The sequence below is a fragment of the Manis pentadactyla genome, chromosome Y, assembly GCF_030020395.1.
Source record: "Manis pentadactyla isolate mManPen7 chromosome Y, mManPen7.hap1, whole genome shotgun sequence".
Taxonomy (NCBI): Eukaryota; Metazoa; Chordata; class Mammalia; order Pholidota; family Manidae; genus Manis; species Manis pentadactyla.
Window position 1 is genome coordinate 9,523,402 of NC_080039.1, and position 58,801 is coordinate 9,582,202.

General features: G+C 39.8%; 1 pseudogene; it reads right to left on the minus strand.

Moving 5' to 3' along the window:
* Positions 1-28,720: 28,720 nt before the first annotated feature.
* LOC130682146 (NF-kappa-B-activating protein-like) lies at positions 28,721-54,897 on the minus strand (annotated as a pseudogene).
* Positions 54,898-58,801: the final 3,904 nt, after the last annotated feature.

The following is a 58,801-nucleotide window of genomic DNA, read 5'->3' on the forward strand; positions in this document are numbered from 1 at the left end:
GAGTTCCAGAGCACTGCAGGACCATGTGCCAGCATCTCAGCCAGGAGCAAGGGCTTGGAGCTCCAAGGAGGTAGGGCGCCCAATGTGAGGAGTGGTTCATGGTGAGGTAGGGGTGGGGTTTTGGGGGAGCACAGTAGATACTTGGGCTGAGGGCTTCCCAGATTTCCATTTCCTTCCTGGGGAGGGAGGGGCTGGGCTTGGCAAGCCTGTGGCCAGCCCCTTCCCCTGTGGCACCTACTCCTCTTACCTGCCACTTCCATCTTGGTACTTTCAAGCGCCTTCTGCACACTGACCTGTATGGGAAGAGCACAAGCATCCTACGGCATGCTTTGATGGAAGGAACATGTTCTCAGTGCTGCCTGAGAATTCAAAATTCTCTATCTGTGCAGCCCAGAGGCCAGAACTGTTTCCTTGATGAGGGGTTTGGTTGAGGAAAGGTCATGTTCTGGCTCATGAAATTCAAGCTCCTTTCTAACCCAGTGGGCAATGTCTCCCAGCTCCCTAAGGAAGACATTTTGCCTACAAGGAGTTTCTCCTCCTTGCCACATGTTTCTTCCATCTATATAATTAATATTCTTCCTGCCCATCCTCACAGGCCAGGTGCTCACCCCAGGCCTCTCACCAGTGGCCCCAGGGCTTCTTAGGAAAGTTTCTGCTGCCCTGTCCACAAAACCTTGACACAAAGAAAGCTGAAGCTCTGCTCTTTTGGATGCAAAAAGAGCATGGGGTCTTGTGTTTCCACCTTCCCCACTCCCCACAGAGAATCAAGGAGGAGAGCAGGGTGTGGATGGGAGCATGCTCTGGTGCCAGAAGGTTCACAGCAGTTGGTCTGATGGGCTGTGTGGGAGTCAGACCAGTGACTAGGAGGCCAGTCATCATTAACAGCATTGTAGATCTGGAACCTGAAGACTCACCAATGACAGTGACCACAGAAGTCCTGGCTTTGCTGCTGGGCATTGGGCCTAAACAGTGAGAGCTCTAGACACACCTGCTTCCCTGGAATTTGTCCCAGGCAAAGACTCCCAGCTTTGGGGAAGTCATGGCTCTTTCTGACTCCTTTAGTTTTTTTCATTAAAGTATGGTTGATATGCAATCTTATGTTGGTTTCAAATACACAACACAGTGGCTCAACAGTTACCCATATTACTAAAACCTTACCCCCTCTAGTGCAGTCACTATCAACGTAGTAAGATTTACAGAATCACTAACTATATTCTCCATGCTGTGTTACTGTCTCGGTGACTAACTTTTATTGTGATTGTGCCCCTTTATCTCCTTCACCCTCTCCCCGCAACTCACTCCAACCCCTCCTCTTTGGTAACCAACAGTCCCTTTTTAGTGTCTGAGTCTACAGCTGTTTTGTTCCTTCTGTTTTTCACAAATAAGTGAAATCATCTGGTACTTGTCTTTCTCCACCTGGTTTATTTCACTTACTATAATATCCCTACGTCCACTATCACAGATAGCAGGACTTCTTTCTTTTCTAAGGCTGAATAATATTCCATTGGGTATATGTACCACATCCTCTTTATCCATTCATCTATTTATGGGCACTTAGGTTGCTTCCATATCTTGGCTATTGCAAATACTCACTCTTCTACTTTTGATTCTGTCTGTTGTGGTTAGTCTCTTCATCCTGACGGTGGTAATTATTGTGTATTGAGCACTTACAAGTGTGCCTGTCCTTGTTTTGAGTGCTCTATATGAATCACTTCATTTCACCTATTATCAACCTTAAGAAGTAACTCCTTTTAAGATTCCCATTCTACACATGGAGCTAGACAGGTACAATCACCTGCCTACAGTCACAGAGCCAGTACATGGCAGAGCTGGGCCTGAAAACCCTCTGCCTGTGGTTGGAGTCTGAGTTTCTCTGACCATGTTGCACTACCTTCCACCCTTTTCCCTCCCAGACACCCCTCCTGGCCCAGGCTCACTGAGTCACCTCAGGAGCAGGCTCTCTATGCATGGGATGTCTTTTAGGCAAGGAGTTCAGCATTTCATTCTGGATAAAGAGGACACTTAGCAAATCACCTTCCTCTCTTGATTGGGACTGAGACCCACTGTCTTTGGGTGAGAAGCCAACCACTCTATATGCAAAGCAAGGTGGGTACAGGCAGGGGTTCTGAGATTAGGGATTTGTGGCTTAATAGAATTATAAATTAAAACTAGATCCTAACATAGGGCCAACAACTTTTGATTTCACCTCTTAAAAACATTTTATAATACTCCTATTAATAACAATATGAGAATGAAAACCTAACCATTATAAAGAGAGCTTATGATAGACCAGGCTTTGTTATGTCTTTCATGAATTTATTTGATTCTCATAAAAATCCCTATTCTGTAGGCACTATTATCCCCATTTTATACACAAGGAAACTCCTTATGCTAAGTAAATTGTTCCTGGGTCTATACTGATAACTAGTGTAATATAAGCGCATTTTTGAAAACAAGCACACAAGGCAGGTCCTAACCTCAAAATTTGGGAATAAATGAATGAGAAGCCCCATCAGTGAAGCTGGATGGCTCTGATTTTGAGTTTTAGGACACTTATTTAACATTCACTGTGCCTCAGTTTGTTCACCTGTAATGAAAATAAGAATACCCACCCCATGGACTGTTGGGCAGAATGAATTTCACACGTGCTCCTCAGAAAGGGCCCCTTGCACAGCGACTTGACAGTGATAAGGACCTAGTGTGTTCCAGCCACGGGGCTCATCACTGCTATTCCTCTGGCAGGGCCCTGCAAGCTTACCTCTTGCTAGGAAGAAGCTGGGTGTGGATACCACAGCATGGCTCTACTTTGGGGGTCAGGTGGTTGCTGGGACTGACTGTCCACTCCTTCACTAACAAAAGAGGCAAAAACATTTGGGCTTTGCTTCCCATCGGCTGAAATGGGTGTTGCCATGACAGCACTTGTCAACATTCAGTCTGGGAATCCTGGGGAAAAGCTGCAGAGAGGCTCTTTCTGAGGCTTCCCAGGCTACTATGGTTCCAAACAAGGATATGCTCACACAGGTATCGGATATTGATAATGGTTGGAGGGCTTCACAAAAAGGCTCTGCACTGGTTCTCCCCAGGCATCACCCAGAATCCAAACTTGACCACACCCTGACCCTTTTCACCCATTATGCCCATATAACTTCTCATTAGGAACAGAAAGGACAAAAAGAATGAGAGGTCAGTAGGAAGGACACTGAAGAATGATTTGTAGCCACAGATGTGTGAGGTCAAGATATGAGCTGCTTCCAGAGCCCTTCTCTGCACCTTCCCTTTCCTCTTGGAGCACAGGGCTCCCCAGGGAGGCCTTAAGGAGGTCCTTCCATGGGTGAAGGCCCCACTTCATTTCCTTGGTGTTGAAGGTCAAAGATTTGGCTCCCAGGCAATTTACCAAGAGGCAATTTGCTGAATGCCAAGTCACTGACTGACCAAGTCACCAAACACGCCAGTCTTTGAAGTATCAAGTTGCTGTATGGTTAACTCACCAGAGACTAGTGAATTTACCAATTTACCAAAAAGCTCTGCAATTGTCTTTAACAACAGAACTTATAGCAAATCATTTCAGTGAAATTGGCAAAGCCATCAGGCTGGGGAGAGCCAGTGCTGCAGGGCTTAGGGATATCAGACTCCCTCATCCCCCACCTTTCAGTCTTCTCATTCTGGGATGGGCAGCTTGGGAAGATAAGGTTTTCCCCAAGCAAATGACCCTGACCACCCCTGCTTGCAGCAACAGGAAAATGAGGCAGATGCAAACTGAGCTTCATGCTAATATGAGTAATCAGCATTATTACTGAATGTTTAAAGGCTGTTCAAACCATTCCTGGACTGATGGCCACAGGGACCCGTATTGCCTTGTGCAGCACCTGCCACACCTGGTAACCCACAGTGACATCAAGAAAGGAAACAAGGGTGACTGTTTCATTGAAAGAGGCTCACAGAAACAGAGTGAGCACACTCTGGACTACAGAAGGAAACATGAGACAGGGCCCCACAACACTTTGTGAGTCTTAGAGGGAGGAGGGCAGGGTAGTTAAGAGTATGGACTGCGGAGGCAGACAGTTGGTGTGAGCTTGGCTTCCTCATTTCACATAGTAACAAGAGGCCCTCTTTATGTGACTGAGAGTCCCAGCAGGAAACTGCTGGCCCACTGAGGTAGGACAGGTAGGGAAGGGTTAAGTGGAGAGAATGTTTACAAAGGTGTGGGAAGACAATAGGGAAACAGGTGCGGCTCCCTGGGGGTAGTACTGGGCCACAGGGCTGAGGGGAGAGAATGGCTGCCCTTACCAGCCTGAGAAGTTGTGAGAAGCTTCCCTGGGAGAGGTGGGGGCACCCTCCATTCAGCCAGCCACAGGGACCTCAAGCACAGAGCCCCTGGGGAATATATACCTTGCCCTCACTGTCCTCCCTTCAGCTAGATCTTCCCATTGTGTGGAACCTCCTGGAAGCCAGAAGGCACTGAAGAGACCACTGCTATGGTCTGGTCAGGTCAGTCCTCCAGGGCAGAGAGCAGGGAAGGTGTGGCAGACTGGATCTGGAAGGGCAAGTGAGGTCTCATAGGGTGGTGCGGAGTTCACTAAAATGAGCCCACTGAATAGCCCACAACTGCTACTTAGAGAAAAAGAAGAAGCTCCCTTTGGAGAGAGATCCACTTTCCTGCAACACTCCAATGCAAGGAGTATCTGTGAGCAGTTTTTAACTCTGCCACAAGTGACATAAGGGACTTAAGCAACGAAAATAAGAGAATTCAAGACTCAAGCAAAAAGATGGAAAATATACAAAACTCCTAGCTCTGGGATGTACCTTTGCTTATAGCTCTGATAACTAATTTTCACAATCTCAACAGATGTTAAAGGCATTGGGAAATTTTTAGCTATCACTTGTGATAAACATCTTACTAAACTAGGAGCAAATAATTATTTTCTTGATGAGATCAATCTCAAGCCATCAACCAGCATCATTCTGAATGGTGTTAACACCAGAAAACATGCCCATTGAAGTCAGGCACAAAAGGATGCTCATTATCTCTACTTTTACTTGACATTTTTCTGGAAGTGTTAACCTAAATTAATACTTATGAAATATATATTTCAGGAAAGAAGATGGTATAAAAAAATGAGTCTCTGGCAGATGATACAATTATATACTAGAAAATCCAAGAGAAAAAAATGAAAACCCAACCCCTCCTATGCTGTATTGCCTCTAAAGATTTTAATTCACTTCACTTTTCAAGAGCTGTGTGCCCTCACCTAAATCAGGGATTGAGGTTCTATTATAAAGACTCAACTAGAAATCAATAATGTTAGAACTCCAAAGAAGTTAGGAATCATTATACTACACCTTTATTTAAGTCTTCATGGTTTAAGAATCTGAAAATCCTAAGAAGTGTGGAAAAGTAGACCTCAGAGGCCAGGCACAATGGTAAAACAGTGAGGCCTCACTCCTACCCCAACACTTAAGCCCGTCCGTAGATGGAACAACCATTTCCTGTGTCTTGTGATTCCTCCATAGATTGTCTGTACTTATACGAGTGCATACACACACATGCACACAAAAGATAACTTCCTGAATTATTTTCCAGGCAGAAGAAAATGGATGTGACTAAAGTGTCAAAACTCAGATGAAAATAGATGTGGATAAAAGTCCTACAAGCCAGATGACAGCCACAGACGACTACAGCAACCTGACGGAAACAGCTCTGGCTTCAGTTAACAGGGCCGTCACTGATGCTGTTAAGTCTGTAGAAGTTAGGAATCCTGTTTGGGCACCTAGAGGATTGCCTAATATAATGAATGCCTCATGACCAGGCAACTAACAAATTCACACCTGTTTGCAGCTGAAAACCCTATCAAAACCATCAACTGGATCACACACAGTGAATTCACAGAAAAAAGAGGCTGTGAACAAATAGAAGAGTTCATTTTGTAATGTTAGTTGACTAACTACAGCTTGGCATACAAGGGGGAAGAACAATTAAAAAGGCTCTTGTTAGGTGAAAAGTTTGAAGTCCAGAAACCCTAGGAGACAATATCAAAGGGGATGAGAATAAGTAACACTGCCCTCACCTGGGTTCCAAAATCAAACTCTAATAGTCTTTGAAGGTGAAAAGAACAGTCATATTTTCCAGTGTTTGTCCATCTCTCTAGGAAAATCTGATATTCCCAGTTAAGCAAATTTTCCATGCTGGTACTCTACACAGGGACCTAGTTGTCTAAGTAGGATGCCGCTCTCCCAAAACAGGAGCTGTCCATCACTGGCATATAAACAGAGGGGATGTGGATGGATCAAAACTCTTTTTTCAGCTTTGGAAGGAACTGCCCACACATGAAGATGTAAATGCCTATGAATTCCTTTTCCTTTTCCTCCTGTGCCTGGCTTTGACACATCTGTGTGGCTTATCCTGGCAACTTTGGTGAAAAGGCTCTGGGTGGCTTTGCAAAACAGGCAAGGTGGGGGAAGAAGTATAATTTGAAATCCCTACTCATTATATTTTCTCAGAAGAGAGACCAGTTGAAATTGGCAGAGGCAAACTCCTGACCCCTGGAGAAGTTTCCTGCTGACTGTTTTCCGGCTAGCCCCTCAAAGCCCTAAGGACCCTACACTCTAGGAAGCCCAAGTCATTGGGAAAGAGGAAAAGTCACCGATTTCTGGTTTCACACCCTCTATGAGTACTTTGCACTACTCACACACAAACACACTGCACAACTCACCATTCCCATTACAAGGGGTCTCTAGTGAAGTGAGTAGTGCAAAGTACTCATTACTTCTGGGCTGTCTTGCTCTGGGGCATGTCTACTAGAGCAAACCTCTAGTTTGAGGTTGGGAAAAAGCCCCTGCCCACTGCACACAGGGTTTGTGAATCAGATTGGAATGGGACACAGAATGACAGGAAAAATTTCCCCTGAAAATCTCACTGGTTATTCTGACTAAAAGGCAAAAGTTAAGTCCTGACACTGGCCTACAAGGCTGGACATGGTCTGAGTCCCTTTCTCTCTCCTAACTTACAGCTTAGACTCCATGACCTGCTGCTACTTTCTCCCCTTTCACCTTCCTCACTCCAGCCACACTTGCCTTCTTGCTGTTCAGCTGCCAGGGCAAGGCCTTTGTTCTTGTGATTCTGTCTGCCTGGAACCCTCTCCCATGAGATCTTTTCTCATGGCTCAGGACTTACCTCTCTTCATATCTTTGTTAAGATGCCACCTGCTCATTCACTCTGAGAACGACCTGAAAACTAGCAGAACAGCTGTTCCATTACTAAAGACAAAGATAAAGTCACATTGAGACGGGTAGGAGGGGTAAAGAATAGTTAGGAATAAAACCCCTGGCATGGTGACCCACAAGGAGGCATATTATATGCATGGAGGTCCTCCTTGAGGAGGGAGGGCTTCAAGCCCCACATTGGGCATTCCCCTCTTGGGGATCTGTACCAGGAGATGAGCCCCCATAATGTCTGGCCTTGAAAATCAGCAGGGCTTAACCTAGGGAGCTTTGAAAATCAGTGAGGCTTAACTTTAGGAGAGCTACAGGGTTATAGAAACCATCTCTGCTCTTAAAGAGCCAGCATACAGTATCACTCTCTGAGACCTAGCTCAGAGGCAGCAAGTTGAAAAGAAACTGGGCTATATGTGAAGGAAATACACTGACTCATTTTTGGGTGTGTACCATTTTTCTTTCCCTCCTTCTCCCTATCTGGCTTGAGGCTGGTGGAATGCAAGTTCTGACGCTCTCCAGTACCTTGCTAGTACTGCTCACCTTGGCCCAGGGTTCCCCTGTGCACCTACCCTGCCCCAGAAGGCACCCTTTTAGAGCAGCTCTGTCCTGCCAATGGGTTTCAGCCCCAGGAAAGTTCACTCTTTATTTGGTGAGACAAAAAAATGATACTGGAACATTCTTGGGGTGAAAGGGTTTATACCCAACTTTATTCCCATGGTGGAAGGTCAGTCACTAGAATCCCATCCACCTCAGAGCAAGTCTGCATGCAACAAGCTGGTCTCTGCCTCCAGGCCTCTTTGAGCCCCCAGTCATCTCAGTCTCTGTCCTCAGTGCTGCCACCACTCCAGCCTCTGCTCTCCTGCAGCTGTGCAGCCCAGAGCACTGGGCAGAGCTCTTTAGAGTCAATAATAGAATATATCCCACATGTGTGCAGTGAGCAAGCTGACCAGGTGTGGGTGAGAATACAGGTTGCCCATAGGAACTTTCATTTTCTCTACACTCCACCACTCCAGGATTCTCGCCTCTCAATTTATGCACCCTCAATCTTCTGCAATAGTCCCTGTGTGAGAGAGCTGGAACATTGCAACCAAATTCCACAATAAAAACAGAGGCTATGGCAATATACAAATAAGAAAAATTATGATACAGATAAAAGAAATTGTAAAAACCCTGAAGCCTGAGGAGATCCATTGCCATCAAGTGGTCTTCCAGCTGTATTCAAACCAGTTCTACTCAAAGTTAACCAAAAGGACCATGGGTGACCCTTACAATACCCACCTTCTACAACCCCTAGGGAGCTCACCAAGCTCTCCAGCAGACACAGAAGCCAGTCTTGTTGCTTTGTCTCTGGCTTCCATTTCTTGGCCCTCACTTCAGTCAACTGCTGAAAACTGTGCTCCAGCTTCAGTTGTTGTCACAATTCTAGTAAGAGTTTATTTGACTTCCCTTCTAATTTCTGTCTGCACCTGCCTCTATTAAATCAACGCACATCTGGGTCCTTGTGACCTTCATGGGCTCTTTAAATTCTTTCTCCGAGTAGTGGACCGTATTTCTTTCCATGCTCTCACTGCTTTGGCCTCTCCCCAGTCTGCTCTGCTACTACTGTAAGGGAAATCTCACTTATGGGTCTCCATAAGTGAGGGGCAAGAATGGCTACTAGGGACCCAAACAAGGATGTGGGTGCCATCTGAAGCACCACATTTCTCATCCCCACAGTAAAAGTGTACTCATCTGGGCCATAATTCTCTGGACTATAAACGGCATCTTTCATGCCTACCTCCCCAAACACCTGTGGAGCTCAGCATACATCTGCCATTTAGAGGGAAAGGAAGGCAAATCAGCGTAATTGGGCCGTACATTGTGACAAGTGGCCATAATTCAATCAAGGTAGGAGCGATTTTCTAGTGTCTAAAGTACATTTTGCAATTGTTGCCTCAAGGCAGCGTAAGTCATCAGGGAAGCCAGTTTTCCCGTTTCTAAACCCGGCAGACTAATTCCATCAACAACTACATCCTGTAGATGCAGGAGCCAAGCTGATACCGACTCAGAGGACTTCTCCCTAAAGTGGAAGCCCAAATACACCAACTCAGCCTGAGTGGAGTGGAAGAGCATACAGTGCTCCATGACCTGCGGAGGGTGCTGCACCTCTCCTGGAGGAACCCATGGCTGCTGCATCTTTATTTGCTTTTCTACAACCAGTGGAGGGGAGGGTTCTCCACCAGCTCTAACCGGGTTGGCACTTTCAACAGGGGAGGGGCTGATGCCCCCACCTGTTTGTAAAACCTCGGCTCCTCCTTCATTTCTGGTCCTGAAGGCTCCACTATATCCTTCATCTCTCCCACAGCCATTCACACTCTCATGCTGCTACTTCTTGTGCTGCCATGACCTCCTTTACCATTTCCATAGCCCCCTGTAGTGAGGCCATTTCAGTTATCAACAATTTTCTTACCTCCTCTACAGCACCTCACAGCTCATGTTCTTGTGCTGCCTCTTCTCATGCTTCTTGCAGGAGGATATCTTTCTCCCTTATGGCCTTTCCTAACAGTGTGAAAAAAAGGCCAATCCAGTTTCCGCTGCCTCATGGGCACTGTTTAAGGAATTCCCTATTTTGCTGAGGGCCAAAACTCTACTGCCTCAGGTGTCACCTCCAACTCTCCCGAGTCTTGACGTGGGACCATGTCCTCTAGGAGGCAAGCTACGTCAGACTGTATGTCCTTTGGGAGACACTCAAATGTCTCCCCATCCAAAGATTCAGCCCGCTAAAGCACTCTTCCCATGAGGGCAGCCTGTTTCATTCTTTGGTCTGCAGTGAATCCTGCCAACATCACCAATTGTCTCACCAGTGGGTTTCAGCCCTGAACAAGTTCACTATGGATTCAGTGGGCTGAAAAAATGACAGTGGAACATTCCTGGGGTGAAAGGGTTTATACCCAACTTTATTCCCATGGTGGCAGGTCAATCACTAGAATCCCATCCACTCAGAGAGTGGGCCTCTCTACCACCCACAGCTGTCTCAGTCTCTGTCCTCAGTGCTGCAACCTCTCCAGCCTCTGCTCTCCTGCAGCCATGCAGCTCAGAGCACTGGGCAGAGCTCTTTATATAGTTATTAATAATGTATTGCCCACACATGTGCACTGAGCAAGGCAACCAGGGTCAGGTGAGAATCTTGGTCATAGGAACCTTCATTTTCTCTACAAGCTCCCACCCTGTAGCCGGGTCTCTCAGCCAGTGGCACCTGGGCCCAATCCTGCCCACCTATGCACCTGCAGCGATTGGGGCTCAGTCACAATAGGATGGCATGGGCAGCCCACACAGGGGACACTTGTGGACTGCTTGATTCTGGTGACCAGGCATGATTGTGTTACGGGGTCCCACAGGATGCCTTCTACAAAAAACCACTACTTTCAAGACCAGGAGATGCAGCTGACTAACCTGATGAATAAAAACAAACACAGAGAGTCAGACAAAATTAAGGGAGAGAGGACTGTATTCCAAAATACAGAAGACTAAACCTCAGAAAAAGAACTAAATGGAGATAAAGAATCTACCAGATAAAAAGTTTAAAATAATTGTCATAAAGACTCTTACCAAGTTGGAAGAACTCAGAACTTCCAACAAAAGAAAACATAGGGAAGAATCAGAGCTGAAGAATACAGTAATTAAATTAAAAATACATGAGAGGGAATAAATAACAGATTAGAGGTACAGAAGAACAGATAAGTGATCTAGAAGACAGGATAGAGGAGCTCATTCAAGCTGCAAAGAAAACAATGAGAATAGTTTAATGGACCTTAAGGACGTCACAGGAATTCTTGTGTACTGCTGGTGGGAATGTAAATTGGTGCAGTTACTATGAAAAGTTCCTAAAAAAATTAAAAACAGAAATATCATACAACCCAGAAATTCTGCTTCTGGTTATTTATCCAAGGAAAATAAGAATACTAATTTGAAAATGTATATGAACCCTGTATGTTTACTGCAACATTATTTACAACAGCAAAGATATGGAAGCAACCTGAGTGTCCACTGTTAAACGGATAAGGAAGATATATTTGTACATACACTCACACACAAACACACATACACATGAATATTATTCAGCCATAAAAAGAATGACATTTTGCCATTTGCAACAGCATGTATGTACCTACAGGATATTATGCTAAGTAAAGTAAGTTAGAGAAAGACAATAGCATGTGATTTCATTTTCATGTGGAACCTAAAAAGCAAAAATAACAAACACAGAAACAGACTCATAAATATAGGGAACTGGTAGTTGCCAGAGGGGAAAGGATTGGGGGAATAGGTGAAATAGGTGAAGGGGATTAAGAAGTACAAATATCCTGTTAAAAAATAAATGTCATAGATATGAAAAGTACAGCAGAGGGAGTATAGCCACTAATACTGTAATACCTTTGTATGGTGACAGATGGTAAGTACACTTATTGTAGTAAGCATTTAGCAATGTATATAAACATCAAATCACTGTTGTGTACCTAAAACTAATATATATATTTCAACTACAGTTCAATTAAAAATAAATATACATTTTTAAATGTGCCATCTGTTCATTAAGGCCTTTCCTGGTCACCTCACCTAAAACTGCAACCCTCTCTCCTTCCCTTGATTTTTTTATCCCTTAGCACTTAGCTCTACCTAAGATATTAGATTTTACTTACTGACACTATTGCCTTTCTTCCATGACTAGATCATATGGTCCATGATGCAAAGACTTTTTTTTTCATTTCTCTGTTTCCAGTCCCTAGAAAGGTCAGGTATACACAGAGATTCTCTATAAATGTGTTAAGTACATGAACAGATGTATTCTCTCCATACCACTCTGTCTTCACAGATGAAAAGCTTATCTTCTTTTGGAGGGCTGTTCTTGAGGACAGAGGTGATTAGAAAGTAGGTGACTGATAAGCTAAAAGCTCACTATATAACCATAACTCCTCACATAAAATCACCTCATTCCTAGCCCTACTAATGAAGCAAGCCCTTGAAGTGAAGTCTGCCATCTAGGTGCTAGGCATTTCTGATAAAAAGTTTTTTTTAGCTTATTGCAGATTTCCCAAAGTCCACCATACACCAGGGGATGGCAAATTAGGAGTTACAATTTACAAAGCATTGTGATGTGCCAAGCACTGCTAAGCATTTTACATGCATTATCTCATTTAATCTTTACAAGAAATGTCTGTGTAGGTACATCAGCATACCAGTTTTGTAGATGAGGAATCTTGAGGTTCAGAGGGGTTTGACAATTTGTCCAAAGTCTTTCTGATTAAGCAGCAAAATTAAGTTGTGATCATAGGTTTGTCTTATACACTTTTTCTACCATAGTAGGAAGAAGACTTATGTGTTTCTGGGGAGGAAATGGGCACATTTATACATTTGCCAGGGGGGCAAAATAATTGGTTTATTCTCCTTAGGAATGAAACCTGGTAACAAGAATAAACAATAAGGTCTTTATGAGGAAAAAATCAGAAAACCCCCAATGCCTAACAAAGTTAAAATTATTTTTATAATAAATATAAGAAATCATATTTAAAAAAAAAACCCAGTGAGCAAAAATACACAAACTACAAAATGAAAGTTCCCCTGCCACCACCACAGTACCCAGTTCTACACCCTCAAAGGTCACTTACAATTGACAACAGTTTTGTGCATATAATTCCAGGCACCTGTTGATTTTGAGTGTTCAATAATAGGTAATTGCCTAAGCCATCAATGGTAGAGTAGCACAATGAGATACTGTTTCCTGGAAGTGAGTGTATGAAGCAATGTTACGTAAAAAATTACAAAACACAAGGACTAAGACACATTCACTGAAGCTACATAAGTTGGCTGCCTGCACAGTGGTAAAAATGGGAATATAGGCCTGATGGAGATTGTTGAGTTTAATGTATCTAAGGCTGCCTTAGTTAAATGGGGAAAAAACATTTCACTAAGACACCAAGTTGAGAGGATGAAAATCTTGGAATTGAGAATTCTGTGGGGGTGGTGAGAGAGCCTCTAACTAGGTGCTTGGGAGCCCTGGGTCCCAGTCCCAGCTGTTGTTTTGGACTGTCCCTTCCCATGCTAGGCCCTAATATCCTCATCTGCAAAGTAAGGGCCTTCGTTATATGATCTCTAGGGACCATTCCAATGCTACAAAATCTGTGATTGTGTGACAGATTAAACACTAGAGCTGAAAAAATATGCTGAGTCATATAGAAAGGATGTAAGAAAGACATGCTCCAATGGGCCTCAAGGGTCTGACTATCAGACTCCATCATTAAAAGGAATAATGATTTACATAAGCCGTAGTCCCTGATCTCAAGGAATCTTGAGTCTGGTGCTCTACTCTGGCTGACTGAAACAGCCAACTGGGTGTTGTGTGAAATAGAGTAAGCTGAGGCAGAAGACCAATCTTTGTTTTTAAGAGGGCCAGAAAACTTTTTACCATCTCCTCCCACTCTCCTTCTTCATATCACTGGAATTGTTAAGACAATCCTACTTCCATATGTGAACCTTCATCTTCCAGATATTTCTTTTAATTTTAATTTTGTTACTTTTAATGGACAATTGTATGAAGAACATTATGTTTACTAGACTCTCCTCTTCACCTCATTCCCCCACAAACCTCATTAGAGTCATTGTCCATCAGCGTAGTGAGATATTGTAGAATCACTACTTGTCTTCTCTGTGTTGCACAGCCCTCCCCTGTCCCCCACTCCCCACATTATACATGCTAATCATAGTATCTCCTTTCTTCTTCTCTGCTCTTATCCCTCCCTACCCTCCCATTCTCCCGTGTCCTTTTCCCTCTGGTAACTCTTAGTCCCTTCTTGGGTTCTGTGATTCTGCTGCTGTTTTGTTCCTTCGGTTTTACTTTGTTCTTATTATATTCCACATACGAGTGAAATCATTTGGTATTTGTCTATCTCTGCCTGGCTTATTTCACTGAACATAATACCCTCTAGCTCCATCCATACTGTTGCAAATGGTAGGATGTTTTCTTCTTAAGAGTGAATAATATTCCATTGTGTATATGTACCACATATTCTTTATCCATTCATCTACTGATGGACACTTAGGTTGCTTCCATTTCTTGGCTATTGTAAATAGTGCTGTGATAAACATAGGGGTGCGTCTGTCTTTTTCAAACTGGGCTCCTGCATTCTTAGGGTAAATTCCTAGAAGTGGAATTCCTGGGTCAAATGGTACTTCTGTTTTCAGCATTTTGAGGAACCTCCATACTGCTTTCCATAATAGTTGAACTAATTTACATTCCCACCAGCAGTGTAGAAGGGTTCCCATTTCTCTACAACCTCACCAACATTTGTTGTTGTTTGTCTTTTGGATGGTATCAATCCTTACTGGTATGAGGTGATATCTCATTGTGGTTTTAATTTGCATTTCTCTAATAACTAGCAATGTGGAGCATCTTTTCATGTGTCTGTTGGCCATCTCGAATTTCTTCTTTGGAGAACTGTCTGTTCAGATCCTCTGCCCATTTTTTAATTGGATTCTTTGCTTTTTGTTTGTTGAGGTGGGTGAGCTCTTTATATATTTTGGACGTCAAGACTTTATTAGATCTGTCATTTATGAATATATTCTCCCACACTTAGGGTATCTTTTTGTTCTATTGATGGTGTCCTTTGCTGTAGAGAAGCTTTTTGGCTTGATATAGTCCCACTTGTTCATTTTTGCTTTTGTTTTCCTTGCCCAGGGATATATGTTCATGAAGAAGTCACTCATCTTTATTTCCAAGAGATTTCTGCCTATGTTTTTTTCTAAGAGTTTTATGGTTTTATGATTTATATTCAGGTCTTTTATCCATTTTGAATTTACTCTTGTGTATGGGATTAGACAGCCTTATGCAGTTTCATTTTCTTACATGTAGCTGTCCAGTTTTGCCAGCACCATCTTTTGAAGAGACTGTCATTTCCCCATTGTATGTCCATGGCTCCTTTATCATATATTAATTGACCATTGATGTTTAGATTAATGTCTGGAGTCTCTAATATGCTCAACTGGTCTATGGCTCTGTTCTTGTGCCAGTACCAAATTGTCTTGATTACTATGGCTTTGTAGTAGAGCTTGAAGTTGGGGAGTGAGGTCCCCCACCACTTTATTGTTCTTTCTCAGGATTGCTTTGGCTATTCTAGGTCTTTGGTATTTCTATATGAATTTTTGAACTATTTGTTCCAATTCATTGAAGAATGCTGTTGGTAATTTGATAGGGATTGCATCAAATCTGTATATTGCTTTAGGCAGGATGGCCATTTTGACGATATTAATTCTTCCTAGTCAAAAGCATGGGATGAGTTTCCATTTGTAAGTGCCCTCTTTAATTTCTCTTAAGAGTGTCTTATAGTTTTCAGTGTATAGGCCTTTCACTTCTATGGTTAGGTTTATTTCTAGGTATTATATTCTTTTTGGTGCAATTGTGAATGGAATTATTTTCCTGATTTCTCTTTCTATTGGTTCATTATTAATGTATAGGGAAGCCACAGATTTCTGTGTTAATTGTTTTAATTCACTTTATTATCATTGATTTAAATTGCATGAAGAACATATGGTTACTAGACTCCCCCCTTCACCGAGTACCCCCCATTAATCCAAACATAGTCGCTGTCCATCAGTGTAGTAAGATGCTGTAGACTCAATACTTGTCTTCTCTCTGTTGCACATCTCTCCCTATGCCACCCCAACATTGTACATGCTAATCGTAAGGCCCCCTTTCTTTTTCCCTGCCTTTGTCCCTCCCTTCCCACCCATCCTGCCCAGTCTCTTTTCCTTTGTCAACCATTAGTCCCTTCTTGGGTTCTGTGATTCTGCTGCTGTTTTGTTCCTTAGTTTTTCTTTGTTCTTATACTACACAAATGAATGAAATCATTTGGTACTTGTCTTTCTCCACCTGGCTTATTTCACTGAGCATAATACCCTCTAGCTCCATCCATGTTGTTCCAAATGGTAGGACTTGTTTTTTTTGTTATGGCTGAATAATATTCCATTGTGTATATGTACCACATCTTCTTTATCCATTCATCTACTGATGGACACTTAGGTTGCTTCCATTTCTTGGCTATTGTAAAGAGTACTGTGATAAACATAGGGGTGCATCTTTTTCAAACTGGGATGCTGCACTCTTAGGATAAATTCCTAGAAGTGGAATTCCTGGGTCAAATGAAGTGGTAATCAAAAAACTACCCAAGAACAAAACCCCCAGGCCAGATGGATTTACCTCGGAAATTTATCAGACATACAGAGAAGACATAATACCCATTCTCCTTAAGGTTTTCCAAAAAATAAGAGGAGGGAATACTCCCAAACTCATTCTATGAAGCCAACATCACCCTAATAACAAAACCAGGCAAAGACCCCACCAAAAAAGAAAATTAAGGACCAATATCCTGAGCTCATAATTTCTATTATGAGCTTTTGAGGAACCTCCATACTTCTTTCCACAATGGTTGAACTAATTTACATTCCCACCAGAAGTGTAGGAGGGTTCCCCTTTCTCCACAACCTCACCAACATTTGTTGTTGTTTGTCTTTTGGATGGTGGTGATCCTTACTGGTGTCAGGTGATATCTCATTGTGGGTATAATTTCCATTATTCTGATAACTAGCAATGTGGAGCATCTTCTCATGTGTCTGTAGGCTATCTGAATTTCTTCTTCAGAGAACTGTCCATTCATATCCTCTACCCATATTTTAATTGGATTATTTGCTTTTTGATTGTTGAGATGGGTGATCTCTTTATATATTTTGGATGTCAAGACTTTATCAGATCTGTCATTTATGAATATATTCTCCCACACTGTAGGGTATCTTTTTGTTCTATTGATGGTGTCTTTTGCTGTAGAGAAGCTTTTCAGCTTGATATAGTCCTACTTGTTCATTTTTGCTTTTGTTTCCCTTGGCCAGGGAGATACGTTCATGAGGAAGTTGCTCATGTTATGTCCAAGAGATGTTTGCTTATGGTTTTTTTAAAGAGTTTTATGGTTTCATGACTTACATCCAGGTCTTTGATCCATTTCGAATTGACTTTCGTGTATGGGGATAGACAGTGATCCAGTTTCATTCTCTTACATGTAACTGTCCAGTTTTGACAGCACCATCTTTTGAAGAGACTGTCATTTCCCCATTGTATGTCCATGGCTCCTTTATCATATATTAATTGACCATATATGTTTGGGTTAATATCTGGGGTCTCTATTCTGTTCCACTGGTCTGTGGCTCTGTTCTTGTTGCAAGTACCAAACTGTCTTGATTACTGTGGCTTTGTAGTAGTTGGGGAGCAAGATCCCCCCACTTTACTCCTCCTTCTCAGGATTGCTTTGGCTATTCGGGGTCTTTGGTGGTCCCATATGAATTTTTGAACTATTTTTTCCAGTTCATTGAAGAATGTTGTTGGTAATTTGATAGGGATTTCATCAAATCTGTATATTGCTTTGGCAAGATGGCCATTTTGAAGATATTAATTCTTCCTAGTCAAGAGCATGGGATGAGTCTCCATTTGTTAGTGTCCCCTTTTATTTCTCTTAAGGGTGTTTATAGTTTTCAGGGGATAGTACTTTCACTTCCTTCGTAAGGTTTATTCTTAAGTATTTTATTCTTTTTGATGCAATTGTGAATGGAATTGTTTCCCTGATTTCTCTATTAGTTCATTGTTAGTGTATAGGAAAGCCACAGATTAGTGTGTTAATTTTGTATCCTGCAACTTTGCTGTGTTGTGATATCAGTTCTAGTAGTTTTGGAGTGGAGTCTTTAGTGTTTTTTATGTACAATATCATGTCATCTGCAAATAGTGACAGTTTAACTTCTTCTTTAACAATTTGGATTCCTTGTATTTTTTTGTTTTGTCTAATTTCCCTGGTTAGGACTTCCAGTACTATGTTGAATAACAGTGGGGAGAGTGGGCATCCCTGTCTTTTTCCTGATCTCACAGGAGAAGCTTTCACCTTTACACTGTTCACTATGATGTTGGCTGTGGGTTTATCATATGTGGCCTTTATTGAGTTACTTGCCCTGTATACCCATTTTGTCGAAAGGTTTTATCATGAATGGATGTTGAATTTTGTCAAATGCTTTCTAAGAATCTATGGAGATTATCATGTGTTTTTTTTCCTTCTTTTTATTTATGTGGTGGATGATGCTAATGGATTTTCAAATATTGTACCATCCTTGCATAGCTGAGATGAATCCCACTTGGTCGTGGTGTATGATCCTTTTGATATATTTTTGAATTCAGTTTGCTAATATTTTTTGAGTATTTTTGCTTCTGCATTCATCAGGGATATTGGTCTGTAATTTTCTTTTTTGGTGGGGTCTTTGCCTGGTTTTGTTATTAGGGTGATGTTGGCTTCATAGAATGAGTTTGGGAGTATTCCCTCCTCTTCTATTTTTTGGAAAACCTTAAGGAGAATGGGTATTATGTCTTCTCTGTATGTCTGATAAATTTCCAAGGTAAATCCATCTGGCCTGGGGGTTTTGTTCTTGGGTCGTTTTTTGATTACTACTACAATTTCTTTGCTCATAATTGGTTTGTTTAACTATTGTGTTTCTTCCTTGGTCAGTCTTGGATTGTTGTATTTTTCTAGGAAGATGTCCATTTCTTCTAGGTTTTCCAGCTTGTTAACATATAGGTTTTCTTAGTAGTATTTAATAATTCTTTGTATTTTTCTGGAGTCTTTATGATTTTTTCATTCTCATTTGTGATTCTTTTGGTGTGTGCTGATTTTACATTTCTCTTAATAAGTTTGGCTATAGGCTTATCTATTTTGTTTATTATCTCAAAGAAAATGTTCTTCATTTCATTGATTTTTTTCTATCGTTTTACTCTTTTCAATTTTGTTTATTTCTTCTCTGAACTTTGTTATGTCCATAGTTCTGCTGACTTGAGGCATCATTTGTTCTTTTTCCAATTTCGATAATTGTGACATTAGACTATTCATTTGGGATTGTTATTCCTTCTTTAACTATGCCTGGATTGCTATATACTTTCCTCTTAAGACTGCTTTCGCTGAGTCTCACAGAAGTTGGGGCTTTGTGTTATTGTTGTCATCTGTTTCCATATATTCTTTTATTTGTATTTAATTTGTTCATTGATCCATTGATTATTAAGGAGCATGTTGTTCAGCCTCCATGTGTTTGTCAGCTTTCTGCTTTCTTTGTACAAGTTATTTCTAGTTTTATACCTTTGTAGTCTTAAAAGTTGGCTGGTAGAATTTCAGTCTTTTGGAATTTACTGAGGCTCTTTTTGTGCCCAGGAATGTGGTATATTCTGGAGAATGTTCCATGCACACTTGAGAAGAATGTGTATCCTGTTGCTTTTGGATGTAGAGTTCTCTAGATGTCTTTTAGGTCCATCTTTTCAAGTATGTTGTTCAGTGCCTCTGTGTCTTTACTTATTTTCTGTCCAGTGGATCTATTATTTGGAGTGAGTGGCATGCTGAAGTTTTCTAAAGTGAATGCATTTTAGTATTTGTTTCACATATGCTGGTGTTCTTGTGTTGGGTGCATATATATTTATAATGGTTATATCCTCTTGATGGACTGAGCCCTTTATCATTATATAATGTCCTTCTTTATCTCTTGTTACTTTCTTTGTTTGAAGTCTAATTTGTCTGATACTAGTACTGCAACACCTGCTTTTTTTTCGCTGTTGTTTCCATGAAATATCTCTTTCCATCCCTTGACTTTTAATCAATGTATGTCTTTGGGTTTGAGGTGAGTGTCTTGTAAGCAGCATATAGTTGAGTCTTGCTTTTTTTTAATCCATTCTATTACTCTGTGTCTTTTGATTGGTGCATTCAGTCCATTTACATTTAGGGTGACTATTGAAATATATGTACTTATTGCAGTTGAGGCTTTAGATTCGTGGTTATCAAAGGCTTAAGGTTACCTTCTTTAGTATCTTACTGTCTAACTTAACTCACTTATTGAGCTTTTCTAAACACTGTCTGGTGATTCTTTCTCACCCTTCTTATTCGCTCCCCCTCCATTCTTTGTACGTTGGGTGTTTTATTCTGTGATCTTGTGTTTCCTTTAACTGCTTTGTGCATAGTTGATTATATTTTTTGCCTTTGGTTAATGTTTGGTTGGTCTGCTTTCTTTGCTGTGATTTTATTTTCTCTGGTGACATCTATTTACCCTTAGGAGTGCTTCCATCTAGAACAGTCCCTCTAAAATACTCTGTAGAGGCAGTTTTTGGGAGGCAAAGTCCCTAAACTTTTGCTTTTCAGGAAATTGTTTAATCCCTCCTTCATATTTAAATGATATTCATGCTGGATACAGCATCCTTGGTTCAAGGCCCTTCTGTTTCATTGCATTAAATATATCATGCCATTCTCCTCTGGCCTGTAGGGTTTCTGTTAAGTCTGATGATAACCTGATGGGTTTTCCATTGTAGGTGACTATTTTCCTCTCTCTAGCAGTCTTTAAATTTGTCATTGTCCTTGATCTTTGCCATTTTAATCACTATGTGTCTTGGTGTTGTCCTCCTTGGGTCCCTTCTGTTGGGAGTTCTGTGTACTTCCATGAGCTGATTGTAATTTCCACTCCACCCCACCCCAGTTTGGGAAAGTTTTCAGCAATTATTTCTTCAAAGATACTTTCTATCCCTTTTTCTCTCTCTTCTTCTTCTGGTACCCCTATAATGCGGATATTTTTCCTTTTACATTGGTCACATAGTTCTCTTAATATTGTTTCATTCCTGGAGATCCTTTTATCTCTCTCTGCATCAGCTTGTATGCTTTACTATTCTCTGGTTTCTATTCCGTCAATGACCTCTTGCATCTTATCCATTCTGCTAATAAATCCTTCCAGACATTGTTTCATTTCTGTAACCTCCTTCCACACATCATCCCTTAGCTCTTGTATATTTCTCTGCAGCTCTGTCAGCATGGTTATGGCCTTTATTTTGAATTCTTTTCAGGAAGACTGGTTAGGTCTATCTCCTTTTCAGGGGTTGGCTCTGTGATCTTGGTCTGTATCAAATTCTTCTCCCTTTCATGGCGATAGAGATAGTTTGTGTAGCTGGCGTGTGTGACGGCTGGGAGAACATCCCTTTTGCTGGTTTGTGGCCTTCTTTCCAGGGAGAACAGCGACCTCTAGCGGCTTGTGCTGTGCAGCTGTGTGCATATGGGGCTTCTAATTCTTGTCGGGTAGCTATGGAGTTAAGCTCTGTGGTTGCTATGGGTGTGGCCTGACTCAGGCAGCTGCTCCGATATGGCGGAGCCACATTGGAGGGGAAACGGCTGAGAGGCTGTTTATCTCCATTAGGGGCCTCTGAGCTGCACTGCTACCAAGGGAATTAGAGCACCTGGAGGTTGCCGAGATTCCTACTAGGCTAAGTCTCCCTGGAAAGTTCTGTCCAGCTGTGGGGTCACTGTCCTTTCAAGACTTTATAGGAGCACTCACTTTTTTTTGTCCCAGGGTTTCCAGCTGTGGGGACCCACTCACAGGTCTTACTGTCCTGTTTCCCTAGTTTCCAACACCCCATGCATGCACTCTGTGTCTGCACCCCAGTGTGCATGGCTAGGGCTGGGTGTTTAGCAGTCCTGGACTCCCTCTCCCTCACAGCTCTGACTCCTCTCCTTCCACCAGGAGATGGGGTGAGGGGCTCTTGGGTCCCGCTGGGCTATGGCTTGTATCATACCCCCTTTGCAAGGTGAGGGGTACTTGCAGGTGTGGATGTAGCTTGGCTGTTGTCCTATGTCTTTTGGTCTCTCTATTGGGAAGAGCTCTATTTATTGTATTTTCAAAAATATATATGGTTTTGGGAGGAGATTCCCACTGCTCTAGTCGTGTTGCCATCATCTCTTCGGATATTATTTGATTTGGATACTTCCTGTGCTCCAATATCCAGCCCAAGGGGGTTCAGTTGAACTGAACTTGTTGAGTACCTACAGTATTCAAGCCGTGTGCTAAAAAGCAGGGCTGCATTATGACTTCTGTGAGACCCAGATGCTAGCAAGATTGTGCCTTACAAGGGTAGGTTTCTCCAGGGTGGAGACACAGGTGTGAGGGATCTAGGTGATGTATTGCCTGACTCACTCCTTTTCTGAACTTATTTGATCAGCCACCTATGGCTTCAATATAGTGAGTCTGACTTTCAAAAACAGCTGGTGAAATCAGCCTTATGACTTTCTAGTCACACCGGTAGGTCTCCCTTGCCTCCCAAGTAAGGGTCCAAAAGGTCAGTGTGTGTGCGGTGTGTATGTACACATATGCACCTGAGTGCGCACCTCTGCATTCAAAGCCCAATATTTAGTCATGTCTGCATTACTAATTTCATTTTAGCTCCACCTTTTATCTCCTTCATTTGTGGAAATAATTAGGATGTCCCTCCATTTGAATCCCAATAAAAAATGTTAGAAATGGACTCCAGAAGCAAGGCTGTAACTCCTGCTGTTGTGCACTGCCTTTATCTTGAGGATATGAATGTAAGTCTGCCTTGGTTTCTCTGTAAACTTTCTTTTTTCTACGAAACAGACTTGGCAGCCTCAAGACAACTGGGTGCAGTACACAGAAGTTATAGAGAGGAAATATTTGATTCACAGCTTCCACTACATCTACTGTGTATGTTGGAGCATTCCAACCGCTCCAAGACCCATGACACAAGTTGGTGCTGCTGCCTTCCTCACCATCAAGGTCTTCGAAAGCAAACCAGGATGTGCTCCTTTCCTGCGCTCTCCCCTTTGGTGAGCCTCCAGTGAGAATGGAGACTTCTGCTGAGGCCACTGATGACCCCTTCTTTGTAAGACTTCAGTCATATTCCTCTCCTCATCTTGCTTGGCTTATCTGCAGCACTTGCCATAGCTGATTACTCACTCCTCCACGACACATTCCATTTTGCTTGTAGAGCAACATACTCTCCCGGTTTTCCTTCTGCCTCACCATTGCTTTTCAGTCTCTACTGGTTTCTCCTCCTCCTCCTATTAACCTCTTCATGTTGGAATGTCCCAACACTCGGGCCTTGGACCACCTCCTCCTTCCTTGATGACTCCTCCAAGGATGACTCTTACTTCCTTGATGATCTTATCTAGTCTCCTGACTTGAAATGCCACCTTGAGGTTATGATCCACAAGTTTGCATCTCCAGCACAGCTCTCTGAGCTTGGATGTTTGACAAACATCTCACTTCCTGTATCCAAAACAGAACTTCTGATTTTCCCTTCCAAACCTGGCCTACCTGCATCTTTCTCACCTCAGCTGATGGCTAAAGTCCTTGGCAACATCCTTGACTCTCTCACATCCCTCATTCAGTTCATTAGGAAATCCTGCTGGCCTTACCTTCAAAAATAGGTCCTGAATTTAACAATTTATTTCCATTCCACTTCTACCACCCTGGTCGAAGACACCAACATCTCTCACCAAGATTATTCCAGTAGCCTTCTAACCCATCTTTCTGCCTCCACCTATGCCCTCATCACGTGTCTTTTCAATACAGTAGTAAGCCAGAGTAACCCTTATAAAACGAATTTATGTCACTCCTCTGTTTAACACGTTCCAACATGTTTCCCAAACTTCAGAGTGCATACACATTACTTGGTGATCTTGTTAAAAGGAAGGTTCTGTTTCAGCAGGTCTGGGCTGAGCCTTGAGCCTCTGCATTACTAAGAAGCTCCGAGGCAATGCTGATGCTGCCGGTCCACTGACTAAGCTTTGAGTAGTGAGAACTACAAGGCCTTCTGTGATTTGGCCTTTGTTATTCCCGCTTTCCCACTCCCCCTCCCTTCCCTCACTTACTTTGCTCCAGCCACTCTGATCTTGCTACTCTGTAATAATCCGGGTATAGTCCTGCCTCAGAGCCTTTGCACTTGCTGTTCCCGCTGACTGGAACACCTCCCTAGGTATGTGCATGGCCTGGTCCCCCACCTCGTAGATCACACTTTCTGTTCTCACCCCATGTTTTTCTACATAACATTGTATCACCTTCCAGTATTCAATATAATTTTTATCTTGTTACTGTCCATTCCCTCAACCAGAAACTAAGCACCACAAAGGCAGGGATTTTTGTCTTGCTGTAAAACAAGGCCTGGCAATCAGGCACTCAAGAAATACTTGAGGCAATGACCAATGTAGCTACTAGATAGACCAAATTATGAAGTACGTTGATAGCTGATATGAAAGGAAACAAAATAACATCTATGAGTCCTGCGTCAGGGTCCTCAGAGGAGCAGGGCCAGTACCAAGCATAATGCCTTGAACACAGCAGACATAAAAATCTTATTACCCCTCTGTTCTTTATATTCTTTCACAGAAGTTATTTGAGGCTTTGCCTGAATCTAAGGCCTTATTTATATATGATCACATAGTGAGCCAACTACACCCTTTATTCATCCCATCCTAGTAGAAACTTATCTATTCAGAGTTTGGAGCCTGGAATACAAAGAGGTAAAATATGTGGAGCTCTCACTTCTCCTGATCACATATCCTGTCATCATCTGTCTTGCTAACTGGCAGGGTTAGAAATCAGTAAGTAAGGTTGGTGGAGGTAAGCAAGACCATGACCAGAGACCATACAGAGACAGGGCTTAGGAGAAGGGCTCTTGCTCACAACAGCAAGTATAATTTTGAAGGGGGAATGGGTGGGGACCACCGAGATAATGTTACAACTTACACTTGATGCTTCTTTATAAGTGTTTTTGAACCTTGTTCATCTATATTATCTCATTCTTATGATATTCCTAAGAGATAAAGAAGTCACTGTTAGTTGAGCAAACTGCAACACGGGAAGAAGGTAAATGACTAACTTATACTCCTATTAACAAGGAGCACAAGCCTCTCCTGACTTGTTTCTAATTTTGTGAAGACTTTTAAGGTGTCTGTTGCCAAAAAGATATTTTCAGAAACAGAAGTTTGAAGTGACAAAGAACTACCATCTAGAGACTACTAATTTATAAGGAAAACGAATTGCAGAAATGTAAGAGTAAACGTATGTTTGCTAAGTATAGGCATGGAGGTAGTTACGAGTCGGTATGATCTAGGTTGCCAGTTGTCCTTTTCTCTCATAGGATATACCCATTGAAGTCTCTTACATCTTTGAGGACTATTCATTAGTTCACAGGTAATGGACATTTGGAGACTTATTTTAAAAAGGTGGCTGGAAAATGGTCATCAAACTCCAGGAATCTAGCAGGCCTACAGCCAGAGATAACTCCCATCACGGTCACCTCTCTTCTTTGGACCACCTTCCCCGTTAGGATGGTTGAAAGAATTCTGCATTTTTTTCATGTCTCCTTTGTTGACGGTTAGAAACTTGAGGATTGGCTGTTTGGAGCAGGGTGGGGCAAAAATGAGTCACATATGCTGTTTCTATGGGAAACTTCACAATCATATGGCATCAGCTTATATAATAATCCCTTTTATTTGCAGAGCAGCTATCTTAAAATCTTTACAGAAATGCTCACTAATCCTTTTCACGACTGAGCCTAAGATATTGAGACAACTTTCACCTCTGACCCCTAAAAGACTTACTGCTCACAGAGAATGTAACAGAGTAAATAGGGAATTAATGCCTGGCTCAATATTATGTTTTACTTTTAAAACTTTTGCTGTGTTTGTTTTTCTTCCTCTGGAGACCAGGAATGACTCACTTTCAAGGAATATGGATGAAGAACATTACTAAGTCCAAAAATATTCTATTGGAGTCAATTGACTTCTAATGCAATTGTGTCTGATTCTTAGAGAATGTTTTAGGATTGCATTTCTAATCAGATGTATTAAAAGTTCAATACAATACATCAAACCACAGAATGTTTATTGAATAATACAACTGGTGGCACATTAACCAGCTGTTTTTTTGTATTCATTCACTGTGCATTTGGCAACGTCTATCACATTAGCAGAGTAACCAGTAAGTTGTTTTCTGTCTTCTAAAAGGTTTTCGCCATCACTGATCATCACTCAGCCTTAGAGAACAGAAACTGAGTTTACACAGTTACTAAAATTTACGTCTCAGACCAAACTGAAATGGTACTTGGCTGCTTGTTCTCCCATTTGAGCCTAATTCTCCAGCCCAGACACATCTCTTTACAGGAATAGCTGGGGAAAGGAAAATGGCAACATTTCTATAGCTCTTAATACAACCAGTCTGAAGGGTTTCCCTACTCACAGACCCCTTCCACTTATTGCAAGCTCAGCCTCACTGTTCAATATATTCTGAACCTGAAGTGGGCCATGCTGCCTCACCCCATAGCAGCACACTGTGATGGCAGCAAGGTGACTTGAGGATTGGAGGCAATGAAACTGGGAAGGTTCAATCACCACCCTTACTTATTTTTGTCTTCTTTCCATCTTCGCACAGATCGTCACTTGTTCCTACCATCCCTCTGAGGCTGCCTTGCCTGGCTGCAAAGTTTTAAAACACCAAAGACAAGATTATATTACAAGCAGTTACTTGCAGGCATCTCAGAATATGTATTTATGTAGACCAGCACTGGAAGGGAACACAGAATCCTAAAGACAGTTGTTGTGGTAAGACTGGGTAATTATTCTTTGTTTTTTCTAACCATTAAATTTGTACGGTAAATATAAAAGTAGGGAAAATATTATTAAAGCAACAGGTGAGGGGGTAGAAAACAAGATAAGTCTATTTGGAGAACAAAAAACATTTCAAATACAACAGCCCTCCTAATTTGACTTCTGGCTCAGATGCCTGAACAGTTTCAAGCAGTAACTCTCCTAACTGAAAATACTGTTAGCCCTTTTACTCTTCCTTCCTCTTTCCCAAGGAATGTGGTCCCAAAGTTATTCTTTGACTGATCTTTGCTGAACAAAACCTGATGAAAGAAAGGTTAAAGTTCTGAAATAATATGTTTTCATTCACTCAACAAGCATCTCCTCTGTGGAAGACTTAGGAGAATCCACTGAAAATACACAATATTCATATTTCATGAAGTTACTGCATATAAACTACCTTGCTGATTTAAAGTAAGAGAACAAACTCTTACAGTCTCCAGGAATCATTACCAAAAACTATGTTCTTCGAGAACAAAATTTTTAAGTAGGGTTTATAAATTTAGGTTTTATTACACAGGAACTAGATAGATTACGATTCACAAATTTGGGGCCTAGTTTTCTCCTAACTTTTGGAAATGAGAGATTTATTAGGTTAGGCAGCAACAATGATAAACAGAAATAACTTCAAATTCAGGGGTCCTAAGTGTTATTACATGCCAACTGGATTAAAGGTAGACATTTTCCTAGAGCATATGTCAAACAGTAAAACTTTTGACCTATACTTTGAAATATGACTGCTGTATTTTAAAACTTTGAAAAAAACCACACTGAACTATTACAAAAGGAGGGTATTTTGTAACAGCAGTGTCCAAATTTCCCCATCACTCAGGTTATTTAAATTTATCCTAGGCCCAAAGTAATAAGACAACTCTAAACAATCTTAACACAAACAGCCAAAACTTCCACTGTCCTCTTCCCTTAACATACTTGTTATCTACCAACTGAAGTTGAACAAAGGATGGAAACAGACCACAACTTCCTAGTTTCAGAATTTTTCCTTTCTCCCAAATTTAAGTCAATAGCAGCCATAAAAAAGTGATAAAGTGTGGGGGTACTATAGAAAGCAAAAGATTAAACCAAATGTCAGATACAAAAAATAAACTGAAAGGTTTAATAATGTTTAAAATGAAATGTGCTTATTACATAACAGACAGACTTAAAATATGTTCAACATCACTGTAGCTTTATCCTTACAAAACGTGATCATAGTTCACTGTCAATCATTTCCAGTATTCAAATAGTGACCTAAGCACAGCTTAGATGGAAATAAGGTACTTACATTAGAACAACAGTAGACCCAATAGTTTATATTTGAAAACCATTTTTAAGTAACCTATTAAGAATTTTAATAACTAATGTTCACATTTTCAACTCAATAAGTCTATGGGTTAGTCTGCTTTTTGGTTTGTTTATTGGTTTGGGGGTGGAGGTAGGGACTAAAACAAATATACATAATTTCCAGAGCAGACTATATATGGTATTATACAAGTCAATTTCCAAATTCCAGATTTGCTTTTTTCAGCAATGCCTTCATTCTGTTAACAAAAGTGGCCCCCTGTGAGTTTCTACAAGTCCATTTGTAACATACTCAATGTACATGAATAATAATTTCCCATGAGTGCATTTGGGGTGGGGGTGAGGGTGGGGAATCACATGGAGCTAATAGTAGTACTGTCCCATGGTGTGAGAGTAAAGTTTCTCTCTCACTGACACTTTCTCTCAATTTCACCTCCCCCGGTATGATTCCATTCATAATCTCGATATTTAAACCAGAAAGTTATTATGGACAATCCAAAATAACCCAAGGAACATGCTAAAGTTCTACCAATGATCAGCTTCTAACTGAAGGACTGAAGGAATTAAATAGAAGGCACAGTAGCACTGAAATATTTCAAATCATAGTAATCTTTTTGTGTATATATTTGCGTGTGTGTGTATCCTATACTTTCTCTCTTGTTGTTAAAAATGTCTGCTGAACAATTAGGAAATACTTATTTGTCATCTTTCCCTTTAATTTTTTTTGTATACCATCTCTCAAACACTGGCCAGGATCTCATTTTCTCTCTTTCACCTCTCTTCTTGGTTAAAGGATGCCAGGGCTCTCTTCTCATCAGCATGATTGATCTGGTTTTCTTTCTGCAGTTGCACAGCCTCCATTTGGTGATGCCTGGAGATAATTTTATTTTTGGCTTAATTTCTCAGGAATTCTTCTCATGGTACTTCCACACTAATCATTTTTTAACAAAGGGTGTTCTATTTTGAAAGCTGACAAATAGGAACGGTTTATGGGTTCAATTTTTAAAAGATCACTTGTTTTATCAACTGATGCATCCTTTGATTCATTTCTAGTATTCAAATAATGATTTCTGAGGCTCTGTCAACATCAGGAATGTATTAAATTTCAGATACTACAGGCATATGTCTATTTCTGTTGTTTCCTGTAGAACAATCAGAAACGGGAAAATTATTAAACTTTCTATATGATATGTAGCATTTGCCTTTGTGGAATTAATAGTAGGACAGATGAAAAGATTTAAGTTGATGATCAACTCAAAATTCTTCAAGGTTCTAACTTATCATATAACCAAATGAACCAAGTCTAAATCTATCGTTGAGTCTCTAGTGAGTTTTATGGATGAATTTAACTTCCTTAGAATCCAGTAGTATCTCAGAAAATAGAGATTTAACACAAGGGTCAAATACGGAAGTATAAGGGCAGAGGCAGAGGGAAACCGTTATATTACTTTCAAAAGGCCTACTGGTTTGGAGGGAAAATTTCATGAAAACTTGCCTCTTTAATGCACAGTTGACTCTTGAACAACATGGATTTGAGGGTCCACTTATATGCAGATTATTTTCAATAAATATACTTAGAAGTTTTTTGTAGATTTGTAACAATTTGAAAAAACACTGTTGTTCCTTTAGCTGATTTTATTCTAAGCATACAACAGTATATAATACATATAACATATAAAATACGTGTTTATGTTATCTGTAAGGCTTCTGGACAACAGTAGGCTACTCATAAAGTTTGTAGGGAGCCAAAAGTTATATAATTTGGACTGCATGGGGATTGGTACCCCAACTCCTGCATTGTTCAAGGGTCAACTGTGTATGTAACTCAATCCCACAAAACCAGTTCAAAATTAAGCTTTAGCTATGTCTCGGAAAGTAGAGAAAACCAAGAAAGGGCAAGAGGGGAAAATCATTTTAAGTTAGTGTGAAGCTTGGGGAGTGGCAGGATGGACAGTCAAAGAGATGACAATGCACTTAGGTTGCTCAGGGTACAGTGAGAAAGGCTGTTTATTTGAAAGAAGTGCTACGTGAATGATGCTGAAATAAACATCTATGCTCACATCTCCTAGTAAATGGGAAAGATTTTCTCCTGGGTTTCTAGGTATAGAGTTGCTGGGTCAGAAAGCATATGAATGCTCAACTTCCCAAGACAATCTCAGACTGTTTTCTAAAATGACTGTACCAATTTATATCACTAATAGCAATATTTAAGAGATCCTGTAGACCCACATCCTCTCAAATGCTTGGCATTGTTTGAATTTTTATCTATCAAATGGGTGTAAAATGGTACATCAGTACACTTTTGATCTTCAGTTCCCATGATAGTGAGAAATTTTTGTATATGTGTAGGCCACATATATTTCTTCTTCTATCAAATGCCTGCTTGTGTCTTTCTCTCATTCTTCTTTTGAGTTATTTACAGGTATTCTTTAAAGATTCTCAGTACTAACTCTTTATCAGTTGTGTGTACTGCAAGACGTTATCCTAGCTTGGAACTTGTCATTTTATTTTGATTAGTATATGTTTATTGTTTTCCTTAAGAAATGCTTTCCCACCCTAAGATATAATAGATATCTGCTCATATTTTATACAAGGAGGGTTAAAGTTGTTTTGACATTTAAGTCCTTAAGCTGTATGATTTTGGTGAGGGTTCTACTTCATTTTCCATATGGATAACCATTTTTCCTCCTCCATTTACTGAATATACCTTTCTTTCCCCACTGATCTGACATGCCATCTCTTTCATAAAACGATGTCCATACATGTATGGCTCTGCCTCTGGGCTCTTTACTTCATCCCACTGAACAACTCGTTTGTTCCCTCCATGCTTTCTAAAGTGCCATGTTTCATAATAGATCCTCATGTCTGGTAGGGCAAATCTCATCTTCCTATTCTTCTTCAGAAGTGACCTGGCCATTCTTTTCGGCTCTCTCGTCTGACACATCAATTTCAGAGCCATCTTATTAAGTTTCATGAAAAACTCTGTGATTTTGATTAGAACTGCACTGAATGAACAGATAAACTTGGAAAAAACTTACAATGTTGCCTTCCTATCCTGGGACAAGGTACCTCTCCATTCATTTAGGTCTTCTTTAATGTCTCTTAAAAGTGCTTTATAGTTTTCCCTACAGAGGCATTGGATGTGTTTTCTTAAGGTTTATTCCTAAATCCTTCATATTCTCTGAACTTAATATAAATGTTTCCTTTTTACTTAATACGTTTTCTAGTTGTTTCCTGGTACACAAAAATGCAGCTGATTTTTGTGCCGGATAACCTTACATCCAACCATTTGTTACTCCCTTCTATTATTTATAATTCATCTGAAGATTCTTTAGTATGTGTCTATGAAAAAATTCATATTTTTATGTAAAATCATTTTTCTATGTAAAAAATCATATTCACAAAAAATGAGTTACATCCTCCTTTCCAATTCTTATGCCTCTAATTTATTTTTCTTTTCATACTGTGCTACAACTCAGATATAACATTTTCAAATGTTGATCCTCAGAATTCCAAGATTCTGGAGGTGCTCCAGGGGTTCCGCACACTTTTGCCTCCAACATCATTTTAAAATATGCACCTACTTTAAAAGCCCATAAAAGTTAAAAAAATCCAAAATTCAGTTTTGTTTTGGTCCTGATGCCCTATCAGTTCATTATTCCTTTTCCTCCTGGTACTTTTCTTTATCTTCCATAACTTTATATTCATTTTCCCATGCTGAATCTGATGTCTGTCATTACCATTTTCTGCTCTCAAATCTCAGTGTTCACAGAGAACTACAGGGTCCACATTCTCTGACTCCACAGAGAACTGGAGAAAAACTCAGAAAACAGGAACACTGACTTATGAAAATGCTTTCCTAACTACCAGAATGCCACATTCCTCATAGGGCAGTGATAAATACCTGAATTTAACTATATCCTCAGAGGATAAACTGTCTAAACTAAAAGACAAACTAGGAAAGGACACTGGAAAGATGGATTCTTTGAAGCTGGAGATACAACTGAGTTTGAGGCAGAGGTACATACATATTTGGAATTTTAGGCAACCACATTTGTAACAATAAAACCAATACTAAACTAATATTTATGTTCTACTTTTCATTTGGAAAAGTCACTTAATGAAAACCAATCACCAAAACATAATTCTGGAACTAAGAAAGAGGAAAATATCTAATCATGGAAACAGACCTCAGTGGAAAGAACATATCTGCTGCCACTCATTACATAGCCTGAGTGCTCAAATGATGCAATTTCTTCACTTGTCAAGCTAATTTCACCTCTTTGTGGGGTATGTTTCCAGCTTTTACATGTTCAGTCATAGCTGTACCTTCACCAGGTAGCAGCGCATGATCATAGCTACAAAGTAATTCTGAATTCAAAAAAGGTCCATTACAAAAAGGTGATCTTCTAAAGAAAGCACAAAAAAACCACCTTCCCTCACAAAACAGTAGGAATAACTGTTGCTGAGTGGCAGCATGCTGAGAAACCCAGTATTACTTTTCTTGAGTTAGTGAACATTGCACTGTGTCCTAAATAACTATCCAGAAATACAGACATACTTTGGAAGAACAAAAGAACTATGGTATTGAGTACAGATTTATAACCATCAACTTATCCCCATAGACCTTGAGTTTATGGCTTCTGCCTCTAGTGAATTCCTTTTCTATTAAAAAAAAGTAAAGAAATAATATATCTCTGGAAGCAACCAAAGTGTCCATCAACAGATGAATGAATAAAGAAGATGTGATACATATAGACAATGTAACATTATTCAGTCTTAAAAAAATAAAGAAACCGGACCATTTGTGACAACACTGACAAATAAGCCAGGCAGAGAGACAAATACCATATGACTTATTCATGGTATCTAAAAACAGTACAAAACAGAATGTACAAAACAGCTGTAGACTCAGAGACACAGAGCTAAGTGACTGGTAGTTACCATGGGGGAAGGGTTGGGGTGGGTGAGTGTGGAGGGTGAGAGAGATAAAGGGGTACAAAAATCTCAATCATAATATAAATAGGTCATGGGGATGGAAGTGCAGCATGGAGAATATAGTCAATGATTCTGTAACATCTTCCTATGTTGACAGATAGTAACTGCACTCATTGGGGTGAGGATTTAATAATGTGTGTAATTCCTGAAGTACTGTGCTGTATACTTGAAACCAACATAAATTTCTCCATCAACTATACTTCAATAAAAAAAGAAAAAATGTATCTCAAATTTGCATACCTTTTAGACTTATAACCAATAACAATGCTATATAATAACAAGCATTAATGTTCATTCAATGGGACTTTAAAAACTACCATCCCTTCATTTAATTCACTGACTACTTCTTGAATACCTATTAAACTCAAAGCCTGTAATATAAAAGTAATATCTGCTCTTGTGGAATTTACATATTAATAAGGATATTAATAGCAACACAAAATAGGATATACAATACACTGCACAAAAGAAATAGAAAATGCTGTGAAGACTACAGGATTAAAGAGGGATAGGAATCATACCTACCTATGGAGGAAAGGTACTGGGAATCTGCACATGCCCCGTCCTTTTGAAAAGGGCTTTGACGGAAGGTAAGGATTTTAACAGGGCGAGATTGGAGGCAGTAAAGAAACCAGGGCTGGGAATAGAAGGTAAGGCATGTTGGGAGAAGAAATAAGGTGAACAAGGCACAAAGTCGGAAAGTGAACAGTAAATACAGGGAAGTTTCAGTTCTTCTCAGTTGGAACCTGGGGTATAAACAAAGGAGTAGAAGGAGATAAGCTTAGAAAGGTAAGTTAGGGCCATACTTTTGGGAAGGTACTTTAGATATTATAAATATACTGTTACTTACTTCAGAAGTTTATCATCTTGAGAGACAAGTGTTTTTGGAGCCTCTGGGCCAACTAAATCTGAGAGTCCTTCAGGCTCTGCTTGAAGGATGTTCAGAAACATACTCACACTTTGACTACTCGGTTAGTATGCTTCCTGGGTTTTGAATCTGGGTCTATCAGAAGCAACCTACTTAATCAATCATTCCAGGGGTACCCCAGAAACTCTTCTTGAGAAGCTTTAGAGCTTGAATCACTGGAATCTTTCTGCTCTTCTTTGACTTCTTTTTCTTGAATTTCTTCCTGTAATGATTATAATTTGACACAAATTGATTTAATATTCCCATGTTAAAGGCCATCTCATTTTGTCAAGGCAATGAAAAGACTGATTAAAATGATTTAAATTCTCATCTTATTCAAACTTGTTAAAGGATTTTTATTAATTTTTTTTCTAACTTATTTAACTAAATCATGTTTCCCTATTAAAAAGATTCCTACAGGGGAGCAGAGCCAAGATGGCAGCGTGAGCAGAGCAGTGGAAATCTCCCAAAACCATATAAATTTTTGAAAATACAACAAATACAACAATCCCTAAAAGAGAGACCAGAAGATCCAGGATAACAGCCAGGATACATATACACCTGCAAGGACCCAGCGCCTCATGAAGGGGGTAAGGTACAAGGTATGGCTTGTCCGTACACAAGCGCCCCTCACCCCAGCTCCCAGTGGGAGGAGAGGAATCAGTGTGGGGAGGGAGAGGAAGCTCAGGACTGCTAAATAACCAGCCCTAGTCATCCGCACAAGAAGCACAGACACACAGTGCGTGGGGTGCTGGATATTAGGGAAACAGGACAGTAACCTGTGAGTGCCTCCCTGCAGCCAGTGCCCCTGGGACAAAAGAAAAGCAAGTAGTTTTTCAAAGTCTTAAAGGAACAGGGTACCCACAGCTGGACGGAAGCATCCCAGGACACTTAGCCCAGCAGCTGGGAATCTCAGGGAACTCCAGGCACCCTAACCACCCGGGCGGCAGCACAGCTCTGAGGTCCCTCATGGCGATAAACAGCCTCCCGCCTATTCCCCCTCCAAGAGGGGGTCTCTGCCGCAGCGGAGCAGCAGCCTGAGAGCGGCCACACACACAGCAACCTTGTGGAGATCTACAGTGGCCAGGCAGGAATCAGAGACCCTATCTGCATGCAGCTGCCCAGCAGAGGCCGCTGGGGGTCGCCATTCTCCCAGGAGAGGAAGGCCACAAACTAGCAAGAAGGGATGTTCTCCCAGCCGACACACGCGACAGCTCCACACAACTACCTCTATCGCCATGAAAAGGCAGAATAATTTGATCCAGACTAGAATCACAGAGACAACCCCTGAAAAGGAGCGCGGAGAGATAGAACTAACCAATCTCCCTGAAAAAGAATTCAAAATAAAGGTCATACCATGCTGATGGGGCTGCAGAGAAAAATCCAACAGCTAACGGACAAAGTAGAAAGGGAAACTACAGAAATGAAACAATCTCTGGAAGGATTTAAAAGCAGAATGGCTAAGATGCAAGAGGCCATTGATGGAATAGAAACCAGAGAACAGGAACGCATAGAAGCTGACGCAGAGAGAGATAAAAGGATCTCCAGGAATGAAACAATATTAAGAGAGCTGGGTGACCAATCCTAAAGGAACAATATCCGCATTATAGGGGTACCAGAAGAAGAAGAGAGAGGGAAAGGGATGGAAAGTGTCTTTGAAGAAATAATTGCTGAGAACGTCCCCAAACTGGGGGAAGAAATAGTCGCTCAGACCACAGAAGTACAGAGAACTCCCAACAGAAGGGAAACAAGGAGGACAACACCAAGACACATAATAATTAAAATGGCAAAGATCAAGGACAAGGACGGAGTATTAAAGGCAGCGAGAGAGAGGGAAAAGGTCATCTACAAAGGGAAACCCATCAGGCTATCATCAGACTTCTCACCAGAAACCTTATGGGCCAGAGGAGAATGGCATGATATGTTTAATGCAATGAAACAGAAGGGCCTTGAACCAAGAATACTATGTCCAGCAGGATTATCATTTAAATATGAAGGAGGGATTAAACAATTCCCAGACAGGCAAAAGGTGAGAGAATTTGCCTCCCACAAACCACCTCTGTAGGGTACTTTAGAGGGACTTCTCTAGATTGGAGCACTCTGAAGGGTAAACAGATGTCAACAGAGAAAATAAAATCACAGCAAAGAAAGCAGAACAACCAAATACTAAATAAAGGCAAAAAATAAAATGAACTACACACAAAAGCAGTCAAAGGAAACACAAAAGAGAACAGAATAAAACACCCAACATATAAAGAATGGAGGAGGAGGAATAAGAAGGGAGAGAAACAACGAACCATCAGACAGTGTTTATAAGAGCTCATTAAGCGAGTTAAGTTAGACAGTAAAATACTAAAGAAGCTACCCTTGAAACTTTGGTAGCTATGAATCTAAAGCCTGCAATGGCAATAAGTACATATCTTTCAATAATCACCCTAAATGCAAATGGACTGAATGTACCAATCAAAAGACACAGAGTAATAGAATGGATAAAAAAGCAAGACCCTTCTATATGCTGCTTACCAGAGTCTGACCTCAAACTCAAAGACATGCACAGACTAAAAGTCAAGGGATGGGAAAAGATGTTTCATGCAAACAACCAGGAGAAAAAAGCAGGTGTTGCAGTACTAGTATTTGCAGACAAAATAGACTTCAAAACAAAGAAAGCAAAAGAGATAAAGAAGGACTTTACATAATGATAAAGGGTTCCATCCAACAAGAGGATGTAACCATTATAAATATATATACACCCAACACAGGAGCACCAACATATGTGAAACGAATACTAACAGAATTAAAGGAGGAAACAGAATGTAATGCACACATTTTAGGAGTCTTCAACATACCACTCACTCCAAAGGATAGATCCACCGGACCGAAAATGAGTAAGGATACAGAGGCAGTGAACAACACACTAGAACAGATGGACCTAAAAGGCATCTACAGAATTCTACATCCAAAAGCAAGAGAATACACATTTTTCTCAAGTGCACATGGAACATTCTTCAGAATAGACCACATACTAAGCCACAAAAGAAGCCACAGTAAATTCAAAAAGATTGAACTCCTACTAACCAACTTTACAGACTACAAAGGTATAAAACTAGAAATAAATTGTACAAAGAGAGCAAAAAGGCTCACAAACACATGGAGGCTTAACAACATGCTTCTAAATAATCAATGGATAAATGAACAAATTAAAATAGAGATCAAGCAATATATGGAAACAAATGACAACAACAACAGAAAGCCTCAACTTGTGTGGGATGCAGCAAAAGCAGTCATAAGAGCAAAGTATATAGCAATCCAGGCATATTTAAAGAAGGAAGAAAAATCCAAAATGAATAGTCTAACATCACAATGATCAAAATTGGAAAAAGAACAACCGCTGAGAAGGAGCATGGAGAGATAGACCTAACCAATGTCCCTGAAAAAGAATGCAAAATAAAGGTCATAACCATACAGAAGGAGCTGCAGAGAAAAATGCAAGAGCTAACAGACAAAGTAGGGAGGGAGACTACAGAAATAAAATAATCTCTGTAAGGATTTAAAAGCAGAACGGATGAGAGGCAAGAAGCCATAGATGGAACAGAAACCAGGGAACAGGAATGCATAGAATCTGATGCAGAGAGAGATAAATTATCTCCAGGAATGAACAAATGAGGCCTAAAGTCAGCAGAAGGAGGGAAATAATGAAGATCAGAGAAGAAATAAATAAAGCTGAGAAGAATAAAACAATAGAAAAAAATCAATGAAACCAAGAGTTGGTTCTTTGAGAATATAAACAAAATAGACAAGCCTCTAGCCAGACTTATTAAGAGAAAAAGAGAGTCAACACACATCAACAGAATCAGAAACGAGAACGGAAAAATCACAGTGCGTTCCACAGAAATACAAAGAATTATTAGAGACTACTATGAAGACCTATATGTTAAGAGCTGGAAAACCTAGAAGAAATGGAAAACTTCCGAGAAAAATACAATCTTCCAAGACTGACCAAGGAAGAAACAGAAAATCTAAACAAACCAATTACCAGCAGAGAAACTGAATCAGTAATCAAAAAAACTACCCAAGAACAAAATCCTCGGGCCAGGTGGATTTACCTCAGAAATGTATCAGACATACAGAGAAGACATAATACCCATTCTCCTTAAAGATTTCCAAAAAACAGAACCTTTGGGAATTTCCCAAACTCTTCTATGAAGCCAACATCACCCTAATGCCAAAACCAGGCAAAGACCCCACAACAAAAGAAAATTACAGACCAATATCCCTGATGAACGTAGATGCAAAAATACTCAACAAAAAAGTAGCAAACTGATTTCAAAAATATATCAAAAGGATCATACACCATGACCAAGTGAGATAAATTCCATGGATGCAAGTATGTTACATTACATTTGAAAATCCAACAACATCATCCATCACATTAAGAAAAAGGACAAATAGCACATGATCATATACATAGATGCTGAAAAAGCATTTGACAAAATTCAACATCCATTCATGAAAAAAACTCTCAACAAAATGGGCATTGAGGGCAAGTATCTCAACATAAAAAGGCCATATATGATAAACCCACAGTCAACATCATACTAAACAGTGAGAAGCTGAAAGCTTTACCTCTGAGATCTGGTACAAGACAGGGATGGCCCCTCTCCTCACTGTAATTCAACATAGTACTGAAGGTCCCAGACATGGCAATTCAACAAAGCAAAGAAATACAAGTCATCCAGATTGGTACAGAAGAAGTTAAACTGTCACTATTTTCAGATGACATGATATTGTACACAAAAAACTCTAAAGACTCCACTCCAAAACTAGTAGAACTAATATTGGAATTCAGCAAATTTGCAGGACACAAAATTAACACACAGAAATCTGTGGCTTTCCTACAGACTAACAATGAACTAATAGAAAGAGAAATCAGGAAAACAATTCCATTCACAGTTGCATCAAAAAGAACAAAATACCTGGGAATAAACCTAATCAAGGAAGTGAAAGACCTATACCCTGAAAAGTGTAAGACATTCTTAAGAGAAATTAAAGAGGACACTAAAAAATGGAAACTCACCGCATTCTCTTGGCTAGGAAGAATTAATATTGTCAAAATGGCCATCCTGCCCAAAGCAATATATGGATTTGAAGCAATGCCTATCAAATTATCAAAAGCATTCTTCAATGAACAGGAACAAATAGTTCGAAATTCATATGGAACAACAAAAGACACCAAATAGCCAAAACAGTCCTGAGAAGGAAGAATAAAGTGGGAGGAGATTTCACTCCCCAAGTTCAAGCTCTACTACAAACCCATAGTAATCAAGACAATTTTGCACTGGCACAAGAACAGAGCCACAGACCAGTGGAACAGAATAGAGACTCCAAACATTAACCCAAACACAGATGGTCAACTAATATACGATAAAGGAGCAATGGACATACAATGGGGAAATGTCTGTCTCTTCAACAGATCGTGCTGGCAAAACTGGACAGCTACACATAAGAGAATGAAACTGGATCACTGTCCTACCCCATACACAAATGTAAACTGAAAATGGATCAAAGACGTGAATGTAAGTAATGAAAACAAAACTCTTAGAAAAAAACATAGGCAAAAATCTCTTGGACATAAACATGAGTGGCTTCTTCCCAAACATATCTCCCCGGGCAAGGGAAACAAAAGCAAAAATAAACAAGTGGAACATTATCAATCTGAAAAGCTTCTGCACAGCAGAGGACACCACCAATACAACAAAAAGGTACACTACAGGATGGGAGAATACATCCATAAATGACAGATCCAATAAAGGGTTGACATCCAAAATATATAAAGAGCTCACACACGTCAACAAACAAAAAGTAAATAATCCAATGAAAAAATGGGCACAGGATCTGAACAGACAGTTCTCCAAAGGAGAAATTCAGATGGCCAACAGACACATGAAAAGATGTTCCACATCACTTGTCTTCAGGGAAATGCAAATTAAAACCACAATGAGATATCACTTCACACCAGTAAGGATGGATACCATCCAAAAGACAAACAACAAATGTTGGTGAGGTTGTGCAGAAATGGGAACCCTCCTACACTGCTGGTGGGAATATAAATTATTTCAACCATTGTAGAAAGCAGTATGGAGGTTCCTCAAAAATCTCAAAATAGAAATACCATTTGACCCAGGAATTCCACTTCTAGGAATTTACCCTAAGAATGCAGCAGCCCAGTTTGATAAAGACAGATGCACCCATATGTTTATCGCAGCACTCTTTACAATAGCCAAGAAATGGAAGCAATCTAAGTGTCCGTCATTAGATGAATGGATAAAGAAGATGTGGTACATATACACAATGGAATATTATTCAGCCATAAGAAGAAAACAAATCCTACCATTTGCCACAACATGGATGGAGCTAGAGGGTATTATGCTCAGTGAAATAAGGCAGGTGGAGAAAGACAAGTACGAAATGATTTCACTCATATGTGGAGTATAAGAACAAAGAAAAACGGAAGGAACCAAACAGCAGCAGAATCACAGGATCCAAGAGTGGACTAACAGTTACCAAAGGGAAAGGGACTGGGGAGGAAGGTTGAGAAGGGAGGGATAAGGGTGGGTAAAAAGAAAGGGGGCATTACTATTAGCATGTATAATGTGGAGGGGGTAAATGTGGAATGCTGTACAACATTGAGAAGACAAGTTATGATTCTACAGCATCTTGCTGCACTGATGGACAGTGACTGTAATGGGATTTGTGGGGGAGACTTGGTGAAGGGGGAGCTTAGTAAACATAATGTTCTTCGTGTAATTGTAGGTTAATGATAACAAAATTAAAAAATGTGAGATAAAAAAGGATCCCTTCAGAGACAAATGAAATACAATTTTCATGTTACGGAAAGATAATGGAAATAAAGTGTTTAAAAAACAGCTTTTACCAATTTGAGCATCAATAATTTAAAGTGTAATAGCTTAAATACGTATCAAATTTGTTTTCATAATCAAGGAAGTGAAACCAAATCATTATTTTGAAAAGTCATAAAACAAAAAAAATTGAAGTAAGCCATTATTGTGCCCTTGTTATATAAACTAAATTTCATGGTAACCAAATAGCTGAGGGTAGGCTTCTCTTATAGAATTATCTACCTAATAAATGAAGAATGTAGGCCAGAATTAGACTATCAATATTTTGCAATCCCACTTAGGCAATGACCATCAATGGCTGTTAGTATGACAAAGAGAGACAACCAGACATTATTTTCCTCCTGACAGAAGTATGCAATACCAGCTAAAAAGTACTCCTGCCAAAAATTTACATCTGAACCTCATCAAGTCTCTAGACCTAACTATCAATCTATAGGAAACATAGAAGCCAGAGAACATGTTAAAAGTACACTATAAGACTATGATCAGCAAAATTCATACTGCAGGAAATTCTAAGGTAAATGATTTGATTTCTTCAATGAATAAAATGCAGGAACAAAAAGGGGAACCTATTGATTTAAAGAGATGTACAAGATATATCAACCAATTGCACTTTGGGTCCCAATTTGAATAAACTGGACAAGAAACTGAGAACTGACAAATTACTGTTAAATATTTCAGACATGATAGTAATATTGTGCTTACAGTTTTTTTTACAAAACTAACATCTATCTTTTAGAGAAACATGCTGGTTTACGGATGAAATGATATCTTGGATTGGTTTCAAAATAATGGGGTCACTGGAGACTTCCTGTGAGTTGATAATTATCAAGCTGGGTGATAGTTACATGGGGGATCATCATATTATTTTACTTAATATCTTACATAACTTTATATATATTTGAACTTTTCAAAATAAAAATTGAAGGAAAAAACTGACAATTTGCATTTCTTCTTTTCTGTTTTATTGGCTTTCTTTGCTCTCCTTTTTGCATCATCATCTGCAAATTAAACCACATTATAGTTAAAAAAAATTAAACTCTAAAACCCCAAAACTTTTGAGTAGATAAATATCCTGTTGCCCGATTTGCTGAAACATAGAAATTAATTCAAACATTTATTGCTACTCATCACAAAATGTGCTAGGCATTGGGGACACAGAATTAAAGTCACACAAAGTATTAGGTGATACAGGACGTTGTTATTAATTTTACTGTATGAGATAATAGTATTGTGATTAAGTAGGAAATGTCCTTGTGTTCTAGAGGTGTATACAGAAATATTTAGGATGGTACAGTGATATTTGTAATTTACTTTCAGTATCTCCACAAAAACTCACATTTTTTAAACAAATATGTCAAAATGCTAACAAATGTTAAAATCTTGGGTGCTCTGGGCATATAGAGGAGTCTCAAAAGCAGGCTGATTTGGGGAGGGTAATTGAGGAATGGTTGCCCAGGAGAAGGTGATTCTTAAGCTAGTTCTTTCAAAAACCAGGTTTTTAAAAAAGCAATGCACACCCATTGCTGAGATGAGTAAGCCAAGCCACATGGAGGGAGGGTCTGGTGTCGTGGGCAGATAAGACTCTCTGTGCCAAGTAACAGAATCAAGAGAAAGGCCATGGAATACTGAGGAGACAGAAAGTAGTTCTCAGGCTACAGGATGCTGCAAGAGAGAGACCCAGGTCTATGTGATTACTGAGGCATCGGTCAGGACCCAACTTCACCCTGACGGCTATGGAGAGCTACTGAGGGACTTTAAGTAGGGGACTGACCTGCTAGGATTTGTGCTTTACAGAAGTTCCGTCTTCCGGCAGTGAGGAAGGAAAGTGACAAGGGGGGCCAGGAAACCCTGGTGACATCAGCGGAAGGAGCACCTTTGTGTCATGTGTCCCCAGTGGAGGCGCCCTCTGTCCAGCAACAGCCAGGAGAGGGCACAAAAGGATGGCTTATTGTGATGTGCCACCCTACAGGAGGTGTCTTTCACAATCAGCTGCCGGGAAGGGGTCTTTTACGATGTGCCTTTTTGAAAACTGCACAAAGGTGCCCACTGAGTGTGAGAATTTCACAGAAGAGCTGCTCTGCTGAGCAGACACAGCCTGTATGGTTTGGTTCAGCACCACGTGTCTCAGAACCCAACCCCAACTTGCTCCCATGCCACATGCCTTGTGCGATTACACACAACCAATCTGGAGCCATACTGCTTAGGTGTGAATCCCAACTGTGTGTCCCTGAGTGCGGTACTTGGAAACTGCTCTATTGCCTCCATTTCCCATCTCTAAGATGTATCCAACAGTTACCACTGTGTGTACTGAACAGCAATAGTGAATATCAAGTACTAAGCAGGGTGGCTGGCACAGTGAGTGAGTGTTCATAAACTCTTGTCCCTTATTGTTGTTTTTAAAACCTTCCTCTAAAATAAGCTTTAAGAACCACAACTTGGTTGGAAGCTAGGTTTGCAGAATGATGCTGTCTTTCTTACCACTGGAGTCTGTTTCAGAATCAGAGTCACTGTTACTATCATCAGAATACTTCTTATGTTTTCTTTTAGATGAGTTTTTCTTTCTCATTTTCTTGGACCTTTCTTTTGAATGACTAGATTTCTTCTTCTTCTTTTCTTCTACATAAAGCAGAAATAAAAAACTTACTTCTAAAGAGGAATTTCTGAGTACCAATTTTATTATATTTGAAATACTGAAAAGGAATATATGACAGGCAATTTGAATAAAAGCGACGTCCAATATTCAACTATATATAAATGTGTTTTGTAACTCCTCAATAAAAAAAGCTCTGTATTTAAAGAATACCTTCTCAGGTAGAAGACAAAGTGGTACATTTCTTTGGCCCTTCGTCCTCTACTGGTGTATGTTCATCAGAGGTGAATTTAAGGAAAACAGTTATAAGCATCAGAAAAGTGATGAAATATAGACCATGGAGTATAAAAGTATAGGCTTGAAAATTTTCAGGAACAAATTGATTGAGAAACATTAAAAGCAAACACTGGACTGCATTTACAATTGTACAGTTCAAGGATCTACCACCTTCATAATCACATAATAATCGTTTACATTGCATAATGCCTTAGAGTTTACAAAGTGCTATTTCCTGAGTGAAAGCAGCACATGAGATTAGTATTTTCAAAAGAAACCACCGGGTGAAGGTCATGAACCATAAGGAAACTCAAAGAACTGTAGTCAAGAAGGCTGTGGGAGGACTTCCTAACTCTATTCTCTGTGTGCAAAGGCCACACGGCAGAGCAGCACCTGTCTGTCTCCCCAGAGCATGAAGCACCTGACAAACTACAGCAGAAGATATCATTCTGTTGCAAAAAATTCTGCAAATGGGCGTTATTAAAATTCTACAATAATTTAAAAGGGAATTTCTATATCATATAATCTTTTCCTCTGAAGATCACATTCGGAACAATTCAGGAATTGCCTAGAAATTATTCTTAGGGTTCCTTCGAACTCTTAATTTTTCGAGTGCAGATTCTATGAGTGTTTCCAAAGGCATCTATAAGAATAACTTTAGATAATAATGCTTTATCACCCCGTCACAAATGACAAGTTTACTTGTAAACTCAATGTATCAACTCAACCTAAAGATGACACAGAAATGGAAGACAGGGAGGAAGAAGCTTATCAATAGCACCAAAGAGAGAAAAAGTTAGGAAAAAAAGAAAGCATTAAGCCTTCAGATAATTTGATATAGGAAAATCTTCTGAACAAAACCATATTGGAATATTCATTTTTAAAAATGCCTCTGGGAATAGAACAGAGAGCTCAGAAATAAACCTACTCATATACGGTCAATTAGTTTACAACAAAGGAGGCAAAAATATATAATCGGGAAAGACAATCTTTTCAATAAATGGTACTGGGAAAATTGGACAGCCATGTGCAAAAGAATAAAAATGGAACACTATCTCACACCATACACAAACATTATTTAAAATGGATTAAAGAGTTGAATTTAAGACCTAAAACCATAAAACTCCCAGAAGGAAACATAGGTCCACTTCCAGGTATTTATCTGAAGAAAAGAAAACACCACTTGAAAAGATATATGCACCCCCATGTTCACAGCAGCATTATTTACAATAGCTAAGATATGGAAACAACATAAGTGTCCACTGGTGGATGAATGAATGAAGAAAATGTTGTATAGGAGAGGGGATCAACATGGCAAAACAGGAATATCTTGAGCTTATTTTCTTCCATGGAAGTTCCTTGACATAGTCTTGGAGATGATTTTAAATCTGACACCAAAAGATAAGCAAAGAAAGCAAAAATAAGCAAGTGGGGCTGTATCAAGCTAAAAACTTCTTCACAGCAAAGGCAACCATCAACAATGAATATACATTGGGAGAAATTATTTATAAATCATGTTATTTGGTAAGGGGTTAATATCCAAAATATATTAAGTACTCATACAATTCAGCAATAAAAAACAAAAATAAACCAATCATGAGGATAAATGTACAGGATAGGGAATAGAGTCAATAATAGTGTAGTATCTTTGTGTGACAGTTTATCAGAGTGAGCATTTACTAATGAATTTAGTTTTTGAATCACTATGTTTTATGCCTGAAACCAATGTACTATTGTATATCAACTATACTTCAATAAGAAAAAATAGCAAAAGGAAAAACCCAGGCAATCCAATTAAAAAATGAGCAGAGGACCTGCATAGAAAATTTCCCAAAGAAGGTATATAGATGGCAAATAGGTACATGAAAAGATGCTTATTTTCAGTAATTATGAGGGAAATGCAGATAACATCTCACACCTGTTAGAATAGCTATTACCAAACACCCAAGAAATAACAAGTGTTGGTGAGAATGTGGAGAAAGGGGAACCCTCATGCACTGTTGGTGGGAATGTAAATTGGTACAGCCGCTATGGAAAACAGTATGGAGGTTCCTTAAAAATTAAAAATACAACTGCTATATAGTCCAGCAATTCCACTTCCAGGTATTTATCTGAAGAAAACAAAACACCAACTTGAAAATATATATGCACCCCCATGTTCACAGCAGCATTATTTATTATAGCTAAGATATGGAAACAACATAAGAGTCCACTGGTGGATGAATGAATGAAGAAAATGTTGTATAGGAGAGGGGATCCACATGGCATAACAGGAATATTGTGAGCTTATTTCCCTCCATGGACACACCAAAATCTTCAAGTACCTATAGAGATATTATAGCTGAGAAAAAAAACAGAAGACTAGAAGAACAGATCTTACACAACTAAGGACATAAAGAAAAAGCCACAGTGAGATGGGTAAGAGGAATAGAGACATGGTCTAGTCAGAATGAACACCCCTGGGGTTGTGACCCACAAGGAGGAGGGATATCATGACCACAGAAACCCTCTCTGAGAAACAAGATGTCCAAGCACAACAGCCTGGTGGACCTGCACTGGGAAGATAAGCACCAATAATACCTGGCTTTGAAAACCAATAGGACTTATGTCTGTGATACCCAGAGGGCAGAGAGAAACTGAGTCCAATCTTAAATGGTGTGCATACAATATCCCTTGCTCTGAGGCTCAGTGCAGAGGGAGCATTTTGAAAAGTGCCTGGATTATACATGAACATGACCTATTGACTAATCTTGTGTATGTGCAGGCAGGGCAGGGATCTACTGCAATTTTCCCTTGGGATGGAAATGTCGATGGACACCATTTTTATTTCAATTCCGTTCTACCCGGCTGACCTGGTGCTGCCATTTATGACCTCTCTATCGACTGGAATCACTTGCATGTCCTTGGTGTTCCCCTGAAGACTTGTCTCACTAACCTGCCTGCCCTGGAACTCCTCCCAATTAGCTCTTCACCCTGCCACACCTGGTGGATGACCCTGGCCAGCACCAGTACAGCCGCTAAGTGGCTAAGTGTTCCCACCCCAGACTATCAGCCCTACACACTAGAACACCTGCAACATTCACAGCTGGACCTCACAGCCACCCACACAGCAGAGGCCTGCTCCACACACCAGTGCCAGTAGCTGTTGCAGATGGGCCTCATGGCCAGTTGCACTGAAGGCCAACCCTGCCCACCAGTGGGCTGCAGCAACTGCAGATGGGCCAGATGCCAGCCCCACACCCCAGCATGTTGTAGCACTCACAGTCAGGCCTAGCAGACAGTGGACCAGGGTACAGCCCTGTGCATCAGCATGTCTACACCAGTTGTGACCCAGGCAGAACAGGAGGGTGTATGCAGCTGACACAGAGGACTCCCCTGTGTTACCTGACTCAAGTGATCATGGAGGTCTGCACTAGGAGGCCCCATAGGACATCTTCTGCATTAAGCCGCTCCTTTAAGACCAGGAAATATACCTAATCTACCTAATACATAGAAACAAAGACAGAGAATCAGACAAAATGAGGAAATCAGTATACTCCAAAGGGAAGGTAAGCCAAAGACATCAGAAAAAGAGCTGAATGAAACAGAGGATAAGCAATCCACCAGATAAAGAGTTCAAAGTAGTGGTCATAAAGAAGCTCACCAAACTCAGGAGGAGAATGGATGGACACAGTGAGAACTTTAAAGAAGAGATAAAAAAATATTTTAAAAAAACATTCAGAGCTAAAAAGTAACTAAAATGGAAAACACATTAGAGAGGATATTTATATTAGAGCACATATAAATGCTGTATGGGAAAATACATTTGCAACTGATATATCCAATAAGGGGTGAATATCCAATGTATTGGTGGAACTGAATACACATTTATCTGTCTATTTAGTTGGCCAACAAAACATGAAAATATGCTCCACATCAGTAGTCATCAGGGAAATGCAAATCAAAACTACACTGAGCTATCACCTCACACCTGTCAGAATGGCCACTATCCAAAAGACAGGAAACAGCAACTGTTGGCAAGGATGCGGAAGAAAGGGAACTCTTGTGCACTGTTGGTGGGAATGCAAAATGGTGTAGCCACTGTGAAAAACAATATGGAGATTACTCAAAAAATTAAAAACAGCAATATCATACAATCCAGTAATTCCACTTCTGTATTTACCTGAGGAAAATGAAAATATTAATTTGAAAATGTACATGAGCCTATATGGTTATTGCAACATGATTTACAATGGACAAGATATGGAACCCACCTAAGTGTCCATCGATAGATGAATGAATAAAGATGTGGTACATGCACACAAAGGAATATAACTCAGCCATAAAAAAGAATGAAATCTTGCTATCTGTGACATGATGGATGGACCTAGAGGGTATTATGCTAGGTGGAATAAGTCAGACACAGAAACACAAATACCATATGATTTCTCTTACACGCAGGATCTAAAAAACAAACAAACAACAAACCTAGAAACAGACTCATACAGAGAACAAACTGGTGGCTGTCAGAGGGGTGGGGAAAGGGGAAAGTGAAATAAATGAAGGGGATTAAGAAGTACAAATTTCCAGTTAAAAATAAATAAATCATGGGGAATATAGCCAATAATATTGTAATATATTTTTATGGTGACAGAAGGTAACAACACTTACCATGGTGAGCATTTTGTAATGTATATAAATGTCAAATCACTATTCTGTACACCTGAAACTAATATGTTGACTATATGTCAATAAAAAATATTTTTTTTAATTAAGAGGGTAATAGGGTTATCAACAGCAGATTAAATGATGCAGAAGTGATCTGAAAGGTACAGTAGTGAACCAGGAAAAGACAAAAAAATATAAATGAGGATATTAAGCTTAAGGGACCTGTGGAATGTCAAACATACTAACATTCATATTATCAGAGTTTCAGGAGAAGAATGAAAGAAACAGAAAACCGATTGGAAGAAATAATGTCTAAAAGATTTCCAAACTTGATGAAGGAGATATCCAAGTCCAGGAAGCAAAGAGAGTCCTAAATAAGATGAACCAAAAGTGATTCACACACCACACACTATAATCAACATGTAAATATTTGAAGACAGAGAATCTTAAAAGCAGTAAGAGAAAAACAACTAGTTACATGTAAGTGTACCCCAAAATACTATGAACTAATTTTTAAAAAATTGAAGTACTTTGTTGTATAGTTGATATACAATATCACAATGGTTTCAAGCATACAATACAGTGATTCAACAGTTATACACATTATTAAATCCTCTCCCCAACTAGTGTGATTACTATCTGTCGACACAGAAATGTTACAGAATTGACTGTATTCTCTATGCTACACTTTCATCCCTGATTTTGGGCCTCTTTATCCCACACCACATATTTCATCCGCCCACCCCAAAGTTTCCCCCATGGTAACCACAAGTCGCTGCTCAGTGTCTCAGAGTCGATTGTTTTGTTTGTTTGGTTTTTAGAGTCCACATACAAGTGAAATCATATGGCATCTTTTTCTGCCTGGCTTATTTCACTTAGCATAATACCCTCTAATTCCATCCTTGTTGTGGCAAATGGAATAATTTCTTTCCTTTTTATGCTTCGAGTAATATTTCATTGTATATATGTACCATATCTTCTTTATTCATTCAACTATTGACAGACACTTTGGTTAATTCCATATCTTGGCTATTGTAAATAACATGAAACAAACATGGGGCGCATATATCTTTTTGAATCAGAGATTGTGATTTTTCAGGTAAATTCCTAGAAGTGCAATTACTGAGTCATATGGTATTTCTATTTTTAGTCTTTTTAGGAACCTCCATACTGCTTTCCACAATGGCTGCACCAATTTATAGTCCCACCAGCAGTGTAGGAGGTTTCCCATTTCTCTACATCCTCACAATAATTGTTATTTCTTGAATGAGCTGAATTTTCAGCAGAAACTTTACAGGCCAGAAAGGAGTGGCATGATACATTCGATGCACTGAAAAAAATTTACAACCAACACTATTCTACCCAGCAAGGTTCTAAATCAGTATTGAAGGAGAAACAGGGAATTTCCCAGAAAAGCAAAAGCTAAAGGAGCTGATCAACACCAAACCAGCCCTTTAAAAAATGTTAAAGGGACTTATGTAATGGAAAAGAAAAGGCCATACCTAGAAACAGAAAAATCATGAAAGGAAAATCACAATGGCAAAGGTAAACATGTAGTAAAAATAGTGGACCAACGACCTACAAAGCTAGTATGAAGGTGAAAAGACAAAAGTAGTTAAGTTAATTATATCTACAGTAATTACTTAAGAGATACACAAAATAATAAGATGTAAAATATGACACCAAATACAGAAAACATGGGTGGGGTGAGGCAAGTAAATATGTAGTGCATTTAGAATGTGTTGGAACTTAAGTGACCATCACCTTATAAAAGACAACTCTATACATATGATGTTATATATGAACCTCATGGTAAAAACAAACCAAATACCTATAATAAATAAACAAAAATGAAGAGGAGGAAAACAAACATAACACTAAAGAAAGCCATGAAATCACAAGGGAAGAGAGCAAGAGAAGAAAACAAGAAAGAAGAACTACAAAAACAACCAGAAAACAAAGAATCAAATGACAATTAGTACACATCTACAAGTAATTACTTCCAATGTAAATGGGCTACATGCTCCAAGCAAAAGACACAGGGTGACTGAATGGATAAAAAGCAAGACCCCTCTATATGTTCCTTACAAGAGACTCACTTCAAACCTAAAGACACAAACAGACTAAATGTGAAGGTGCTTAAGTGGTAGAACTTTCTATCTGAATGTGCAAAGCCGGGGTAGCAATACTTACATCAGACAAAATAGACTTTGAAACAAAGACTGTAACAATAGACAAAGAAGGGCATTACATAACGATAAGGGGGATAATCTAAGAAGAGGTTATAATAACTGTAAATACCTAGGAATCCAACATAGGGCTAGCTAAATATATAAATATTGACAGGCATAAAGGGTGAATTTGACAGTAATACAGTAATAGTAGGGGACTTTAATACCCCCATTTACATCAATAGATAGAGCATCCAGAAAGAAAATCAGTACGGAAACACTGGCTTTGAACAACACATTAGACCAAATGGACTTAACATATACAGAACATTACATCCAAAACCAGCAGAACACACATTCTTTTCAAATGCACATGGAACAGTCTCCAGGACAAATCACATGTTAGGCCACAAAACCAGTCTCAATAAATTTTAAAAAATAGAAATCACTTAAATAAACTTAGGAAGACTGAAAATTTTCTGACCATGATGATATGAAACTAGAAATAAATTACAAGGAAAAAATTGGAAAAAACACCAACAGATGGAAGTTAAACAGCATGTTACTAAACAACCAGTAGGTCAAAGAAAAATCACAGGAAATTTAAAAATACTTGTAGAATAATGAAGATAGAAACACAATGGTTCAAAATTTTTTGAGATGCAAAAATAACAGTTCTAAGAGGGAATAGCAATATAGTCCTACCTAAAGAAACAAGAAAAATCTCAAATAAATAATCTAACTTTACACCTAACTGAATTAGAAAGAAAAAGATGACCCAAAGTGAGTAATGGGAAGAAAAAAAAAAGATTAAAGTAGAAATAATTGAAATAGAGACAAGAAAACAACACCAAAAAATTAATGAAACGAAGAGCTGGTTCTTTGAAAAGATAAACAAAATGGGTAAACTTTTAGTTAGGCTCATCAAGAAAAGAGGAGGACTCAAATTCAGAAATGAAGGAAGAGAAGTTACAACTGACACCACAAAAGTACAAATGCTTATAAGAGATTACTATAAAATTATATGCCAACAAATTGGACAGTCAAGAAGGAATGGATAAATCCTAGAAACATGCAATCTTCCAAGTCTGAAAAAGAAAATCTGAACAGACCAATTACTAGTAACAAAATTGAATTGGTAATCAAACACTCCCAAGAAACAAATTCAAGAACCAGATGGCTTTATAGGAGAATTCTACCAAACATTAGAGAGTTAATACCTATCCTCAAAGTATTCCAAAAACTGAGGAAGGAAAGCTTCCACATTCATCCTATGATGCCAACACCACCTTAATACCAAAACCATACAAAGACACTACAAAAAAGTGACAGACCAGTATCCCTTGTGAACATAGATGCAAAAATCCTCAACAAGAAATATCAGCAAACTGAATTTAAAAATACATTGAAAAGATCATTTATCATCACTAAGTGGAATTTATTACAAAAAGCTTTCAATCACTTACTCTGGTTCTGGATTCTTTGGAGAAAGTTCCCATACTTCAGGAGCTCCCAATTCTCCAATCCCCTCTTTCTCACTTAATCTCCTAGAAATATAGGTGTGTAAATTATAACTCCATGGCCTAAGTTCTGTTTACTAAATATATCATCAAATTCAAAGAAGTCCAGTTAAGTCCTATTTTCCCTTTACATTTTAAACTTTAAATTAATGAAAACTTTGTGTAAATGTAAACTCAGAGAATTTGATGTTTTGATAGTATTATCAAATGGTATAGACTACAAAGAGGCTAGGAGGCTGTCAAGTGTGTCCCTTCTGCTGAAAGACGGCAGAGCTCCTAATTGCCCATTTCATCTTCTGCAATATGTGACAGAAAACAGTTTTACATTTGGGAGTAACTTCATTTGCTTATACACATTCTTGAGAGTAAAGAGAAGTCTCTTCTTGTGATTTGGTCAAACATTCCATTCAAAGAAACTCAGGAATTAAAGAAGATAGCTAAAAAATAAAGCATTACAAGTAGAAAATCAAAGGAGCACTGAAAATGAAACAAACTTTTAAATAAAAATTGTACTCAGTGGCATACAGGGCTAGTTTTCTCTGTTTTCCCTAGTTCCTTTTTAGAAAAGGAATATATTCTCTATCTGCTCTTGGAGGACATGGGAAATTTTTCTCATTTATTTTTTATTTCTTCTCTTAATTTTTGCTCTCTCTCATAATAAACAAACACAAAAAACTAGGGCTCAATTCCACAAAGTTTAGCTGCTTGTGACTCTTTTTAAAAAAACACCTTTACAAAGTAAATGTAATTTATTTTGGTTTGATTGAATAAACCAGTTTTTACTTCTTTATTCATGGGAAAACGTGGTATAATCACACAGTTAGACTCAGTTTACCCCCTTGAGGAAACAGTCTATAAGGGGACACACTTAAAAACCTGAAACTGGGACATGCATACCGGGGAAAGAATGCCTGACAGGCAGGAAAGAGTATGCAGTCAAGGTCTCATCCCTGCTGCCACCTGGCTTTATCTGTACTCTTAGATAAATTATTTATCTTATATGTATTAAATGTACAAATGCAAATTTCATGTGAGAGGTTCCAAACATCCTTTGGTGAGGATTGTCCCTTAAGAAGCTGGTTGCTTTTTGATTGACACAGTGTGGGGGTAACTTCCTGAAAAATGTTATTTGGAGAGTTATGTCTCCAAACTTAACTCAGGCCTCTTTTTCCTTTTTCTGCCCCCATGCACCAAACCCTAACAGTTAACAATTAAGGACTATTTATTATGTTCCAGGCCCTAAATCATCACATAGCTCTGAGAGACTTTGTGCTAATTTTATCCCTTTTTAAGTTGTTAAGCAATTAAGCCCACAGGGGTTAAGTAACTTAACACTATTACCTAGTAAAGCACTGATGCTCAGTGAAATGTGTTCTGCTATCAACCGTACTTTGCTTCTCCCATCAACTTGGGCGATCTAATTCTGAAGCCTTTCCTCTTCATCACTATGCCTTATTACTTCCCACTTCTGGAGGGAAAAGATTCAAGAAGACATCTCCCAGCTACTGGACATTAACCTGACCCTCAATGCCTGTAATACTTTTATATTTCTTGTTTTTTCTTAAACACAGTACATGTAAAAGCACTTACTACAGTGCCTGATAATTTAACACTCATATAAGCTTTAGATATTAACACTTACACAGCGAAAGTTATAACCCTTTTCCTTTCTGCTTCTTAATTTATCCGTTCTTCCACTCCAGTACTCACTCTCCTTATAGGAGACCTGAACACCCTGACCTCACTTTTCATAGTCAAGACTGACAAGGTCTTTGTCAATGAAGGCTGATCTCAACAAGACCTTTCTCAATTTAGGCTAACCTACAGTTTAGAAGATCAGTTTTTCTACATTCAGTCATCTTCTCTCAGAGGCTTTTCTACCCTCCAATTTAAACCCCTTATCTCAGTCTTCCCCATCTCACTAAAAAAATATTGCCACTTACATATCATGGTATCTCAAACCTGTCTGACCATTCAACAAGTTGCCTGGCACTGCTAATTTTATGATCAATTAAGTAGTGCTCCTCCTTTCCATGAACTTGTGGGGCATAAAAACATGATCGCGAATTATGGCAAAACCAAGCAAACGCTTCAATTCCCGTAGGTCTGGCTCTCGGCCATGTCTGCTACAATAAGGGGGGGGGGGGCGGACAAGAGGGTAGGGAGAGACCAGGGCACTGAATGATGCGGCCCTCGGGTGGGTGAAAGTCTAAGGGAAGAAAAGGGCGAATAAGGTGTTGTCGCGGGTAGACTGAAGGAAGGGAAGAAAATGGACACAGGCAGGCAGCGAGCACGAAATGCCAACAGTTAGAAAGATGAAAGACGAGGCGGGCTCTGAAGGCAGGTGGGCTCCTCACAGCGAAGGTGCGCCCGTGTCACTCACTTCCGCCGCAGGCTCTCCTCCCTCTCCTTGTCCAGAAGGCTAGGCCACGGCTTGTCGCCCCCGGAGGTGCGCGAGTAGCCGCCGTAATAGGCGGACGAGGAGGCAGAAGCGAAGGGGGTGCCCGGTGGCGCAGAGGGCCGCTCTCGAGAGCGTGACCGCGAGCGGGAGCGACAGGACTGGTTTCGGGAGCCTTGGCTGAGGCTATTCCGGTCTCCCGACCGAGAGCAAGAACGCGAGCGCGAGCGGCGGCGCCGCAGGGAGCGGGTGGCTTTATTGGGCTTGGGGCTCTTCAACGAACTGCGGCGTTCCCCACCCGAAGCCTGCGGCCTCCCGCTCCGGGCTGCGCGAACCAGACACCGGAGCCATCACTGCCGCTCGTTCTCCGAAACAGCAGGAGAAACGGGCGCTTACGGAACCGAAGGAGCTCTCAGCTGCCGGGCTGCCGGAACCTTGCAAACAGTTCCGGGTACTTCCGCAAACCACCCCCCCCCCCCGGACCTAGGCCGTCCCCCAGAGGAACAGGATGTGTGTATCGGCATAAAGAGGCCGGTGGAGCAGCGGATCCGTCCATCGTTCCGGTTAGTGAGGCTGCTCACGTCTAAACTGCACAGGAGACCTCGTTCTTTCTTCTGCCTCTGGTTGACCTCCCTGAGGAGGGACGGTTGATTCCAGAACACGTTTCACTGAGCATCGGTATGAACAACAAAGCCAGTGTAATACATATATCTGTCACATGTGTATGTGTGTTGGAGTGTATATATAGGCTTACCTCGTTTTATTTCACTTTGAAGATAATGCGTTTTTACAAATTGAAGTTTTATGGCAACCTTACATAGTTTCTTCAACAGCATTTACTCACAGTGTGTCTCTGTGTCAGGTTTTAGTAATGCTTGTAACGTTTCAATCTTTTTCGTTATTATTATATTAGTTATGATGATCTGTGATCAGTGATTATGACTCTCTGAAAGCTCAGATGATGGTTGGCATTTTTTAGCAATAAAGTAATTTTAATTAAGTCTGTACATTGTATTTTTATACATAAATTTCATTGCAGGCTTAACAGTAGAGTGTAGTGTGAACAACATTTATGTGCACTGGGAAACCAAAACATTCATTTGATTCACTCTACTGAGATACTTTATTGAATGGTCTGGAACTGAACTTAACAGTTATCTCTGAGGTATGTGTATACACACACACAATTTTTTCCTTTAGAATACCAACCAAACTAAATAGACTTTATGGAAATTGGCAGTGAGCTATGATGTCCGGGCCCCATATTGCCCAGTTAACTTACAGGGTACAAATTTTGGGTTAATAAATTGAGCTTGATACACTCCAGTTAAATTCACAGCCCAGTGAAAAACTGAGTGTTTATCCTCCAAGACACTCATCTCCACCAGAGTGCCCCAGCAAAAGTAATTTGTAACCCCTTTCTTGTCCAGCCTCTTTAATTAGCCCCATCATAGGCTAGTTCAGCAGCAAACAGTTAATGGTGATTATTTTTATTCATTTCACATTGCTTTCAAATGAAAGAGCATTTGAACACTAGTGACTTTAATTTTTGAAGGCACAATGAGTTTGCTGGGAAATTCCAAACCCAGTCTACTAATAGCTAGATGGCCTCTGGGCCTTTCCTCCTAAGAGCTAACTTACCAGACCATGAAAACTAATACCATTGACTATTGGAAATCTCCTTTTATGGAGCTTAACAGAAATATGTATGAAAAAATGTTAAATGGTACTATTTGATATCTTCATGTAAAAACGATTGAATATGAGGTGAGGACCAAGAACTGAAATGAATGAGCAAAGTAATGTGACTAGAGGAAATTTCTAAGAGAGTCTTCGATGGAAAGTGTACACCTAACTTTTGTGACACCACACGGTTCACATGCACACCAATTGCCTATAAAAGCCAATACTTCAACAGCGTTCACTCTACCTGCTCAATGGATAATGTGCACTAAAGTTCACACACTTTAGTTCAAAAAGGGAAAACGCTACCCCTGCACTTCTGTTTGGCAAGATATTCTTCTTGCTCCATTTCCTCGAAGCAACTTGTGTTTCTTTTTTTTTTTTAAGTGCAAAACTGTAAAACTCCTAGATGATAACATAGAATAAAACGTATATGAAATTGGACATGGTAATGACTTTTGTTTTCGTATCATTAATCTCCAATCATATGAGAAACATTATGTTTACTAGACTCCCCCCATCACCAAGTTCCCACCACATAGCCCATTGCAGTCACTGTCCATCAGCATAGCAAGATGTTGTACAGCCACTACTAGTCTTCTCTGTGTTGTACAGCACCCCCAACATTATACATGCTAATAATAATGCCCCCTTTCTTCCCCCGATTATACCTCCCTTCCTACCCCTCCTCCCGAGTCCCTTTCCCTTTGGTAACTGTTAGTCCATTCTTGAGTTCTGTGATTCTGCTGCTGTTTTGCTCCTTAAGATTTTGCTTTGTTCTTATACTGCACATATGAGTGAAATCATTTGATACTTGTCTTTCTCCACCTGGCTTATTTCAGTGAGTATAATACCCTCTAGCTCCATCCATGTTGTTGCAAATGGTAGGATGTGTTTTCTTCTTATGGCTAAATAATATTCCATTGTGTATATGTACCACATCTTCTTTACCCATTCATCTACTAATGTACACTTAGGTTGCTTCCTTTTCTTGGCTCTTATGAATAGTGCTGGGCTGCTGCATTCGTAGGGTAAATTCCTAGGATTGGAATTCCTGGGTCAAATGGTATTTCCACTTTGAGTTTTTTGAGGAACCTCCATACTGCTTTCCACAATGGTTGAATTAATTTACATTCCCACAAGAAGGGTAGGAGTGTTCCCCATTTTCCACATCTTCGCCAACATTTGTTGTTGGCTGTCTTTTAGATGGTAGCCATCCTTACTGGTGTGAGGTGATATCTCAGGATTGTGGTATTAATTTGCATTTCTCTGATGACCAGCTAAGTGGAGGATCTTTTTGTGTGTCTGTTGGCCATCTGAATTTCTTCTTTGGAAAATCGTCTGTTCAGATCCTGCACCCATTTTTTAATTGGATTATTTGCTTTTTGTTTGTTGAGGTGGGTTAGCTCTTTATATATTTTGGATGTCAACCCGTTATTGGATATGTCATTTATGAATATGTATATATGAATATATACTGTAGGATGCCTTTTTGTCCTATTGATGGTGTCCTTTGCTGTACAGAAGCTTTTCAGTTTGATATATTACCACTTGTTCATTTTTACTTTTGTTTCCCTTGCCCAGGGAGATATGTTCATGAAGGGATCACTCCTGTCTATGTCCTAGAGATTTTTGCCTATGTTTTTTTCAAGGAGTTTTATGGTTTCATGACTTACATTCAGGCCTTTGATCCAGTTTGAATTTCCTTTTGTGTATGGGGTTAGACAGTGATCCAGTTTCATTCTCTTACATGTAGCTGTCCAGTTTTGCCAACACCAGCTGTTGAAGAGGCTGTCATTTCCCCATTGTATGTCAGTGGCTCCTTTATTGTATATTATTTGACCATATATGTTTGGTTTAATATCTGGAGTCCCTATTGTGTTCCACTGGTCTACGGGTCTATTCTTGTGCAGTACCAGATTGTCTTGAGTACGGTGGCTTTGTAGTAGAGTTTGAAGTGGGGAAGCGAGATCCCCCCTGCTTTATTCTTCATTCTCAGGATTATTTGGCTATTCAGGGTCCTTTGTTGTTCCATATGAATTTTAGAACTAGTTATTCCAGTTCATTGAAGAATGTTGTTGGTATTTTGATAGTGTTTGCATTGAATCTGTAGAAGGCATTAGGCAGGATGACCATTTTGACAATATTAATTCTTCCTAGCCAAGAGCATGGAATGAATTTCCATTTGTTAGTGTCCTCCTTAATTTCTCTTAAAAGTGTCTTGCAGTTTTCAGGATATAGATGTCTTTCACTTCCTTGGTCAGGTTTGTTTTCAGGTATTTTATTCTTTTTAATCCAGTTGTTTATGGAATTGTGTTCCTGATTTCTCTTTCTGCTAGTTCATTGTTAGTGTATAGGAATGCCACAGATTTGTGTGTATTAATTTTGTATCCTGCAACTTTGCTGAGTTCAGATATTAGTTCTAGTAGTTTTGGAGAGGAGTCTTTAGGGTTTTTTATATACAATATCATGTCATCTGAAAACAGGGAGAGTTTGACTTCCTCTTTACCATAGTGGATGCCTTTTATTTTTTGTGTTGTCTGATTGCCACGGCCAGGGCCTCCAGTACTATGTTGAATAACAGTGGGGAGAGTGGGCATCCCTGTATTGTTCCTGATCTTAGCTGAAAAGCTTTAGCTTCTTGCCATTAAGCATGATGTTGGCTG